General features: G+C 39.3%; 1 protein-coding gene across 1 annotated transcript; it reads left to right on the top strand.

The window, feature by feature from the left end:
• The first annotated feature begins 15,965 nt into the window (after positions 1-15,965).
• LOC114454180 (collagen alpha-1(XXI) chain) lies at positions 15,966-67,738 on the top strand. The gene is given in 32 exon segments (XM_028434442.1): positions 15,966-16,013; positions 26,719-26,803; positions 29,396-29,532; positions 31,386-31,505; positions 31,816-31,932; positions 36,299-36,485; positions 37,563-37,728; positions 37,797-38,019; positions 38,717-38,890; positions 40,030-40,107; positions 41,090-41,101; positions 41,209-41,268; positions 41,718-41,771; positions 41,866-41,919; positions 42,246-42,299; positions 43,581-43,634; positions 44,125-44,178; positions 45,718-45,753; positions 45,867-45,911; positions 45,984-46,037; positions 50,776-50,829; positions 54,810-54,881; positions 57,032-57,076; positions 57,404-57,439; positions 60,924-60,968; positions 62,676-62,708; positions 62,974-63,017; positions 63,019-63,109; positions 64,386-64,440; positions 64,819-65,010; positions 65,738-65,815; positions 66,753-67,738. Coding segments are annotated over 31 exon segments (2,688 nt in total). The 5' UTR covers positions 15,966-16,013; positions 26,719-26,727; the 3' UTR covers positions 66,941-67,738.
• Positions 67,739-72,016: the final 4,278 nt, after the last annotated feature.

Below are 72,016 nucleotides of genomic sequence, written 5' to 3'. Positions count from 1 at the left end.
CTTCATTTTGTGCTCTTCACATATAAAAGGCAGTGATTTTAATAGAAACGTATTTAGATTTTTTTGTGTTCCACATGAATACATGAGAAGTGTTCCAATTGGAATACAAAATTCATAAAATAGTTTATTTGCATTTGATGTTAATGGTTCAAAGAATTTCAGGGTGAATAGTTGGCCCCCACACAGTTGCGCCTCGCTAAATCTGGCCCTCTTTTCAAAAAGTGTGCACACCCCTGGCTTAAATAGTGAGATATTAGCAAACAACAAGAAGTCAAGACATTTTCAGAATAAAAACACAGCCTTTGCTGAAGAATATCATAATGGAGATGAGAAAAAGATTTGGAACTGATGCGGAGGGTTGAATTGAGCCAAAAACATTTCAAGATGTGGATGAAGTCTGCAAACTATCAGTACATGTGGCATGCTACAGCAAGGGGAGCAGTATGGGAACACTAGTTTCTCAATGCATTCTTAGGATTACATATGGGTTATAATTGAGTTACCAGACAACGCTACTCTGGGAGTTCCACCCAATGAATTGTCATTTAAATCGCTCAAGGCACATAATAAGCTCAGTTTATTCAGAAGCAAGAGACGTGGTTCCAATAATAAAGTCAACAATTTACACCAGGGACAGGGAGGAGGGAGACCCTATTCAGGTGCTGAGGCTTACCGCAACCGTGGCTCACGTGGTAAAGGGGTCGTCTTCTCAAGGGGTTGGGGGTTGATCTATGTCTATGTGTTGAAGTGTCCTTGGGCAAGACACTGAACCCTAAGTTGCTCCCAATGGTTGATTATCGCCTTGCATGGCAGCTCTGTCCCATTGGTGTGTGAATGGGTGAAGGAGCTGATATCGTGAAGCGCTTTGGGGCTAGAACATTTTCCATCTAAATACGGGGTGCCTCCAATGCCATTGGCGATCCACCATTCTCCCGTTCTTGTCTCTCATGTTATTTGTGACTGTTCTTCCATGTTCTCTTTAGACGTGATGATACTGAAATGTTTGTACAATGTGGTTTTTACCTGTATAAATAAAGATTACTTACTTACTATTAGGTGCTTTATAAATCAAGTTCATTCACCATTTACCAGATGGACAGAGGCTAGGGAAGGGGGGAGGGATCCACCAAAACAAACTAAAGGAGTGCACACGTGGCACGCAGTATGAAAACAACCAAAACCCCAAGAGAACACAGCACACAGGAGGGGGAAGAGTATCACCAACCAGATCCCCAACACCGCCACCGGCACTCAGCAAGGAATAAAACAATTAGTGGGTGTAACAAAATGAAGAAAACAAATAATGCACAATATATACTGAATAAACATTAGGTTAAATGATCATTGGTTCATGGCTTAACTAGTCTGGGACACTCTGATGGACTGATCATTGGTTCATGGCTCAACTAGTCTGGGACACTGATGGACTGATCATTGGTTCATGGCTCACTGGACACTGATGGACTGATCATTGGTTCATGGCTCAACTAGTCTGGGACACTGATGGACTGATCATTGGTTCATGGCTCACTGGACACTGATGGACTGATCATTGGTTCATGGCTCAACTAGTCTGGGACACTCTGATGAACTGATCATTGGTTCATGACTCAATATGGGACATTTGGATGTCCTATCCTGGTTCTGCTGGAGAGTTCTTCCTATAAAAAGAGGGATTTTTTCTTCCCAATGTCGCTAAATGCTTGTTCGTGTGGATCTTGTTGGGTTCTTTCTTCCTTTTTTGCTACGGGCTATATTTTGTTAAGTGCGCTGAGATGTCTTTGTTGTAATTTGCGCTATATAAATAAAGTTGAGTTGAATTGAGTTGAGTTAAACTGTACACACTACCTGCCAACTAAACAAAATGATCAACTAAGTTAACCAAAGAAAATTGCACACACTCCTGGGAGTCTACTGCAATGAAACAAAAAACTAATACGCTTATAAACAGAAAAGAATTAACACGTACAAATGAACCCAAGCAAAAAATAAAAATAAAGAAACAATAATGATAACAATAACAATAATAATAATAATAATAATAATAATAATAATAATAATAATAATAATAATAATAATAATAATAACTTTTACTAAATTTCCAAATAAACAAATGTACAAAGTAACTTAAAATGAAAAAGAAATAAAAATTTACTGATGAACAAAAATAACTTAAAGGAAAAGGAATACAGGTTTACTAATAACTAATAGCAAGTTAAACAAAAAGAATAATACTTTCCTCAAAAAAATGTTGCACACATAAAAAGGTAAAAGGAGAGTCAATGAAAACAGCAGGCAAAGCTGGAGATGGGATCTGTTAGAATATAGTGAGGTTCGTTTATTAACATATTTTAAATGAACAAAATGAATGAACAAGAATATCAAGTCAATAGGAAAACATGCACTCATAGGATATTATAGTATGACAAAAAGAAACAAATATATTACATTATCATTCCCTCTCATCACACTGTTTTACAGTTTGACTAATGTGAAAATATGGAAGGGGAAAATATGAATAAGCCAAAATATTTAATTCAGAATATATTTTAATTTGTTATATGAATGTGATTTAAACCAGGAGTTCTCAACTGGTCTCACCCTGGGACCCACATTTTGCCACGGTCATTAAATTGCGACCCACATTTTAATTTATTTTTTTTAAGAATTCAACTAACCAAATTTAGTTTTTAAAAAATAGCTGTCGAAAACATACGTTTGATCTTTTTTTTTTAAACATAAATCTATATATTTCCCTGTGCAACATGCATTTCACAGCATGTTTGTCAAAATAAAAGGGTCTTTCAAAATAAAAGAAAAGTCCAACATGAGAGACATTAAGTATATATTTATTTTTGACCAGTGGTTCGCGACCCACCCAGTACAGGTCCGCGACCCACTTTTGTGTCCCGACCCACCAGTTGAGAATCACTGATTTAGAGAATATCAGGTTACTTAAAGTAAGCTTGTTAATTCATTGTAACGTTATTTAATCTTTTAATTTGATTTGGATTTGCTGTTAGACTGTGTTTTATTATGAGAAAAAGGTTAACAACAAAACAAAAAGCATGAGTAGTGTTTAAATTGAATATGCATATCAAATTTGAAATAAGCCACTTGTTTTGATCGATACAAACAATAACTGGATTACCTGTTCATCAGAATCAATCTTACATGAAAACATCACATAATTACAAAAGATCAAGGCCTGTTCAATACAAATTTAAAGGTTGTCATTAAGTGCCGTTTGTTAAATTATGACACCTTTGGAGCTATATGGCATTTCTTGGGAAAGCATTGTCATGACAACTTGTCATTAAGAGCAGACAAAATGACCAACAATTGATCAGGGCAAAATACCCTACCATTTTTTACATTATGACTACGTGACGTTAATATGTCATAACAGCCCTGATCCATCCAATAATCCTCCGACTCACTTATTTCTGTTTCAGAGTCATGGGGGGTCTGCTGGTGCCTATCTCCAGCTTCCTTTGCACAATAGGTGGGGGTTCACCCTGGACAGGGAACCAGTCCATTGCAGGACAATACACACACTGACAATCACTTACACTCCCATTCACTCCTATGGAGCATCTCAAAATTCCAATCAAGAGAACGTCAGGTTTTTAGATTGTGGAAAGAAACCGGAGAACGAGGAGAACATGCAAACTCCACACAGAAAAGATCTAAGTGTCCACCCCAGGGCTTCAACCTTGGATTTTGGCAAACGTGCTAACCACTAAGTCACTGTGTGCCCCATATTTAAACTTTAAGAATTTTTTTGTAATTCTCCTAAAGCTGCAGTTTGTAAGTTTTTTTTTGGGTGTTATTTGGTCAAAAATCCATAATTATCTTTGAGCATAATGTAATCAAAAGTGTTCTGAGTGGACGGTAAATCTCTTCTTCTCCTGGCACTGTAACTGAGCTTTAGAAATACAGGAGCGTGACGCTGGACTTCAGCCAAGTAAGTAATTTGTGAACGAATATTGTTTTTAATCAACTCGCACAGTTCCCGTGTATGCATTCATGTAGGAGCATAAAGGGTATATTTGCGGGTGCAAAATGTGGGTGCATTTTCCTGGTTTAATTCTATGGGCACTTTTATATTTTTTTGTTTGGTGTATTTTTCTGTATGTTTTTTTGGAGTCATTATGTGTATTTGTACATCTTTCTGTTGTGTTTTTGTGCATTTTTTTGTATAATTATTGTTTTTGTTGCAATTGCAGTGTGATTCTGGAGTCATTTTGTGTATTTTTTGTGTAAATATTTAGTTTTGTGTATTTTGAGCCATTTCCTCCGCTGAGGTCTCGGACGGGAGGCTCTCTGGACCCTCCCCTGGGGGGTTGGGTGATGGGGCGTGGGTGGAGGTGGGGGTATTTACGGCTGAGCTGGATCCTCGGCTCCTTGGGGCTTTCTTGGGTGTGGGGTCGGTGGCTGCCTCTCGGCCGGGGGTTTCTAGGGTGTCTGGGGGCGGCTGCTCGCTCGTGGGGGGTGGCCTGGGGCTTTTTGGCTCCCATTGGCTGCATCTTCAAGCCCAGGGTGGCACCAATGGCTCTTGCACACAGTCGTGGATGTACTGGCATGCCATGGGCTGTGGGATAAGCTCGTACTGGGAGCTTAACCTGAGATACGTTGATCCCAAATACCAGTTTTAGGTAAAACCACTCACTCCTTCCCTCTATGCACGGCCACCACCATTATACTTAAACTGGGTGCTGTGTCACCTGCTTCAGTTCCTCCACACTGGTCACCAGACTGGCTTAACTGAATACACAACACAATAAGCAAAACTATGACATCAAATTGCACTCACCTTAAAACAGTCAACTCTTCCCCACCCCTTTCCTACCCTGACTCCCTCTTCCCTGTTCCCTTGCCCCTCACCTAGGTGTAACACTGCCCTCTCTTTTTATATTCTCACTTTAATAAAGTTTTTTGTTACCCTTCCTTTGGGAGGGCTGGTGATGGTCACAAATATGGAATAAAATAAATTCATTTATTTAATTGCAATAACAAAACACCTTTTTACAGAAACTTGTTTCAACACTTAATGCCTCTTTTAATATATGTTGTGTTGTATTGTTTTAATCCTGTAACACTTTGAGGTTTGACATCAAATGTAATGCATTACAAATAAAATGTATTATTATTATTATTAATTTGAAAAAAAAAATAAGTACAAGTATATTTTGAGTAAAGTCCTTTAACTCTGTAAGTTGATCCTTACAAAAGGCGCCGTCTATGGTGCAGCTGGAGACGTGAGTATCCCTCTTGATGCAGTAGCCCTCTGACTCCAGCTCCGCAGACACACACTATTCCCCGGTTGTCACGTCACTGAAGCCACCAAAAAGCATGGCAATGTTCAAGCGACTCATCACGGGCAATTTAAGCAACTGTGGTCGCTTCAGTCGCATTCAGTGTGATCTGTGTAATCGTTACCTGAAAAATTGTTATATTATTCGAAAAAAAATATTGCTTAAATAATTGTTTGGGACAGCTCTAGTCAGTGAGTGTGATATAGCCCAAAGTCCCAAAGCTGCAATCGTAAGGAGCATTATGTATTGCTGTCAACAATAAAACAAAGGCCTGTCCCATTTCTATTTCTAGTGCTTCAAGCCCTTGCACCTTCACACACTTTCCAGGTGATTTCAGTTAATTCAATGGGAGCTCAGGGGTCAAGACAGTGAGTGTGTGGACATATTTTTATTTATTATTATTATTTTTAACAACAAGTATATAAAATGTATACACAAATGGACAAAATATGCCAGGGGGTAGATTACAATATACAATTTTAAGATTATACAATTTCAAATTTTTTGTTATCAGAGCCTTCCAAAATCCTAATATAAGAGAGAGCATCACTATAAAAATGTGTAAAATTAATATTTTTGCTTGGCGTATTTGCATTTATGGAGATACAATTTTGATAAAAAGTTGTGAGTGTGGACATGTAAGTCGTGGCCGCTTCTCAATGACAACGCCACCTAGTATTTTATGAGAGGCTAGGAACTCTTAGAATAATTTACACAAGGCAAGCAGTGTAATCAACCAAAGATACAGTTTAACAGGTATAATAATTAATTTATTGCAAAGATCTAAAATAACACCGTGGGTGGTGATGCCAGCAAAAAAAAAGGTTTAAAACATTAAAAGTTCATCCCAACGGGTGAGGAAGAGGGATGGTTGGCGGAGCTGGATTGTAGTCCCGTTCCTCTTCTTCCTCTATGGCGGAGCACACGGGGGCAGAGATACTCTGCCCGCCTGCTGTGATCGGCGTCGTACTCTGGCTTCACCGCTTCACAGCCTCGCTGCCGCTGCTTCGGAGGCTGCGCCACTGCCGTCGCTTCGGGGGCTGTTGCTGCCGCTGCTCCGGGGGCTGTTGCTGTTGCTTCGGAGGCTGCGCTGCTGCCGTTGCTCCGGAGGCTGCTGCCGCTACTCCTGCCGTGTTCCTTCTCCTTCTCTCTCAAAACCAGCCGGTGCCTTCCCGTTACCCGCTCCTCTCCGTTCCGTAGACCGCTGTCTAGCCGTTGCCTCCCTGTTACCCGCTCCTCTCCGTTCCGTAGACCGCTGTCCAGTCCCTGCCTCCCCGTTACCCGCTCCTCTCCGTTCCGTAGACCGCTGTCTCGTCAATTGTCCGCCCCCAGCTTTTATGCTCATTGGATCAAAGCTGATTGAAAAACAGTCTGCCACAGGTGTGAGGGTCCAAGTGATTAAAACAGGAAATAACAAGCGCAGCAATGCACAACAGTAAGAACACTTCAAAATAAAAGCACACACACAAACAAGCAAATTAGTTGTGCAAAATACTGGATGCCCAATTATCATCCTGTGACATCCCCCCCTACTTTAAGGGTGGCAGTCCCTGTCACCTTAGTCCCTGGACTAAAACAAGCTGGTGGCTGCCCAATGTTCGACCTAGTTGAGCGTCGTGGGCTCGGTGGCAGTCCCGGCGGGTTTACAGGAGGATCAAACAAAAACCAGTAATATGGGCCTTGGCCTTGTGGGTAACGTAGTTATTTCTCCTATAATCGATACAAAACCTCCAGGTACCATTTTTCTGACTAGGACTATCGGCACGGCCCAGGGACTACAGCTCTCACGTATCCCACCTTTCTCCAGCATATCTGTAAGCAAGGTCTTGATCTCTTTGTACATTACAGGTGGTAAAGGTCGGTACCTTTCTTTGATGGGAGGGGCATCGCCCGTGTGAATGCGATGTTGAACCAAGTCCGTCCTCCCGAAATCCTCGTCATCTGCAGCAAACACCGTCTTCCACTTCTGAAGCAGGGTTTTGAGCTCCAGCTGTTGTTGATCGGTCAAATGCGGACAGTCAATGAGTTTGCTCACCCCCTCCTCCGTGTGTTCCTCTTTGCTGGAGCCCAGGGTATCCACTACACCAACCTCCACGACACCGTCCGGGCCCATGGTCAGGCTCAGGTCACGGGTTCCCTGGACATCAGCCTCCTCCACTTGGTATAACCGGCCCAGCTTCTGATAGCGTCCTATAGAGACTGGGTACGAATGGGGGTTACAGATACGGACAGGGACCCTCCCTCCGCGCACAACAGATAGGGTTCTGGCTATTCCCCATGCGCCCGCTTCAGGCATAGCCTCTAGAACTGCAGAATAGTCAGACCCCCAAGGTCCCATGGATGTGCGGCCCCACATAATCATCTCACTTTTGGGTGGTACCTGAACCGACCGATGGTCTGCGGGTCGAACGTAGCCCAAAAACCCATCTCCCGGTGGTGTTGCGATGGTCCTCCGGCACACAGCGAAAGCTTCCCGCCACGCCTGCTGGGATTTCCATTTCTGGGGGGAGAGAGCTGGCTTCTCATGTTTAAAAACAGCATCCCAACACGCACCGATCACATTCATTCCAATGAGCAGTGGGTGCGTAGAGCAATTGTCTTTCACAATAACGACACCTTTCTCTGGGATTTTTACACCTTCAACCTCAAAATCCATTATTGCATAACCAGAGTATGGTATGCTAAGGCCATTTGCAGCTTTAAGAGTTAACACCAATGGGGATGTACCTTTTTCAATTTGAGAGAAATGTTGTTCCATGACTTTTTGTTGAATTAGTGTAACTTGTGAGCCTGTGTCTAGTAACCCAGTCATTTTCACTCCACCAACACGAACGTCAATGGTAGGGCACTTCCCAACAAATTGAGTGGTGGCCCCCTGGTGGTTAGCTTCAGAGGCTGTCCCTACTGCTTGGGCCTCAGCAGCAGGGGGAGCTAGTTTAAAGGCGGTGCATTAGAGATATTTCTACAAAATCTTGACATATGGCCAGCTTGTTTGCACTGCCTGCATATAGGTTTGCCATCTTTAGTCCACTCATTGGGATTACTTTGAATTCTTTGTCTGGGTTGGTAGTGCATAGGGGAATGGTCTAGCCCCGAGTGTTGTATGAGTGGTTTTATTTCATTTATGATTTCTTGAGCAAGTCCTTTCATCTGGTCCTTAACGTCATTCAGAATTTCTTGTTTTAAAGCTTCCCTCCAGCTAGGTGTAGGTGGTGCGTACTGCCGAGATTCACCCATAGCGGCGGAGCAGGTTGTGTTAATACCTCCTTGTCCACACTGCTCCTGTTCCAGAAGCAGAGCCTCACGGTGTATGGCAGCAAACTCAAGTTCAGGGTTTCGGCGTACATACGTTCGGAGGGTTTGAGATAATGGTCCTTCTCTGAGTCCCAGAAGCATTTGGTCCTGCAGATTACTTTCGGAGGGTGCGTCATCAGGGCTGTGCCGCCGCAGCCTGCCATACAGTTCCCTTAAACGAAGAGTGAAAGATTTAACAGACTCATTAGGTTTCTGGACACAACCAAAAAAACGAGACCTAAGCGCAGCGACTGAAGTGTTGTCGCCATACAGAGATTCAAGGTATGTAAAAATTTTATCACTTGTGTCCCTCTCTCTAGCATCTAGTACATTAATCTGCAACTTGGCCTCTCCAGCCAAAGCACCCGATAACAGTTCAGTTTTTCTAAGTTCAGTCAGGTCCTGTGCATTTAAAATGCCAGACATTTGTTCTTTCCAGTCCCCATACTTAATGTCACTGTTTGGCCCATGAAACTTTGGCAACCAAGGTGCACCGGGATATATTGGCATCATCATCATTTTACACAAGTATAGCAACTTAAAAATAGGGAAAAAAAATTAAAAAATCTATGGTTGTTACACTGCTCGTGCTTGTGTCCTGTCGACAACAGCCAAAATGTAAGTCGTGGCCGCTTCTCAATGACAACGCCACCTAGTATTTTATGAGAGGCTAGGAACTCTTAGAATAATTTACACAAGGCAAGCAGTGTAATCAACCAAAGATACAGTTTAACAGGTATAATAATTAATTTATTGCAAAGATCTAAAATAACACCGTGGGTGGTGATGCCAGCAAAAAAAAAGGTTTAAAACATTAAAAGTTCATCCCAACGGGTGAGGAAGAGGGATGGTTGGCGGAGCTGGATTGTAGTCCCGTTCCTCTTCTTCCTCTATGGCGGAGCACACGGGGGCAGAGATACTCTGCCCGCCTGCTGTGATCGGCGTCGTACTCTGGCTTCACCGCTTCACAGCCTCGCTGCCGCTGCTTCGGAGGCTGCGCCACTGCCGTCGCTTCGGGGGCTGTTGCTGCCGCTGCTCCGGGGGCTGTTGCTGTTGCTTCGGAGGCTGCGCTGCTGCCGTTGCTCCGGAGGCTGCTGCCGCTACTCCTGCCGTGTTCCTTCTCCTTCTCTCTCAAAACCAGCCGGTGCCTTCCCGTTACCCGCTCCTCTCCGTTCCGTAGACCGCTGTCTAGCCGTTGCCTCCCCGTTACCCGCTCCTCTCCGTTCCGTAGACCGCTGTCCAGCCCCTGCCTCCCCGTTACCCGCTCCTCTCCGTTCCGTAGACCGCTGTCTCGTCAATTGTCCGCCCCCAGCTTTTATGCTCATTGGATCAAAGCTGATTGAAAAACAGTCTGCCACAGGTGTGAGGGTCCAAGTGATTAAAACAGGAAATAACAAGCGCAGCAATGCACAACAGTAAGAACACTTCAAAATAAAAGCACACACACAAACAAGCAAATTAGTTGTGCAAAATACTGGATGCCCAATTATCATCCTGTGACAGACATTTCGATTGGGCCTGTGAGTTGTCACTGTCACTCCCTGAACCTTTCAACGCATGCACGTAGACTACGTCACTTCCTCACTCGCAAACCTTATGACAGAGCACCTGGGACGTGGTATTTGAATGTAAACCGACCATACGACTTTTTTTTTTATATTATTTTTGTTATTATATTTTATTAGAACATATGTAACTGTTTTTGTGGTGTTTTTAATTGTTCATTAAAAAAAGAAAACAAAAAGGAAAAAATCCCAGAAAGACTAGTGGTCTGTGGTAGGGTAACAGCTCTCCCTGGGGGCACAAATATTTACGCACCTTGCAGCATCGCACTATTATTTCAACAGCTATTAATAACTTTGTTATTTTCTTAGCACTTGATGACGTCTTATAATATTTAAATACCGGAAAAAATGCTTGGAAAAAAGGTTTTGAGCCAGTGTAAATAAAATATTAATAAGAAACATTTGATCTCTGTCCTCTGTATTTCAAAAATACCAAATTACATGCTTGTCAAGATGGATTCATCTGTGTACCAGCAGCAGAATTGAGTTAAATTAACACTTGCCAGCAGAAACATATGGTGGTCTTGATTTGCAATGCCCTGCCTACTCAATCCAAGTGCTCACAGCACGTCACTGATCGCCAGATCACGTTTTCCCTACTCCCCATTGCACAGGGTTCATCCCAGCCACCTAAGAAGATAAAATGTCCACTCCCAAATCTCTATACATGCACACACTATTTTTTTTTTGCTAGCTACCTGTGTGCTAGCTGTGTTTCAGGTACAAGCAGGCCTTCTAACATCTTTGGTAACACTTTACTTGAAGTTTTATACATAAGGCTGACATTGCACCGTCAATATCTGTCATTAGCATAATATGGTGTGGCAAAGGCTGTCATTAAGTGTCATTCACTAAATTATGTCACCTTTCGCTAAATTATCAGAATCAGAATCAGTGAGATTTTTATTCGCCAAGTACAGCTTAAAACAGTACAAGGAATTTAACTTGGCAGTTGGTGCGAAGAACAAAAAACGAACCAGAAACAATAATAATATTGATAAGGGTAAGGATAAGGGATAAATAAAGGATAAATATGTACATATATAAAGTGCTGCAGGTAATATTGTCTTTATGGAAGTGGTGATGGGGGGGTGGGGGTGGGGGTGTTAGTGGGGGACCAGAGATGGTTTTTAAAATCAAAAGAAGACGGCTGATCACCGTTGGCCGGGCCGCCTTCAAGGAGGACGTATCGTGATCAAGAGGCCGAAACGTCTGTCGATTCGAAGGTCCACTACTGACAACGTGTCTTCACTAAAAATCAGAATAACGAGGCTGAAGTAATCTCAAAAGAAAAAAATATCCTACCTTAGGGCTAACTGAACCATAACAACGCCTCAGTTTTATTTTCCCAGTTCCATTACCACGCTGTTGTCTTCGCGCATTTTTTGGTCATCCAACACAGAATACACCGATTTTCAAAAGTTAATAAGACATGTCTTTAACCTAATAAGAATGCACCACCACCTCTCGGTTCTGCAATCTGCAGAAGAAAAAAGCTTTACCCCAAAATTCATCCAGGATCTGCAACAATACCAAACCAGCCTTCCCTAACAGCGCAGATTTACTCTTGTCTGGAAACAGCTAAAATTGGTCCCATATTACTCAGATCATTTAAAGGACCTGTCATGCCCTCTACCTCTGGCATCTCCTGAATTGGTCCATTGGCACCATCTGGTGGTCTCCATGCCTCACTGTCCAGACTACTCACCTCTAATCTTCAGGATTGCCTCCAGCTGCGGTGGGGAGTGGTCTCCCCACCTGCAAGTATTCACACCACTACATAAGACACCGGCAGACCACAAACCGACGCCAAATCGTAAACACTGCTTACTCTGACCCTCTCCGCCGCTGTGATCCTTCCTGCCTCCTTCCCACCTGGAACCACCATCACCTCTGGAATCCCTCAGCTCACTCCACCCTTCAGCCGGTTCTTCCCCACTCCTGTGCCAGGCTCCTTCGTTCGTCAGTAGTTTCCTGATCGTTTTTTTTAATTTAATCTTAGTATTAGGTCTCCCTCAGTTTGCTCAGCACTTCCTTAGTTTCTCCACCACACCACTTAGGGCGCTGGTAGGTTTTCTGTTGAATTCTGTTTTGTGGAATAAATCAGTTAATTGTATCTGTGCCTCCTGTTGTGCTGTCTGCGCTTGAGCCTCAGTTCCGTCTTGTGACAGGACCACTACACCAACAAGATTGCCAATCTCCAACAGGACCTACAAAGCCTCCCATTGGATAAGGGGAAAAGGCTTAGACAGTGGCCTTATGCTGGGTCTACAAATCCTACCCCAATTGTCACCCAGACACCCTCAACAAAGACTCCCACGAATGGAAAAAGACCACAAAACACTGTAGGTCAACCGGAAACCAACCCTAGGAGAACCACAACTAATGAGGACCTAATGGAGAACCAACAAAGACCAACAAATACCACACTAGGACCCCAACGGACCACTGAAATACCAACAATCAGCAATGACAACCCCCCACCAAACAAGACCACCAACCCGAACATAACTCAGAGAATAAACACAACCCCAACGAGGGCCCGAAACACCCTTTCTCACAAATGACAAAATTGACCCAGGAACCCCCCCCCCCCCCCCCCCCCCCCCCCAGAGAATACCCAAATAACACAAATAATGAATATCAACCAACCCAAGGAACCAAACCAAACTAACCAAAGAAATACAAGTTGAAATCACGAGACTAAAAAAGCAGGTCAAATAATGAGAAACCCAGAGAACAACTCTAAAACCACAAAACCAACTTTAAAATACCAACTTGCATCTCGTCAACTCCACCACGACCATCAGACCCAAACCTCCTACAAATAGAACTCCAACATTTCGCAGAAGACATCCCTTGTTACACGAGACACGAATACCATGGCGACAAGTATTACAACTGGTCGCTACGACCAACTCGCCCGATACTTATCATAGGTGATTCAAACTTAGCAAATCTCCCCAAAATCAAGGATGACAGGGTACAAGTCGACTGCTATCCAAGAGCCAAAATAGCACACGCAAAATGTCCAAAAAGTGATCTTCTGCTTTGGGATTAACAATAGGGAAAATATGCTACATTCCACCACAATAAAAGAACAAATTAAAAAGCTCCTAACTTCAGCACAAGATACATTCCACTGTTAAAATTTTCAACAAATCTAGAAGTACCCAAACAAACAACACTATGGCTTAATAGCCAGGCCCTGCTTGAGTCCAAACAACACATCCCCATGACCCCTCCACCTCGACCAGGGGTGGTTTTGAACATAATTGGAATTAGTAATCTTGTGACGGGAATAAATCTCACCCCAGCACACATAAAATGACTGCAGAAAGGCCGAACCTTTATACCAACCAAGACAAGTCTCACCAACATGAGGGAAACCATGTCATCATATGTACAAGACTACCACAGCCGCCTAACTTTAGCCAACCATTTCAGCCCAAACCCAAACCAAATTCAGGAACCATTTTAATTCAAGTCAACCTGGGAACCGTAGCTACATCACCTCCCTGAAGAGCTACAGAATTTAATCGAAAAGGGCAAAAAAGAAATAAGAGATATGCCTAACACCATAGAAAAACCAAATCTGACCCCGGAGGAAGAAAACGCTCTGGCTGAACTTAAATCATTGACATCGTAATCATATCAGCTGATAAGGGATCAGCAGTCGTTATTATGGACAGAAAATACTACATACAAGAAGCAAACCGACAACTACAAGACAAAAACTACTACAAACCCACAAAAAAAACATGGAACAAGTACACACCATTTTAGACGAAATGAAGTGAGACAAATTCATCTTTAAGTCTCAAAACAGATTAATTAAGGGTACAACACCAAGAGTACAAAGATTCTATTTATTCCCCAAAATCCACAAGTAACGGCAATCCTGGCCTACGCAACACAAAATACCATCCGGCTGCCCAATAGTCTCAGATTGTGGTAGTGAATCCTATGGCTCAGCGGAGTTCTTGGATTTCTACCTCAACCTCAAAGACATTAATGATTTCATTAACAAAGTCAGAGCAGTGGACCTCCCAGAAACGTGTCTGTTGTTCACATTGGATGTTGACAGCTTATATTATAACATTGAAACGGAGAAAGGAATCAAAGCGGTTCGACACATATTCACACAAAATCCCAACTCTACAAGCCCCAACAAACATCTTTTAGACCTCTTACATATTAACCTCACATGCAACGACTTTGAATTCGACCATAAAACACGCTCTGTCTCGTGTTTATAAAGCAGCATGAGCTCCGTTACGGAATGGTTGGGAAGAGGGAGGGCCGTCCTCTGGCCCTACGTCACCGTGCGGGGAGGGGGAAGTCAGTGTCCCGTCTATAAACACGCCCACTCATGAATATGCATAAGTAGGCCGCAAATCAGCCTGTTTGTGTAGAGTTGCTCAGAAAGTGACTTTTCAGAGGGCCACAGCTGTACAAAACAGGCGAGTTTGGGAAAATAAACCTCAAATACTATATTTTTGGGGTTCTGAGAACAAATGGAGATGGGTGAAAAATAGCATGACATGGGACCATTAACTAAAAAAAGACAAATAAGGGAAATCCACCGTAAGACATGTGCTTTGCTGTAGGGTAACATCTCACCCTGGGGGCACAAATGCTTCATGTATAGTATTTTTTATAACACTCCAGGGTATGTTCACCTCTTTGTACATCCAACCTTCAAACACATACTCATTTGGTCATAATTGACAACTCCACTATATGAATACAGACTTTACTAGTCGTATTTCAATTCTGAAATAAATGTTTGTAAAACAAGTTTTGAGTCATTATAAATAAAATATTTACAAGAAACATTTTATCTCTGTCTTCTGTAGTTTAAAAATACCAAATGCCATACTTGTCAAGATGGATTTGTCTGCTTACCAGCAGCAACAAAATATAACTTGAATTAAGTACATATTTAATGAAGTATGAATATTATTATTAATAAAATAATAAAAACTAAAATGATGCACCCAATAAGGTTAATTTAGCCAACCAGACACTTAAATCCATATCTGCAGGCTAGTGGAAAAACTAGAGAATGAAATTGTTTGTATTGTGAATTGATGTAAATGAAGCAGTTAAAAAAAAACATAACTCCAAAAAAAAGTCAAACATGATTACATTTTAGTTTTATTAAATATCTGCCTTAAAAAAAAGCCAAAATTAACAAAAAAAAGCTTTATTTTCATCCTTATTTTCCAACCAAACTTAAGTGATGTACACAAAGTAGTTCAACCGGATGTGGTCGCGATTTCAAGCATGCGTTGAAAGGATCTGATGTGAAAAAAGTGGGAAAATATATTTTACGACAGTTTTATGAAAGGTACCGTTTTAGTACCTAAGCTCAAAGAGTGGAACATTTTTTTTTAAAAGGTGCCCCGAGGGTTAAATAGAAAATGACTAATAATTAGATAACACCTACTGTACATGTTTGTTTGTCTTTTTTTTTTATTGTGGACAGTTTAACTGAGGTAAAAGTTAAACTGCTTCCTATTTGCTCTCAGCACAGTCACAACCACATTAAGATCATGTTTTGACTCGACCTCGACAGGAGGAAAGACAACAGCCTTCAGAAGCACATTCGCTCTTACTGTTCTCGACAATGAATCAAAGTCTTGCTGAAGTAAATGCTGCAATCCTGATGCTTGAACACATGCTCTGGTGTGTGTGTGTGTGTGTGTGTGTGTGTGTAATCTGTGGTGAAAGTGGTCAGGATACTCCCACTGCTGCGTCTCTAACCCACAGAGAAAACTTTCACTGCTCAGTTAAAGCTGCTCTGTTCATCAGAAGCTCATTGGATTCAAAGGTAAGATGTTTTTCCTCTTTGTTTACATCTAGTACGTATTGTGTATTTCTGAATATTTACACCTATGCCAATGATTGTTGGCGAATTAACACTAACATCGAATTGTGTATGAACTGTACCTGTTTATCATTAGCAGCTTTTTGATTTGTCGCACCAAGTGACCAACTACAAGGATATACTGTATGAGAAGACAATCAAACATGCAGACAATACAAAAACCTGTCTTTTTCTAAATGTTCTCATCTGAAAGAATTTGGTCAAAGAATTAATTAGTTTACATTCCATCAGGCTTTGAGAATGGATGTGTTTAGAGTATTGTAAAGATTTTTTCTTTCATATTTCTAAGCAGATCAAAGAGTTTAGCGTCGAAAAACCAAAGGACAGCATTTACGGCACTAAAGTTTAAAAAACACGTTTGTTTTCCCTGAACTTTTAACACTGTATGTGAATATGAAACGGCCTCGTAATATTTACACCAAAGTTAATTCTTCAGATATGAAGTTTTTATGAAGACGAGCTAAAGAAACGTCTGTTTGTTGCTGTTTTTATTACATCAAGCTTCATTTGGATATTTCTATTCTATCCGTCTAGACCAGGATGGTAACACAGGGTTCCAATGAGCCAACATTACAGCTCTGCATTCTGACAGTTATCTAAAAATAGTCTTTTTCAGAAACGTTTCTCAGCTGGAGGACATGTATAAATGACTGTTTTGATCCCTGTTTAATGCAGAACCACATCATTTAATTACAGCTCTGAATGGTGCCTATATATCACAAGTTCTCATCTGTCTTTAAACTTTCTAATAAGAACTTTCCCCATTGCATCACCAACTTTGGAGATTAAAATAGAACCAGGAACCTATCATCATTGCACTCCGCATCACTCTGAGCTGCACAAGTGAACATTATTTACACTGATAAGTCTTGGAAACATAGAAATCCTTTATCCTCAAGATTCCTATAAAGCTAATAAAAGCTTTAAGAGGCAGGTATCTGCTAAAGCAGCGATTCCCAACTGGTGGGTCGGGACCCAAAAGTGGGTCGCGGACAGCTGGTCAAAAATAAATAAATACTTAATGTCTCTCATGTTGGACTTGTCTTTTATTTTGAAAGAAACTTTTCAGGATTCCTGCAGCTTTAATCAAATCAAATTGAAGATATTTTTTTTAGGATTTGAACTTAAATTTAAGACCGTCTTCACAGTAAACACAATTAGGGGGAAAAAGTGCCACATCAATTGCATAGGGTTAGGGTCACTTTTTCCAGTGTGTAGTGCAGGTGTGCAACTAGCGGCCCTCCAAAGTAAACACACACAAAAAAAAAAATGCCAGAAATCTATAAAACAACAAAAATACAAAAAATAAAAACTATTAAGAAAAGCCATTAAGAAAAATCTTTTTTTTAAAAAACAAAAAAACAAAACAAAAAAACGAATGTTATCATTTATTTTGAAATGTGAGACTTGTTACAATCATAAATCCATACAAAAATTTAAGATTTTACTGATTTAAGACATTTTTAGATTCATTAGTTTAAAGCCTTTTAAGACTTTTAATAAATCTGTGGGAACCCTGAAGATTATACACGTGTGTTTTCAACAGCTATTTTTGAAAAAATTAATTTGATTGGTTGAATTCTAAAAAAAAAAAAAAAAAGAAAAAAAAGTGGGACGTGATTTAATGACCGTGGCAAAATGTTCTCAGAGTGATATTAATGGTGAACGCAGACGCAGCTGCACAAGGAAAGAAACAGATCTTGGAGATCATTGATCAACTCATCAATACATTGTTCCGTGTGTGTGTGTGTGTGTGCGTGGGGCTCTGCTACAGCTGTAAAATCCAGAGCAAGAGCAGAGATTACAGCACACACACAGAGAAGTTCTTGTCAAACAGGTGAATGTTGTAGTTTCTATTAAGGCGATGGCTGCTCACATTGTTTACTTTGATATTAATAATTGTATGAATGTTCCAGAATTCTATATGATCATTTACTGAACTATTCAGGGGTTGGACGTTGTGGGGAGTAAACAACACAAGGCTGTGAAAGCTCTGTAATGGAATGACCCTACACCATCAAACCCATAGAGTGTTATTAAATCACTGTTGTTAAACACACAGAGAATATATGTTATTTCTCTCTGTTTGAGACACTTTTTAGGTTTGTTAAAGTCCTCCTCACTACTAACAGTTTTTTTATCTTAGCAGCTCTCTGAGGGTCTGAGACACTTTTTGAATTACTTTTATCTTAGTAAAGGTAGAAAAAAAAAATAATAATCTTAAAATTGGAGGAATTCTAGGATTTTTCTAGGAGCTACTTTTAGCCTTAAGATGCTGTGTATAAAGAACCATGGGGAGGATTTCATCAAAGTGTTCGTAATACAGCCTACGATTTAAGCCTGGTTCAAAGCCGTCCGTGACCACGCTGGCTTTTCCCATTCCATTCCACCTTGGAGCTCTCCATCTGAGCCAAGCCAGCTGACACTGTTTACATTAAGTGCACGTCTAAATAAGACCCGCAAAATCAATCACAGATGTAATGATTAGAGACTAGAGGGTGCATGCGCTGCAGATTTTACCATGAATAAACAGCCAATAGAACCACTGCTGAGACAAACAGGGTGTGACATTATCTGTTACTGTAAATAGTTAAAGATGGTGTTATTTAGTCAGTTCATCACAGAAAACAACTGCAACATGTGATCACACACTGATCATGTGATTTTCATTTTTTTAACACCTGTCAGCGTTTAATTAAAGATGATGCTGTAACACAATTAAATAATATGTAATTTGAGATTTGTGACATTAAATTTAAATGAACAGAGGGAGCAGCTCAGCGGTGCTGTGTGATCCCTTAAAGTGATAGTGTCTTTTAGTCATTGGGAGCCTTAGTGCTCTGCCCTGTGACTGTCCCTGAAGCCCCTCCCTCTCTGTATATCCACAGTTTTCACATTATTAATCTCTGATCAATGAATGAATCATATTATATTGTGGTAAATGGAGGCGATGGATACACACGTATCCTTATATAGACATATTATTACTGATGGTTTACACACATGCAGACTGTGATCACCTCATTAAAAATATGGTACACAATAAACACATAATAAGACAATGATTTTATCATCATTGTATGGATTTAAAATAATATTTAATAATTTACCATAATATTCTGTTTAATTTCCTTTTAAAATATCATATTAAAGTGGTATTTAAAAAAGGTAAAGTATAACAAAAGTCTTTTTGACTCCTTTTTCCTTTTGTAGATCTTTATTGAGTGTTTTAAAGCTTCACTAAATGACTTCTTTAATAATGATGACGTGGTTTCAGCAGATTAAGCCAAACCTGCTGCTTAAACCTGGTCAGGAACAGGTTTGACCCACGGACTGGGTTACTATGGTAACTAAGGTGTTTTAATGTTGATTAAACCGTCGTTCCAGTTAGAACCCGGCTTAACAGAGCCGGACTCTCAGGTTAAACCTGGACTTAACCCTGAGCTGGGTTTAATCAAATACCCCCCTGATTTTTACCTAATGTTCCTCTGATGTTTACCTAATACTTTTAACATAAATGTATATTCATGTTTATTTATTTATGGGAAAATGCGTCTTAAAGGTGCAGTCCATAACTTTTATAGAAGTGACTTTTTGTAATTTTTGCTAAAACTGTCACTATGTAAAGACAACATTACATGAAACTAGCAATCTGTAAAAAAAAAACAAACAAAAAAAACAGGCTCAATAAGTCCCGCCCACTGCTCCTACTGCAAATTGCCAGAATGCACCGCGACTGAGCAAAAACAACCAATCACAGCCAGGATTGTGTTTAATGGACTGTCTGACAGCTGTTGATCACAGACCCCGCCCCCTTACGCTCCGTCAAGCTCACATCTCCTAAAGCCGATACCTCCGTGTTAAAGCCCAGCACTTTTATTTACACCAGGTGATTGGAAGTGTGCGTGATCGCAGCAGCGTGACCTGATGTGGCAGAGCCACAGCAATGCTCAGAGGTAGCGTGCCTACGGGGCTCAGTCCAGTGGAGTAGATGAAGGAAGGAGGAAGAGCAAAGACACCAAACGCTCCTGATCTCTGGCACAGACATCCAGGTTGGAGGAGAAGGCAGATGAGTGATGATCAGCTGTGCTGTCAGAGCTGCGCCCGTGGAGGAGAAAACGCACACAGAGGGAGCCCAGCAGCTTGTTTCCGATGCTAGCGCTAACGTTAGCTTATTGCCGATACTAATGCTAGGTTACTGGTTGGTGTTTTATTAGAAAGTAGCAGACAATATTTTTATGAAGTGACCTGACAGTGTTATTGGTTTTGTTGTGTGTTTACGTGCCAGCCTCCTCTGGGGGAGGGACTTTGGAGGCAGGGCAGGGTGGGGGAGGGATCTGAAACTTGTACTTGTTCAAATGTAGTGCTAAGTCTTCTCTCTCCTCCAAGTTACTGACTGCACCTTTAATGAACATTTAGTATCTATTGTAAATACGCAGGAGTTTGCAAGAATCACAGATTTCAGCCAAAGTCCCCAAAAGAAAAACAGAACATAATCATTAATGATTGATGATCTAAAATCCAGTCTTTTAGTTGAACTTTAAAAGTCCCAAGTGACGTAAACTCTGATAGCTTGTTCCATCCCTGGATAAACAACACATTTTAGGCAAATGTGCATCTAAATTTAACCTCACAGACCCCTCTTTTGGCAGCTCCGATCCATATATCTTCTATTATTATTATTATTATTATTATTATTATTATTATTATTGTTTCAGGATTTGAAAATCACACATGCATGTTTAAAAAACTTAAAATTGTTAAAGCTAAAAAAGTGATATTTCTCTAGGATTCTAATGAGAAATGTGTTATAGGTGCAAAATAACGGGCCTTTTACGAAGTCATAAAGTTTGCTAATGATATCAGCTCTCTGCTGCAAAATTAATTTTTTGAATGTTTTTTGCTTCCTTTTTTCTGGTTGGTGAAAGGATTGAGCTTTCAAAGCTCTCCATTACAAATGGGATGTAGAAGGATAAACACACAAATAACTGATTTTAATGTCGTATGAATGTGTCTTAAAACTACATGTAAGGGAGCTGAGGTGACCCCTCCCTCACTGAACCCCACCTACTTTTAATATAATTTATTATTTTTATATATTTTATTCTATTTTGCTAAATCATAGTTATGTGGCCCAGAGGGGGGAGAGGTTCAGATCCTGCCAACTATTAAATAATAATGACGAAGAAAATAAAAATCCCAAACGTATGAACAATCCACAGCAGGAACGTAAGTGACTTTGCTCTGGAATTCTGGAGTTTTATTACAAACAGGAAATTATTCACTTAACATGAAATATTTCTTTTGAGAAAGGACGACACTTAATTTCACAATTTTTTAAAAATTTGAAATAATTTGTTCAAATCTATTTAGGATGCATTTCATTTGGGAAAAAAAAGATCTGTCCATCTGTTGCTTTTGGAATCTTTGATAGAAATACACTTTTCAGACTAAAGTTAATATCAGTGACAATTGCTACAGCAGCTACACACTGTAGTTTCTCTTGTGAAAAGCCAACAAATCATTTTGAGTACAGAAACTTGTCGAAACTACATGTTTTCTCTCCTCGTCTCTAAAATGCTGCTCTTGGATGGTATTTGTCTTTTCTGGTCCTGGCATGGTGCTTAGGCTGGTATTTTCTCCAGTGCTTCTTTGTGGTTGTGAAATACAAGCAGTGGAAGCTCCAAGAAAAATGTGGAGCCCTAAAAGTGAACAAGACAAGGAAAGGATGAGAGAGCAGTGAGACTATTTATAGATGGTTCACAAAGGCAGTCATGTCCTATTCTCAAGCGTATAATCTATATTGCTAGGCTAATGCTAACAGCTCTACATCAAAAGCAATCCATTAAACTGAAGTTGGGCATTTTGTGTGAAGTATTTACTATAGTAAACCACTTGTGGTCAAGTGTAGCTTTGCATTGACGTCTAATTCCACTTAATGCTTTTTACACTTTCTCTATTAAAGTTCATGTCAACAGAACCCGTTTATAACCAGTGGATCTTAAAATATTTTAGAAAGAAAAACAAAAAACACACCTATTAAATGAAACAGACAGGACACACCCACTAATAAAATAAATAAACCCACTAAGAGTTTATTGTAACGAGCGTCTTATAAATGTTTATGGCCTTTACTTGTACAGTTGCTTTACTTTTTAAATTAGTCTTGTTTAGTGTAGTTGTTTTTTTTTTATTTCCTTATAAATATTAATTTAAATATATTAAAAAATAATATACTTCTCTGTGACTTTTCTTTTATGTATTTTCCTCTATTAGAGCCGTAATTAAATCTCGAAAAACAGAGAAGCCATCTTTTTTTAGCCCGACTTGTTAGAGTCCAACACTAGTAAAACTTGTGGACACAAACAGCTCAAATAACAACTCATTTATACGTTTAACATAATTCATTCATGTGCCAGACATCAGCCTTCCATTCTCCCCTTAAGCCTCCTTTTGTGCGTCTTTCTTAGACCAATCAATAGCATCGCCTTACAGCTCATTTAGTGGTCTATTCTCCCGTCTAGACTCAAGTGCTTTTTTGCGCGCCTGCAGTGTGAAAATGATAAAGTTCACTTTTAATTTGAAATGCCTTCATTGATAAACAATGTAACAGGTTGATTTGATCAGATTATTGCAGTGTGACTGAGGATCGGCCGCATTCTGTCTGAGTCACAGTTAAAATCTCTCTCCATCATCATCATCATCATCATCATCACTGTAAAGTGTGACAGTGTTAGATGCTGGAGATATGAGGAAATAACTCGGCAGCAGAGCGTCCTGCTTTAATACAGAGGGATGTTTGCAGTGAAACAGAACTATTGGCTTCCATAATACGCTGTTTTAAATATAAATTGTTTAAAATGATCTGAGCTGAGCCTCATTAAATATGTGTGGGAACAGTTTGTAGTCCATCCTCATCTGCATATGACAGCTTGTTTCACTCTGTAGTGGATCAAACTGTGACTTTACGTTGGACAAAGTATGAAAATAGTTGAATCACTGTGACCAACATGGACAGAAGTCTGCGTCTGTCAGAGTTTTAATTAATCGTGCAGCAGCAGCTGAGTGATCACAGCTGCTGCTGAGCAACGCATGAGTCTGTGTGGCTTCAAATGTAACTAAGTCCATATTTCTAGTGCAATATAATGTTTCACCTTATCGGGGCGCTGCACTTATTCCAGGGTTAGAAGCGCGTAAGAGGAAAATGACTTAAGCACCCCGGAGAATGCACGTAAAGACAGCTTTAAATGGGAACACCTACATTTCAGGGCTGCTCCTCCCACAGTGCGTAACTGGGATGAAGGCACACAGCGACTGACTTAAATACAGGGTGAGAATAACACACAGCTAAAACGTACGCACATGGGAGAATAGAGCCCTTACTGCGTAGCACCGAAGCCCAACCTGAGCCCGAGTCAAAAGATATAAACTAAGACTGAACCTGAACTGTTGGGATCTAACCTCTATGGAATCTACTGAGCTGCTGATTAAAGGTGTAACGCTTCATCTATTTCATGGATGCATCGATTTATATTCCTACGATCCAACTACACCGATCTGTGCTCAGCAGGCTGTTCTTCCTGATGACACATATTCATTTAAAATCATTTCAAAAGGTCATCGATTGGATCGATTAAAGCAAATAATGCTTTTGATTTAAGCATGTCAGACTTTACAGTATGTGGGTGTGTTTTAAGACGTTACAGTTGACTGTTGTTACCTTGACAGGTCATAGTCACATCAGCTGCGACTATGACTCTGATCTACTAGAGCTACAACATTAACACAATGATAGCAATGACAATGGTAGCAATAACATCACTGATGTGGAGGATATTGTAAGTTCAAAGTAAACATGTTTTTTGACAGCAGGAGAGATGAGCTGTCACAGGTTTTGACTGCAACTGGAAAATGTTGATATTCTTAAACAAGAATATACACTTGAAACCTTATATCAATCTTACATTAGTGCAGGATTTTTGTTTATGTATCTATCGTCCGTCTTTTCAGTGTGTGTGCGGTGAATGAGTTCCCTCCTCCTTTCTATCTTTATCTGATAGCCCAATACACTCATTATCTTCTTTGCATAATTTAGGTGATGCTTCAGTACCAAAGGGGTCATTGTCACATCTCCAACACCTCTCCATCTATTCTTTATTTTCCCAATTCAAAAATTATCTTTGAAGCCGTTGTGGTTTATTTTTAGCTGGTTTATTGGATGCTTGTTCTAAATGCACATTAGGTTTAAACACAAACAAGCCTTTGTGCTTTAAGCACAAACATCACCACTGGCATTGATCAATGATCTATTTCAGTCTGTATGAAGTCATTAAATCATCTATCAGTAGTGCTAAAAGGCTGCTTCCTGAACTCTAAACCCCTCCCCACATCCCACCACAGTCCCATATTAAACCTGCTCCACCTTCTTAATCTTCTGTCCTTCACATTCTTGTTAGAAATGGAATTGATAAGGTTTTTATGATTCCAAACCCATTTTCATTTCTGCTTATTGATTCAATGCTTCATGGATTCTCATTTGGAAAAAGGGATAAATTGTCACAACGAGTGGGTGTGGTGGTGGAGGGTAGTGTTCATAAAACCAGTCCATGTACATTAAAACACAAACAAAAACCCAAATAAAAGAAACCAAAGGAGGCACAAGTTGAGCAGGGACAACATTAACCATGGTCTATCAACCACCCAGTGTCCAAACACTCAGATAAATAGAGAGGGAGGATTGATTAGGAGTGGAGAACACCTGAGTGGAAACAGGAGGGAGATAATCACTGACATCACGGGGAGGAGGAGCCATGAGCAGAAAGACCTGGAACACAAAGACAAAAGAGAAAACATGAAACTAGAACTGAAACTACACAAAACAAAGACTAAAAGAGGACACCAAAAGGTTAAACATCTGTGACTCACTGCTCATTGGTCGATCATTTTACTCTTCCCTGCCTCAGTGAAAAGAGGAGGAGCTAAAGCTAGAGGCCAATCAGACTCTGAACCAATCAGAATCTGTCCCTCATCATGGACGTCTACAAGAAATGAATGAGAAGGTTTATATTTAACGTTCACACTCTACTACTAGAATAATTTGGTTAGTTAGTTCGTGGCTTAATTCCCTAGTTCTGCTGCTGTTACACAGTTCAACAAACACATTAACTTATGAAATAACTCAATCTTCATTAAACTAAATCTGACAACATAATTTCAGCTCTGCTAGCTGTTAGCAGCTAGGTGTGTGACAGAACAATCCATTAGTTTTAAAATCATCTGAAGAGAACAAGAAATGACACTTAAATCTCTAGAAGAGTCTAAGCATCAATAGGTTATAAATGATTCATGTATTTATTTGGGAATCACGACTAATTAATCGCAAATCTGAAAAAAAAAATATTCATGACACATTTTTTTCAGATTGGCCAAAAAAATACCAGCAATTAATCACAGTGTATTGCATTGCCAGCTTCTAATAAACAAACATGTAGGAAAATAGGTTTATTTTAACCAAATATTTGCGTAGAATGTGCATAACTCTGAGGTGTAACAAAAATAACCTAGTACGTCATTAAAAGACAAAGCTTATAACAAATACATTTCTTGTGATTAAAAACATTGTTTGTGCAACATTGTACTATTCTATAATGTAAACGAGGAACAGAAAAATAGAACCTCAGCTGTAAAGCACGCACAATTAGCAATTACTTTATTTAAAACTTTGTTTGAAATGCAACTATGTAATGTAAACACTGTACAGTCATTTTTCACAGCAGCAGTAGAACATCAGTAACAAAAATTAATTGGTTTCAATCAGTAAATTCATGCAACGACTGGAAGTTTTTAGCAGTACAAAACCCTCTGCAGACAAAATAACCACCTGTCTTCTAGGGTTCTTAAAACATTCTAAAACCTGTTAATCCTGAACTTTAGACCTCTTCTGAGATGTATTATATTTGTGCATTAGTTTAGCAGTTTTCACATATTCTACAAGAGACACACGAGTTTCTCTACATGAGCAGAGGAGAGAGAAGCTCTCCTTTTCTGAATCACGTGTCCTGAGAGGGAGAACAGTCTCTCACAGGTCACAGTGGTGCCAGGAGAAGAGAGATATTTGCAAGCAAGGAGTGATGGTTTACTGTAAGAGACCTTTCTCTTCAGCCACCACTGCAGAGGGCATTCATCCATCTCAAGTTTTGATTCTGACTTGTGACGGTTCAACATCATTTGGATGGTCTCTGCATCTTCGTCCGTGTCTGATTGAGACACTCCAGACTTGTTTGCCGTAGTCCGCCCTGTCTGACACCACCGCCGCTTAACCCGGATGCGTCGCTCGTAGATGGTACATTAAGGAAGTGTTAAGTGTGTGTTTTGAGTTATCCAATGCTAGCTCAAGCTGTAGCAGCATTAGCTACAAGAAACGAAAGTGTGTCCTCTTCTTCTCTGAGAAAACAGCACACTGGATGTCTATGGCACATTACTTCCTCTGCTCTGTATGGAGTTTATCATTGTACTGTGCCTAGGGAAGGAGCAGTGGTCAAATTTATCAATGCATCAATTCATTTTAACGCGTTAAAATGAAATGCAAATCGTTGACGTTTCCCAGCCCTAGTATTCATGTTTTTATTGGAGTGTGTTTATTTTACAGATACGAGTCATGTTACTGTGGTTAGTGAGTACACTGTTGGTTCTGGTGCCCCTGAACGCTGTTGAAGATGATGACGTACGAGCAGGTAAAAACATCACTGATGACATCATTAGACTTAAAACGTAGGTTACAAGAGGTAACCATGGATCTCTCCACTGCATATTCTATATGTAAGACACACCGCGAGTGGATAGAGCAGCACCCGCCCATGACATAAATTGTGTGTCCTCCGAATGAGACGTTTCCGTCACCAGTGCACCGAACAAAAGAATCACCACGTGGATGTCAACGAACTATATGCAATGTACAAAATATACACACCCCAGGCCAGCAAATACAGCTGACTGCCGGTCATTGCCGCTTGATGACAATGCGCCAGACGCTACCAAGGCCAGCCTGACGCTATGGCTCAACTAGTTTGATTCCTCCTCAGGTGCCGGGGAAGCCTCTTCTTGCCATGGAGGAAGGTCATCAACAAAGTGCCCTAGCACATCCACCTTGGCCTCTTCATTATCCTCTTCCCTCTCCACCTTGATTTTTAAATCAGGCAATATCATCCTGAGAGGCGGGACTGGAAGGGGGTTTCCGGACCCTCAGCCAGGCTCCGCCCCTCTGAGGTGCTTAGCCTGCCGGGACCCAGTGGACGAAGCAACCTGCTCATTCTTTCCAAACACCCTGTAGCGGGTCTCCAACAAGTGCACTGGAAAAAAAAAGCCGTTCATTCACGAGGAAGGGTTCTCTCTCGCCAATGTGACGTGGTTAACTCCCAGACACAATACACACCATTCATTTCCATCCTCAATGGGCCTCTGCACCCCACAACGCTTACAGTTATGGCCACGGCTCGCCATCTCACCAAAGCTTGCCAAATCTTGAGAGAGGTCGACACCACAATTGAGGAGGAGGAAGTGTCAACCAGCTAGAGCTTGAGCTGTCACGTGTATGTGCAAACGACACCAACGCCTCCCCGTGGCTTGGACGGACAGTTTATTTCTATGGTGCGTGAACAACACATCAGAGCAATAAGCCTTTTCACACTCTGGAACTGCGCATGTGCAACCTGGGGGTGGAGAGCTCATTCACTCTAATGATATTTCCAACCTAGCAGTATTTGTAATTTTATTCCAGAGATCTTTAGTGTTTAAATAGTGTTTATATTATTAATATTACACATATTTGGACTTGAGGAGGGACCAGGGTTTTCCGCTGATGCCACTTTTGGCCGCTCTGAGCACGAGCTCTGTTAAAAACCAATGGGAGCAACTCAGCAGCAGTATAGAAGCAAGGGCAGTCCCCTCGCTTCCACACAGGTGACCCCTGGTGGACGAAAAAACACAGACTACCTGGGTCTCTAGAGGGAAGAATTCCGACTCTACCCAGGAATGATGCCCGTATCTGAGCACTTTGTAAAACCGATGAGAGAAGCAGTATCAAAGTGACAGACCTCCTCTGTTGCCACATTCCTCTCCTAAGCTTTGAACTTGTGATTGTTATGTATTTTTTTCTGTATTCATCTTTATTATTGTTAGTGTCTTTTTTTACTTGTGTAGTTGTTTTAACACCTGTGGAGTGTCTTATAAATAAAATACATCATTATTGTTGATGGGACACGCGAGATTTCCGACTGTGAAAAGGACAGTATGAGTTTTCAATGAAAAGGTAAATTTACGAGGTCCACCATTCACTAACCAGGTCCATGAATATATTTATTAAGCTATTATTTTAATTCAATTTACAAATTTGAAGGAAGTACACAAGATGGACACTAAACAGTTCGATAAGTGAAACTGCACTGATCAGCTAATTGGTCACTGTTTAAAAACCTGAATTTTTTGCTCATTTGCAGCATCAGCTTTAGCAGCTAACTCTGCATTTCTACCTTTGAGACCCATACTATGTTTCCGCAAAAAATCTTTCAAGGAATCAACGCTCCAACAGGAAAAATAATCTAAATCTCTGTCAGACTCGTTGTGAGCCAAGGCGAGTTTATCCCTCTTGACCATTGAACTCACGTGCGATAACTGCGCAAGATTTAAGAGAGTGTGAAAAGGTTTATACGCCAGGAACGTCTGCCAGATTACTCACAACTGACAGCACTACCGCCTGTACCGTGGCCGGGATAGCCAGACAGGCTTCGTACCTGTGGCGCGTCAGTCCCTTTTCAGAACAATATGCCAGGCACGGATTGTGAAAAACTCCTTTCTCTCTCTCTTTTCTTTGTGGAGTAAACAGTAACCACGAGATACAATTCTCTCTTACACTTGATAAGTGGCAAATACTGTCTCCTCCTAACACACACACACACACAATTGGAATTCACACAAACACCAACCTGCTCTCGTGGAATCCAAATGATCAGTGACAGTGTGGTGCACATGCTGCCCTTATACTGTCATTAGTCACCTCACAGGTGGGTTGTCTGAAAGCTAATTGTCCACAACGTCACCTGACCCTGTGGTCAGCCCCATACATATGGAATACGTAGTGGAGAGATAGTCTCGATGCGATAGAGAACGACATTTATCACTGATGACATCATTAAAACATATAAATTTATCACTGATGTAGAGTGAAGCTGAATGCGATAGTATGTAAATATGTACAGTATATTAACGTCACATCTTTGTAACCTTTGACATCATCTGCTGTGTGTGTGTGTGTATGTGTGTGTGTGTAGGTTGCAGTACAGCTACCAATGACCTTGTGTATATAATTGATGGATCATGGAGTGTGGGTCTCACTGACTTTGAAACAGCAAAACAGTGGATTATTAACATCACCAGTCAGTTTGAAATGAGTTCCTATTACACACAGGTCTGTTCTTTTATCTGTTTAATGGTTTCTCTGTTTATATGTTTCTCTGTTTATATGTTTCTCTGTTTATATGTTTTTCTGTTTATTTGTTTCTCTGTTTATGTGTTTCTCTGTTTATGGGCCTATACGACAAAGCTAGATAATTATATCCTGGAATAATCTCCGTTAGCGGGCTTCACTTAACCAAACATTACCTGTCAGAGAGAAGCTGTCCTACAAAGGTCGATCACAACAAGCAAAGTGATTTCAGCTTCGGTACGTGCACGCTGCCATGAAAGGGGTGGAGATTGCAGCGTCTGACCAATCAATGGAGAACCCGGCAGAGTGACCGCCTTTACAAAGAGGAACAGCTTATGATCTTAAACAAATATAATGAATTTAAATTAATGGTGAGAGTAAAGCGCAACAATGTTTGTGCAGCACGCACCAGGAGGCGGAGCTTTTATACTTGCTCAGATCGGATCCACTTCATAACTTGGTCCCAACCAGGTTAAGTGTTTATCTTAAGTTTAAAATTATGAATAGTTAAAATCCATAATTCAGACCAAAAACAACTCTGTTGTTACAGCAAAGGCAGAAATTATTTATGATATAAATCCAGTGGATGATAAACGGACAGCGCTTAGTTTCATTTTATTACAGCGCACACGTTTTTCTATTCAAGTAGACCTATTTATCACACACACTGACTTCACCCATCTATGCAAACGAAGACAGGCTTCATCAGCTGACTATAGATCAGTCCATCAGATATACTGTAAATCTATATCTTTCCTAAATGATGTAATCGGTAAACAAACGAATTGCATCAATGTCTAAATATTCTCTCTCTGCTGTCAGCTGTCAGATCAGATCCACACAGTGACTTGTTCACACATTACCTTTTATTGGACAACTCGCTTTTTAACAACACTTATTGGTCAGGAGGCGGGACTTTAGCACTCCCCCAGATCCTAGCCAGAGCAAAACCTTCTTCGACCAGGCTAGTCGTTCAGCATAAGTTACCATGGGGATTTAGCTTTGTAAGATGTTAGCGAGCTTCGTAGTCCAGCACACACTGATTAAATCCTGTTAGCGCGGCGAGGTAATCTCGCTTCGTAACATAGGCCCCATATGTTTCTTTGTTTATGTTTATTTGTTTATCTGTTATCTGTTTCTCTGTTTCTCTGTTTATCTGTTGATCTGTTTATCTGTTTATCTGTTTATCTGTTTATCTGTTTATCTGTGATCTGTTTCTCTGTTTATGGGGCTATACTACTATTAACTAACCAGTATGTGCTGTCCTACGAAGCTCGCTAACGTCTTACGGAGCTAAATCACCATAGTAACTTAGGCTGAACGACTAACCTGGTTGGGACCAGGTTTTGTTCTGGCTAGGATCTGAGTGAGTGCTAAAGCCCCGCCTCCTGGCCTATCAGTTCTCTTTGAAAGTGACCTGCCCATTGTTAGAAGATCCTGGTTGGTGCAGATCTGAAAGCTGTGTTTAGGAAAAGAGATTATTAATGGATAAATTATTTTTAAAAAAAAAAAAAAAAAAAAAAAAAAAATTAATGGATAAATTAATCATTTCATTTACCAATGACATCCTTTAGGAAAGATATAGATTTATATCTGATGGACTGATCTACAGTCAGCTGATGAAGCCTGTGCCTCTGTATTCATTCAACAAATGTAAATACGTCAAATTATAACCATAGGCTAATTTCCATCTGTTGTCCATTTGTTTATCTGTTTATCTGTTTCTCTGTTTCTATGTTTCTCTGTCTCTCTGTTTATCTATATTCTGATATTCCTGCCATCTGTATATGTTCCTGATATAAAATGACAGGCCTTGATCTTTGTTTTATTCACAGGTCGCTGTTATCCAATACAGTGATACACCTAGACTGGAAATTCCTCTTGGAAAACACAGAAGTGCTTCAGAGTTTATTGAAGCAGTTCAAAGCATCAGCTATCTGGGAGGAAACACACAGGTATGGAAACACACCTTCATTATATTAAACATACATTAACTATAGGACAGATTATCTATGGGCTGAAATAGACTTTTACCCAAACTGACGTTAGTCTAAGGACAGATGTTGTATTAATTATATTATATATACAGCTATTAAAGGTGAACAGCTCGTTTTTTTTTTTTTTTAAAAAGTGTATTTTGTTGCTTAAATCTATAGAAAAGCAGGTATAGACTATTTATTCAGCTACCATTAACGCACACACTACATTAATATTATATATTATATACATTATATATATTCTTTAATTCTTTAATCCCATGTTCAGACAGGGAGGGCTATAAAGTTTGCGGTGGACCACGTGTTCGCAACATCCCAACGAGAACGTCTGGTGAAGAATCGAATTGCTGTGGTCGTCACTGATGGAAAATCTCAAGACGATGTGGTGAAACTTTTATTTATTTAATCACATTTAGTGGGAAATCCACATAATGTTTAGAGCTGGTTCTACCCAGAACATTATGTGGTTAAATAGATACCAGATGTTTACCCAATATTTACCTAATATTTCTTTGATGTTTACCTAATGTTTTCCTAGTCCCTATGCTACGTATCTAGATAATTATATTAAGATTAATATCCATTAGCAGGCTTCAGCTAACCAAACATTTCCAGTCAGAGAGAAGCTGTCCTACGAAGGTCGATCACAACACGCTAATTTAAGCCTGATTTCAGCCTCAGTACGTGAGTGTTCACATGAAAAGAGTAGAGATTACATCATGTGACCAATCAATGGAGAAGGAGGAGTTTATGATCTTAAATAAATATAATGAATATAAATCCATGATGACAGCGAAGAGCAGCAGTTGTGCAGCGCACCAGGAGGCGGAGCTTTTATACTCCCTCAGATCAACCGGTTAGGGTTTGCTTAAGTTTAAAATTATGAATATTTAAAATCCTTAATTCAGACATAAATAATCTCACGTTTTTACGCATTCACAGAGTCGGTGATTCGCTGCCAGAATTCCCTCCTGGTGCGCAATGCACTAATGCTGCATTCACACCGAATGCGTCTTCTGCGGCACCGGTCGCGTCTGCCGCACAAAACGTTGCGGAGGCTTCGCAGGATCAAAAAATGTCCCCATTTGTTTCATCTATGCGTTTGAAGAGAAGCACCGCCCACCAGCGACACATCCAACTCGGTGAGTTTCACTGGCTGCTGAAGCGAGGAGCTGTGCTCCTTTTTCTCCTCTCACAAACATAAACCACCAGTGAAAAAAGCCGGTGTGATTAGCGGCTAATGCTATCCTAGCTCAGTGCTACAGAGAGAACTTTTACCTGCTACTACCACCTCCTCGCTGATTCTCCTCCACGCCAAATCCTTCCTAATCTGGTCCCGGTTATTAAGGCTGTGTCATACAGCTCCAGGTGGTCACACACAGCTTCTACTCCATGGTTGAACAGACCGGTGTCCGTGTCATCGTCAACAAAGACTCTGATTGGCTTTCGTCAGGCGAAACAGTCGCAGGAGTTCAATATTTTCAACTCTTGCGAATGTGCAAATGTGATGAAATATCATGAGCGCATCTATCCATTGACTTTGTATGTAATCGCAAACATTTTGTGACGCATCCGGTGTGAACGCAGCATAACACTGTTGCTCTTCGCTGTCATCATGGATTTAAATTCATTAGATTTGTTTAGGACCATAAGCTGTTCCTCCATTGTAAAAGACGGTCGCTCTGCCAGATTTCTCCATTGTAGTGATTGATCAGATGCTGCAATCTCCACCCCTTTTATGGGAGCACGCGCATACCCAGGCTGAAAACACTTGGCTTGAATTAGCGTGTTGTTATCGACATTCATAGGACATCTCTCTGACAGGGAATGCTTGGTTAGGTGAAGCCCGCTAACGGAAATTAATCCAGGATATATTTACCTAATGTTCCTCTGATGTTTACCGGGGGGGTATTTCATCAAAGCGCTAATTAATAATAATAGAACCAGGCCTATGTTTTAAACCTGGTTTAGCTAAGCCGTCCGTGACCATGCTGGCTTTGACCATTCCATCAAACTCTTCTCAGCTTGATGCTCGTCAGCTGAGCCAATCCACTGACAGTGTTTGGATTAAGTGGACATCTTCATAAAACCCCACGAGATCGATCACAGATTTAAATGGTAAATGGTAAATGGACTTGATTTTATATAGCGCTTTATCACCACACTGAAGCAGTCTCAAAGCGCTTTACATATCAGCTCATTCACCCATTCACTCTCACATTCACACACCAGTGGGACAGGACTGCCATGCAAGATGCTAGTCGACCACTGGGAGAAACTTAGGGTTCAGTGTCTTGCCCAAGGACACTTCGACACATAGTCAGGTACTGGGATCGAACCCCCAACCTCTCGATCAGAAGACGACCACCTGAGCCACGGTCGCCCTTTAATGATTAGAGAGTGAGGGCGCATGCACTGCAGCTTTTAATCTGATTAAACAGCCAATAGAAACCAATGCTGAGACCAACAGGAAGTGACATCATCTGTTACTGAGCAGTGAGAATGAAGTTGAAGAAGTTTCTGTGGTTTGAACCTTTTAAAAATAGTAATGGATTAAACATTGTGTTATTTAGTCAATTTATCATGGAGAACAACTGAAGCATGTGATCACACACTCATCATGTGGGTTTGGTAAGTTTTTTAACACTTGTCAGCGTTTCATAAAAGACATGCTGTAACTCACAATTAAATAGAATGTAATTTATGAGACTTGTGAGTGTTTTGATGAATAGTGTTGTGGCGGTTTTGAATGAAATGAGACAGAGTCAAGTTGTAGGGTTTATTGGTCAGAAGCAGACACAGGGTTTATTTGGTCAAAGAGGTTTAGACTCAGACTGGTCTGGGATTCAGAGGTTTCCATGTGTGTGTGTCCCAATGAATCTGTAGATCTCAGGGTTTTGTATGGTGCTGATAGCGCTAATCATAACAATGACACAGTCTCTGAGGAGAGACTTTGACAAATGTTATCAGTGTAAGATGGTATCTGGCCTGCTTAGGGCAGTGTGACCAGGACAGGGAGAGATTCTGTAATCACATCAAAACTGTTTCTTGGAACATTAATTTCAAATGAACAGAAGGATGTCACATCCAACACTGCTCCCGGTGCAGGTTATCAGCACGCACGGAAGATGTGCACGCTGATCACCTCCTGAAAAGCAACACTGTTCATGGAGTTTTTCATCAGGGAGCCTTAGTGCTCTGCCCTGTGACTGTCCCTGAACAGCCCCTCTCTCTCTGTATATTCACAGCTTTTTCATTATTAATCTCTGGAATCTGGATCCTCAATGAATATGGACATATACCGTGCAGTAAACGGAGAGCGATGGATATGCACGTATGCACGCATATTATTATTACTGATGGTTTAAACACATGAAGACTGATTAAAATTAAACTAATTGAAAATACGGTTCACATTAAACAAGTAATGAGACTATGATTCTATCGTCATTAATCAACTTAAAACCTCAATTAAGCATTTACCATGATATTCTGTTTCACTAAATGACTTCTTTAATAATGGAGCAGGTTTGACCCACGGACTGTGTAACTATGGTAACTAAGGTTAAACCTGAGCTGAGTTTGATGAAATCCCCCTCTGATGTTTATCTAATATTTACCTAATTTTTATCTAATATTTAGCTAATGTTTACCTCATGTTTCTCTGTTGTTTACCTGATGTTTACCTAATATTTGCCTAATATTTACCTAATGTTTACCTAATATTTACCTAATGTTTGCCTAATGTTTACCTAATGTTTGCCTAATATTTACCTAATGTTTACCTAATGTTTACCTAATATGTACCTAATGTTTACCTAATATTTACCTAACGTTTACCTAATGTTCCTCTGATGTTTACCTAATGTTTGCCTAATGTTTACCTAATGTTTGCCTAATATTTACCTAATGTTTACCTAATGTTTACCTAATATATACCTAATGTTTACCTAATGTTCCTCTGATGTTTACCTAATGTTTGCCTAATGTTTACCTAATGTTTGCCTAATGTTTACCTAATGTTTGCCTAATATTTACCTAATGTTTACCTAATATATACCTAATGTTTACCTAATATTTACCTAATATTTACCTAATGTTTACCTAATGTTTACCTAATATATACCTAATGTTTACCTAATGTTCCTCTGATGTTTACCTAATGTTTGCCTAATGTTTACCTAATGTTTGCCTAATGTTTACCTAATGTTTGCCTAATATTTACCTAATGTTTACCTAATATATACCTAATGTTTACCTAATATATACCTAATGTTTACCTAATATTTACCTAATATTTACCTAATGTTTACCTAATGTTTACCTAATATATACCTAATGTTTACCTAATATATACCTAATGTTTACCTAATATTTACCTAATATTTACCTAATGTTCCTCTGATGTTTACCTAATGTTTGCCTAATGTTTACCTAATGTTCCTCTGATGTTTACCTAATGTTGACCTAATATTTACCTAATGTTGACCTAATTTGTACCTAATGTTTACCTAATATTTACCTAATGTTTACCTAATGTTCCTCTGATGTTTACCTAATATTTACCTAATATTTACCTAATGTTTACCTAATGTTCCTCTGATGTTTACCTAATATTTACCTAATATTTACCTAATGTTGACCTAATTTGTACCTAATGTTTACCTAATATTTACCTAATGTTTACCTAATGTTCCTCTGATGTTTACCTAATGTTTACCTAATATTTACCTAATGTTCCTCTGATGTAGGTCGATGCCAGTATGGAGGCTCGTTCACTTGCCATCACTCTTTTTGCTGTGGGAGTTGGTAGTGAGATTACTTCTTCAGAGCTGATGTCAATTGCCAACAAACCCTCAGCATCCTATGTTCTATACGCTGAAGACTACACCACGATTAATCATATTCAGAACTCCATGGAACAAAAGCTGTGTGAAGGTCAGAAACTTTGGTTTTTACTGCTTTTGTTGCTGTAATAATACTTAGTCGTCTCACCTCAAAAACATGAACATCTGACCTAGCAGTAGTCAAAAGGAAGAGAAAAATAAAATAAATGCGACCTTTTTCAACATCTTATGATCAACTAGAATGTGATCATTGCTAATTGTCCTGTTTTTTTGGATATCATACCAAAGATTGTTTTAGTCTCCACATCCAAGGGTAGGGAAACGTCATCTAACACAGAAACATCTGCTAAAACACATCACACTGTGCTACAACAACATTCTGGACCAACCTAATAGAGACTTCCAAAGACTCTTTGGCTTCCCTCTGCGTCCCTGCAGAGAGTAAAGCTCTCCAATTTACATAAACAGTCAATGAAACATCAAGTCCAACCAGCCCAGTAGTTACACGTAAACAAAAGAAATGATCATCTAAGACCACATAATAGACATCAGGGTTTTCAGTGAAAAAACCAACACCAATGTCAACATGTCAACAGTTAATAATATTGATATGTCGCTATTATTAATAAGTCAATAATATTGATAGGTAACTAATATCGACAAGTCAATAATATCGATTTTGTATCATATTTTGCATTTTATTTAGTATTATATTTTGCATTAAATTTAGTTTTATATTTTGCTTTATATTAAGTATTATATTTTGCAATATATTTTGTTTTATATTTTTCATTATATTTAGTATTATATTTAGCATAATATTTTGTATTATATTTTTCATAATATTTCGGATTATAATTTGTTTTATATTTTGCATAATATTTTGCATTATGTTTTGTATATATTTTGCATTAATTTTGTATTATATTTTGCATTACATTTTGTTATATTTAGTATTATATTTAGTACTATATTTTGCATTATATTTTGTAATTATTTTGCATTATTTTTGTATTATATTTTGCATTATATTTTGTTATTATTTTGCATTCATTTTGCATTATATTTTTATTATATTTTGCATTATATTTTTATTATATTTTGCATTATATTTTTATTATATTTTGTATTAACACACATGTTTTTACACTGAGGCTTTTTTTTCCAGAGTCCGTTTGTCCGACTCGGATCCCAGTGGCATCTCGGGATGAGAAAGGCTTTGAACTCATGGTTGGTCTGAACATTGACACTAAAGCTCAGAGAGTTGCAGGTTCTCTAGTCTCAGAGGAGGCGTACGCCCTCACCTGGTCCACAGACATCACTGAGAACACCAGGTACATCATCATCAACTCAAACCATTGACTAAACAAGACCCAATCATCATAACTAGGACATCTTTCAGAGATATCTTCCCAGAAGGCCTCCCTCCATCGTACGTGTTCGTCTCCACCCTGAGGCTGAAGGATACGACAAGAGAATTGACCTTTGACCTCTGGAGAGTGCTTTCAAAGGAACGGGAGACCCAGGTGGCAGTGACGCTCAACGGGAAACGCAAAGAAGTGGTTTTTACTACGACTAGTGAGACACAAAGAGAACAGAGAGCGTCATTCACCTCAGGACTCCAGGTTTGAACTGAACAATTAAATCATCTCTTTATAGACATTATGATAAAATAAAAGATGCATGGCGAATATAAAAACTTTTCAGCTGTTCTTCTTGTCTCCTCTAATTTAAGGTGAACCTTTAGTTATCATCGACATTATTAAAGGGAGGATTTATAGGAGCCAAAGCCGTTATTTTACCGTTAACCCTTTCAGCTCAAGGTGAAGATCAAAGTATGAAAACACAGACTCTACACTGTATTTAACACATGGAAAGTCCTCAGTTTTTACCTTGGGTACATTCATCTCTGTGTGGTTCACAGGGTAATAATCACCCCCCCCCACCACCCCAGGGCTGTAAATGCTCACCATGTATTTCCACGTTTAATTTGGTTTGCTTTGATGTAGAATGAGGAGAAAGCCTGTGATTTGTCAACTACAAGCGATGGCAGAAACTCCAGCCATTGAACAGGAGCGGCTGTGTTTGTTTGTGGTGGAAACAGGAAGTGGTTTCCTTCAGACTCTGTGAACTATAAATGTTTGCCGGATATTTAAAGAACACGTCACAGGATTTACTGCTCAATGGAACGGATCCTTTAAAAACGTGACAATTTCACATTCATCCAGTTTGGATTTAGGAGAATGTAATTCACATCCTGACTTTAACTTGTCATAATGATCTAATGATTAATATTTGACCTTTCCCTGCTCTGTCCTTCAGGCTCTCTTTAATGGAAAATGGCATCAGCTGAAACTGGTGGTGAGGCCACGTTCGGTCACGGCTTTCCTGGACGATCGTCTCATCCAGAAACTATTGTTAGAGCCAGTGGAGCCTATTTATATAAATGGATTAACACAGGTGGCCAAGAAGCCTGGAGCTGACGTCTCTGTGCAGGTGAGACGGAATAACATGAGAATCCAACAGTTGGTCAATTAATAGCAAAGATCTGAACACGACTATTTGTGTAAAGCTGTTGACTATAAAATAAGATCAAGAAGCATAAAAACTGCTAAAGGTGCACTTTCTTTCCGATGGTTATTTGATTGATTGCTTCTGAAATGTATTGATTTACTAATGACTAAGGGCTCTATTCTCCCATGTGCGTAAGTCCAAAAAGCCGTGCAGCGGCGCTGTTTTTGGCTGTGTGCTATTCTCTCCCTGTACTTAAGTCAGTCGCTGCGCGCCATCATCCCAGTTACGCACTGTGGGAGGAGTAGCCCTGAAATGTGGGTGTTCCCATTCAAATCTGGCTTTACGCGCATTCTCCGGTGTGTGTAAGTCCTTTTCCTCTTATGCGCTTCTAACCCTGGAATAAGCTCAGCGCCCCCATAAGGTGGAACATTATATTGCACTAAAAATATGGACTTAGTTACATTTTAGCCACACAGACTCATGCTTTAATTACAACTCTGACAGACGTAGACTTCTGTCCACGTTGGTCACAGTGATTCAACTATTTTCATACTATGTCCAACGTAAAGTCACAGTTTGATCCACTACAGAGTGAAACAAGCAGTCATATGCAGATGAGGATGGACCACAAACTGTTCCCACACATATTTAATGAGGCTCAGCTCAGGTCACTTTAAACTATTTATATTTAAAACAGCGTATTATGGAAGCCAATAGTTCTGTTTCACTGCAAACATCCCTTTGTATTACAGCAGGACGCTCTGCGGCCGAGTTATTTCCTCATATCTCCAGCATCTAACACTTTACAGCGATGATGATGATGATGAAGGTGATGATAATGATGATGATAATCAAGACTCAGTCACACTGCAATAATCTGATCAAATCAAACTGTTACATTGTTTAACAATGGAGGCGTTTCAAATGAAAAGTGAACTTTATGATTTTCATGGATTTCAATGACATTTACAAGCGTTGGGAAAACTCCATCTGCGTAACTGCAGGCGCGCAAAAAAGCGCTTAAGTCCAGACGGGAGAATAGAGCCCTTAGTGAATAGTTTAGTGCAGCCCAATGTGATGACACGTTTTATTTATTTATTATTATTATTTATTTTCCTCAGGTGCATATACAGAAGCTGCGTTTGTACTGTGATCCGTATCAGAGTGAGAGAGAGACGGCGTGTGAAATCTACTCTGTGGTAAAACGTTTATTTTCACATCAGCTATGGCGTCACATTAGCGCCAAAAGGCCACACGCGTGAAAACAAGAACCTCGCGCATAAAACCCTTAGTTAGCGCGCTCGCAGTCCTTCTATGAGGTGAATTCTCCCGCACGTGTGCGCTCGACATCACTTTCTGCTCGCTTGAACTTATTGAAGAGGGCGGGGCTATGGTGAATAAAGCATGAAAGTGTCCATTCGTACGGTTGTCGTACGTACAACCCCCAGGCTATTGGTACGTTTACCAAAGTACACGTATGTAGCATCTTAGGGTTAGGGTTAGGTTGTAACCCAATATTGCAACAATTTTTAGGCTTAGGGATAAGGTTAGGTTTACGGTTAGGTTTAGTCTTAGCCACGTGACCTAAACTGGCCAATGAGGGGCGCTGCGTATGGATAGAATCTCGGTATATTGATACGGCAACCATACGGATAGCCACTGCCACAAAGCTGAGCTGCCATGACAGTAAATGTCCCCACCGTGGGATGATTAAAGATACTCTACTGTACTTTACTCTAAAAAAGCATGTGTTTCAGGAGCCAATAGACGCTCACTGCTACTCCTCTTATCTCTGATTGGTCGCCTTACAGCATTAAACTCCAACACATTAATAATGACAGTATGACAGTGTGAATAGTGTGATTAGAGCTCTACCGTGACTGATGCATGCAGCACCACAGCTACTGTAGGGTGGGACACCCGCCCAACTCAGCACTGGAGACAGGAGGTGTTTAATCTGACCAATCAGAGAGAAGAGTAGCAGAAATGTCTATTTGCTCCCCAAACACATGCTTTTTGTCACCATAGCCCCGCCCTCTTTAATACATTCCAGCATGCTAGCTAAGGGTTTTATGCGCACGGTTCTTGTTTTCACGCGTGTGACTTTTTGGCTCTGATGTGACGCCATAATCAACACGTCTGAATGTCACTCTGTAGTAAAATCCTTTTTCTCATACACAGGATGATGAGCGGGTGAGTTTAATCCTTTCCCACTATCTGAACACCTTGGTTGTATTGATGGTTGTTCTACAGTAACACTTCCTAAAGGTTTGAATCCCACTAAATGTGTTCTTTCTCAGTGTTCTGACGATAGAACAGAAGAGGAAGACTCACCCCAGCCTGGACCTCCAGGACCTATGGTAACACACGTTAATACATCATCCTCTCAATAATAAACCATTGATCACGTGATTAATGTCAATAAATGAAGTCTTTGACATACAGAAACCTTTCACATCTGTTTCTTTAAGGTGATTTTCTTCTTCTGGGAATGTTTATGTCAGTCAAAAAAAATAAAACCCACACCGTCTACTACACACCAGATTGTTTTGGTTTGTTTATTTTTTGTTGAGAAGGTCACCCAGTGTGTGTGATTATATTTAGAGTTAAAGTCAAATGAAAACATGTTTGTTTTAAACAAATGATCTTTTTTGTGTCTGTGTCCTTTCCAAAGATCTTTTATTGTTATGGTGAAACTGATTATTTCTTATCGTCCCAGCCCTACTATTATCAAATCACCTGATTGATTATAGAAATACAAACAATGTCATCATCATGGTAGAATAAATCTGTTTCAATAACGTGTTAGGGTGTTCCTGGTGAGAAAGGAAGAGAAGGACCCCCAGGACCTGATGGTAAACATGTAAGTGTGAGGTTTCTGTTTTTAGTATTTATCTTTTTATGAACATGCTCCCATTCTGAACACAAATGAACTATTACTTGTTCTTCCATCTTAGGGTAAAGAAGGTAAACCTGGTACTCCAGGGCGTCCTGGGCAGCCAGGGATAAAGGTATTAAAGTTTAAACATCATTAAATAACATCAATAATGGGCAGAACTTATTTTATATGAGACACATTTTCTCTAAAATATAAATACCTCATATTTATGTATGAGTAGACCATCATTGTTAAGGCAACATGTCTGGATTCTGGGTCCTAGCACCCGTTCTTTGTGGAGTTTGCATGTTCTTACACACTCATGTGTTATATTTTAGAAATGAGTCATTTTATTTTTTACAGCCATAACTCCTTTAGTAAACTATCTCTGTATGTTTCACTAATGTTAATGTGAGAAAAGATAAAGTTTGACATTGAATACTTTTGTTTGTTGAGCAGGGAGAGATTGGACCTATGGGAGAGAGAGGAGAGCCAGGTACTGGAGGTAGCAAGGTGAGTACAATTACTACTATTGACATATACTACTGTAAACATATACTACTGAAAACATATACTAATGTAAATATATACTAATGTAAACATATACTATAGTAAATATATAGTACTGTAAATATATACTAATGTAAACATATACTATAGTAAATATATAGTACTGTAACATATACTACTGTAAACATATACTATAGTAAATATATAGTACTGTAACATATACGACTGTAAACATATACTATAGTAAATATATAGTACTGTAACATTTACTACTGCTAACATATATTACTGTTAACATATACTAATGTAAATATATACTATAGGACATACATAGTACTGTAACATATACTACTGTAAACATATACTATAGTAATATATAGTACTGTAACATTTACTACTGTAAACATATACTATAGTAAATACATAGTACTGTAACATTTACTACTGCTAACATGTACAACTGGTAACTTATACTAATGTAAATATATACTATAGTAAATTTATAGTACTGTAACATTTACTACTGCTAACATGTATTACTGGAATCTTATACTAATGTAAATATATACTACTGTAAACATATACTATAGTAAATATATAGTACTGTAAACATGTACTAATGTAAACATATACTATAGTAAATATATAGTACTGTAACATTTACTACTGTTAACATATAGTACTGGTAACATATACTACTGCAAACATATACTCGTGAAAATATATACTACTATTAACATATAGTAGTGTAAAGATATACTACTGTTAATATATAGTACTGTAAACATAAACTACTGTAAACATATACTACTGTTAACATATAGTACTGTAAACTTATAGTACTGTTAACATATACTAATGTAAATACATAATACTGATAATATATAGTACTAGGAATAGAGAAAGAGGAGAGTCAGGTATTGGAGGTAGCAAGGAGGGTACAATTACTACTGTAAACATTAAGTACTGTAAACATATACTACAGTAAACATATACTACTGTAAACGTAGTACTGTAAACACAGTACTGTAAACACAGTACTGTAAACACATACTACTGTTAACATATAGTACTGTAAACATATAGTACTACAAACATATACTACTGTAAACATATACTACTGTTAACATATAGTACTGTAAACATATAGTACTGTAAACATATACTACTGTTAACATATACTACTGTAAACAAATACTACTTCACAGTACTAATACTTTGAACATGTAGTACTAGTATTGTAAACATGTAGTTTAACTGATTATTTCATGTATTACTGCTCAGGGAGACAAAGGTAATCCAGGAATAGACGGAGTACCAGGACCTTCAGGACCCAAGGTAGGACCGACTACACTAAAGTATATATACATATATACACTACCCTTATTTTTATTACAAAATGATCGATGAATTATGAATATTTGTCAGAATAAAAGCCACATTTAGTGAATCAGTCTTTCTAAATATTCCTATTGAATAGTTTGCATATAAAAATATGAGAACATACGAAAAGTTTCCATAATTACAGCTAAAAAGTGTCATTGTGAAGCAGTGAATCCAGAGCAAAAGATCTGTAACAGAAACACAAAATAATACATTTGTATTAACCTGTATTCACTAATCTGAGATGTAATAAGCACAATAAGTACTAATTACATAAACTAATAATTAATAAAGCTTGAAAAATTATTGATGTGAACTTTTCAAACTAATCCATTAATTCACATAATAGACACCAGTGTGCGTGTGCGTGTGTGTGTGTGTGTGTGTGTGTGTGTGCGTGCGTGTGCGTGCGTGTGCGTGTGTGTGTGTACGTACGTGTGTGCAGGGTCTTCTAGGTGAAAAGGGTGAACCAGGACCTCCTGGAGAGCCTGGTCCAATGGTAAATTGAATTTCAAAAATGTTTTTTGTTTATTTCAACCATCTTTTCCATATATTTCTAAAGGTTGGATTCTTTAAAGGTTTCCTGTTATTAAAACGTGTAAAAATGGCTGCAAACCTTTTCCATTTAGTGCGTATCCCTCTGACGAATATGTAATAATAATAATAATAATACATTTTATTCAAATAAAGGCATCTTTCAAATGCATTTTAAAGAATGGTGAGAAGAAACAATAGAAGCACAATAAGATTATTACATATTATATATAAACACATTATGGTGGAACAGGTTTTAGTGCAATTTTAAACAGGCTGGTAGAGAGAAGTAGTTCAGGGAATGATGCTAATGCTAATGCTAATGAATGTCAGGTGTAGTACATTGGTCTTAATTACAGCAAAGGACTGATCAATGGAAGGATTTATGACTTTAAGTCTTCAGAAAAGTGCTGTTTTTATGTGCACATCTTTTATATTTTTAGCTACTATTAAAGTCCCTTAAACAAATGGCCTTAAGCTTATAATTTATATCATTTCTAATGTTTGTGAGTTCCAGAACATTCTGTGGTCCAGACTGGTTCTGTTCACTGATGATTAAACTTTATATTGGCCTGTTTAGGTTTTCCTTCTTTTGTTGCTTTTTATTGTTACTTTAACAGCTCTGAGCTTCATTACACACTGTGTGTAAAACTATTAATAATAAAAATAAAGCAGCTTGCTTTGATTTAAGCTTCTGATGAACAGATGCTCCACCACTAGGGGGCAGAACTGCTCACATTATACAGCATCTGATGCACAAGGAAGGGCCCAATATAATATTAGGTAATATAATGTAATATAATGTAATATAATGTATTATGTGGAAAGACATCATGGTTATGATGTCATCTCAGGAAAGAAAAGTTTGACTCCACTAATGACACACGTGTTACAGTGGTTTTAATGGAAGTTTTCTGTAGCTTGTGTAGTATTTTAGTATTTTAGTAATTTAGTATTTTAGTATTTTAGTAATTTAGTATTTTAGTATTTTAGTATTTTAGTAATTTAGTATTTTAGTATTTTAGTATTTTAGTGCTTTAGTACTTTAGTATTTTTTAGTATTTTAGTCCTTTAGTATTTTTAGTATTTTGGTATTTTAGTGCTTTAGTATTTTAGTAATTTAGTATATCATAAATCATAGAAATATTGAATTTTAAATGACCAAATGCCGGCACCACTGACGTTTAACATTTTTTTTTATTGTTATAGATATATATTATAGATATATTAAGATGATCCATGGGTGGAGCCTGTTGGGTACACACAATTAAGAGCTGAGCAAGTTTAGGATCTGCAAAATAATAATAATAATGTAACAATAATACATTTGTATTAACATGTATTCACTAATTGAGATGGAATAAGTACATTTATTCATGTTTTTAATTAATAAAGCTTGAAACAGTGTTTTTAATAATAGACACCAGTGTGTGTGTGTGTGTGTGTGTGTGTGTGTGTGTGTGTGTGTGTGTGTGTGTGTGTGTGTGTGTGTGTGGGTCCTCAGGGGGTTCGGGGCGATGCTGGACCTGTTGGTGCTGTGGTAATAATAATAATAATAATAATAATAATAATAATAATAATAATAATAATAATAATAATAATAATAATAATAATAATAATAATAATCTAATCCTGGTTTCTTCTTATCCACAGGGAGGTCCAGGACCTCCTGGAGAAGCAGGCCTACAGGGACCCATGGTGAAACCTGACTCTGATTTACACTGATTGTAATTTAAATGGATTAACATCATATTGATCTCCTAACTTTAGGGAGATAAAGGGTTACCAGGACCACAAGGACCCCCTGGTATCAAAGGAATGCTGGTCAGTGATAATCCTTGATTGTTTATCCATTGTGAGAATCAGCCTGATAATGTCTGTTAATAATGTCTGTTAAATCTAAATACAGCTTATTTAAACCAACCCTTATTAACTCTTCCTATTGGCTCTGTGAATTAGAGCCTTTGCCTCTGCTGCCCTCTTGTGGGCCTAGTGTGAAGGTACAGTTAGAGTGGAATCAACTTTGATGTTATTTTATTGGTTTATTTTTACAGTTAGAGTGGATTAATAAACCATTCTAACGACCCCTCCATGGTAGAGGAGAACATGATCAGATCAATAAAGGCATCTTATCAATAAGATGTATAAGACTGACATATGTGAGGTTAAAGGTTCATATTTAAACACACTGAACATCTGTAATTGAATATATATTTGTGAACTGCTCCTATATTTAAAAATCATTACACTGATTAACTGTTATTTTACATGAATGGAGCGTTTCCATGGAGACAAACATCCCAGAGACTCAACAACAATCTGACAAAAATACGTTTCATTTGATTTGTTGAAGATAAAACATGATGTTAGAACCTTTTTGGCCCTAAAGGGACTTGACTTTAGCAGTAAAATATCAGGTTAATTTATAAAGTTTATACTTTATTTATTAAAGAATAGATTTCATTCAACGTTCATTTATACATTTAGAAAAACAGCCTCTGAAAAGAGAAATAAATCAGAACATCCAACGTACTCTGGATAAACATGGTGGCTGTTTAAAAAGCATTAGCATTAGCATTGACATTAGAATTAGCTAGAACAATCGAAACACTGCTAATTTTTGTGTCCTGCATGGGGGGTAAAAAGCCTGGGAAAAATGGCTATAAAAACTCATCCCCAAGTTTATTGAATGAAAGCCGGCCACGTTTATCCAGGATCAGTAACCATGGTGATTTAGCCTCTGCAGCAAACCAGTAACCATGGTGATTTAGCCTCTACAGCTAACCAGTAACCGTGGTGATTTAGCCTCTACAGCTAACCTGTAACCGTGGCGATTTAGCCTCTACAGCTAACCTGTAACCGTGGTGATTTAGCCTCTACAGCTAACCTGTAACCGTGGCGATTTAGCCTCTACAGCTAACCTGTAACCGTGGTGATTTAGCCTCTACAGCTAACCTGTAACCGTGGCGATTTAGCCTCTACAGCTAACCTGTAACCGTGGTGATTTAGCCTCTACGGCTAACCAGTAACCCTGGTGATTTAGCCTCTACAGCTAACCTGTAACCGTGGTGATTTAGCCTCTACAGCTAACCTGTAACCGTGGTGATTTAGCCTCTACGGCTAACCAGTAACCATGGTGATTTAACCTCTGCAGCTAACCTGTAACCGTGGTGATTTAGCCTCTACGGCTAACCTGTAACCGTGGTGATTTAGCCTCTACAGCTAACCTGTAACCGTGGTGATTTAGCCTCTACAGCTAACCAGTAACCATGGTGATTTAACCTCTGCAGCTAACCTGTAACCGTGGTGATTTAGCCTCTACTGCTAACCTGTAACCGTGGTGATTTAGCCTCTACAGCTAACCTGTAACCGTGGTGATTTAGCCTCTACAGCTAACGTGTAACCGTGGTGATTTAGCCTCTACAGCTAACGTGTAACCGTGGTGATTTAGCCTCTACAGCTAACCAGTAACCATGGTGATTTAGCCTCTGCAGCTAACCTGTAACCGTGGTGATTTAGCCTCTGCAGCTAACCTGTAACCGTGGTGATTTAGCCTCTACAGCTAACCTGTAACCGTGGTGATTTAGCCTCTACAGCTAACCTGTAACTGTGGTGATTTAGCCTCTGCAGCTAACCTGTAACCATGGTGATTTAGCCTCTACAGCTAACCAGTAACCATGGTGATTTAGCCTCTGCAGCTAACCTGTAACCGTGGCGATTTAGCCTCTACAGCTAACCTGTAACCGTGGTGATTTAGCCTCTACAGCTAACCAGTAACCATGGTGATTTAGCCTCTACAGCTAACCAGTAACCATGCTGATTCAGCCTCTACAGCTAACCAGTAACCATGGTGAATTAGCCTCTGCAGCTAACCTGTAACCATGCTGATTTAGCCTCTACAGCTAACCTGTAACCATGCTGATTTAGCCTCTGCAGCTAACCTGTAACCATGGTGATTTAGCCTCTACAGCTAACCTGTAACCGTGGTGATTTAGCCTCTACAGCTAACCTGTAACCGTGGCGATTTAGCCTCTACAGCTAACCTGTAACCGTGGTTATTTAGCCTCTACAGCTAACCTGTAACCGTGGCGATTTAGCCTCTACAGCTAACCTGTAACCGTGGTGATTTAGCCTCTACAGCTAACCTGTAACCGTGGCGATTTAGCCTCTACAGCTAACCTGTAACCGTGGTGATTTAGCCTCTCTGGCTAACCAGTAACCCTGGTGATTTAGCCTCTACAGCTAACCTGTAACCGTGGTGATTTAGCCTCTACGGCTAACCAGTAACCATGGTGATTTAACCTCTGCAGCTAACCTGTAACTGTGGTGATTTAGCCTCTACAGCTAACCTGTAACCGTGGTGATTTAGCCTCTACAGCTAACCAGTAACCATGGTGATTTAACCTCTGCAGCTAACCTGTAACCGTGGTGATTTAGCCTCTACGGCTAACCTGTAACCGTGGTGATTTAGCCTCTACAGCTAACCTGTAACCGTGGTGATTTAGCCTCTACAGCTAATGTGTAACCGTGGTGATTTAGCCTCTACAGCTAACCAGTAACCATGGTGATTTAGCCTCTGCAGCTAACCTGTAACCGTGGTGATTTAGCCTCTGCAGCTAACCTGTAACCGTGGTGATTTAGCCTCTACAGCTAACCTGTAACCGTGGTGATTTAGCCTCTACAGCTAACCTGTAACCGTGGTGATTTAGCCTCTACAGCTAACCTGTAACCGTGGTGATTTAGCCTCTACAGCTAACCTGTAACTGTGGTGATTTAGCCTCTGCAGCTAACCTGTAACCATGGTGATTTAGCCTCTAGAGCTAACCAGTAACCATGGTAATTTAGCCTCTGCAGCTAACCTGTAACCGTGGTGATTTAGCCTCTACAGCTAACCTGTAACCGTGGTGATTTAGCCTCTACAGCTAACCAGTAACCATGGTGATTTAGCCTCTACAGCTAACCTGTAACCATGGTTATTTAGCCTCTACAGCAAACCTGTTACCGTGGTTATTTAGCCTCTACAGCAAACCTGTAACCATGGTGATTTAGCCTTTACAGCTAACCTGTAACCATGGTGATTTAGCCTTGCTGTGGCTCTGCTGTCAATGCTGTGAAAAATGACTGTTTTACATTATGTTCATGGTTTTTTTACATGTTTCTTCACCCAAATATTATAAATAGTCATTTTATTTGTCAGTCGTCTTTGGGTTTTAATCTTTTAATAATCATAGTTTATATATAAAGACAAAAATAACATACAAAGACTAGATTTTAGCAATGAAAGTGAGAAGACGGTTTAATAGGAATATTTTCCTTACTAATAAAACACCAACACTGAAAAGTTACAAAAGATACAGAATTATCTGACTTTACTCATTATGAATGCATTATAACTGATAGTAGATGTGTTTTTCAAGAGTATCCTAAAAATAAGAAAATGGATACTGTACTACTGTACTCTTGGAGCTGAAGGGTTTGACATTATTCTGACTTCACTTTTTAACTTTACATTAACTATTTATTTCATTTGTTTATCTGTCTTTTAGTCATTTTGTAATACTAATAAATCCTGCTTGTGGGATTGCTGTCAGCGGTTTGATTTAAATGGATTATAATTTTATTTGTTGAATTATAGATTACAGATCATTTGTAGAAATATATATATATTCATATATAACATAGCATGTTGGTGTGTTGTAATGTTGGATCAGTGGTAGAATTCTCACCTCTTCTGTGGGAGAACTGAGTTCACATCCAACTTTTTGTTTCGTAAATTTCTCCTCTGGGAGATAAATAAAGCTCTATTGTATTCTATTCTGCTCTATTCAATTCTATGATAAACTATGATAAATGTATTAATCAGTTATTTACAAAAGTGATCAGCTCCACCTCCTCTTACTGTGACTATATCAGTTCACTTTATGAAATCTACATGTTTGGTATATTTAAGCATTAACGCATTTGGTTGTTGTCTGCCTTAAATATTCTCTTTCTCCTTTTTAGCAGCATTGATTTTCCTTTTTTCTGTATCATGTCTTTTATTTCTTCATCCTGCTGCAGACGCATCAGTTGTTCACATTTGTAAAGGAAGCTGAGCGTCCATCATCCATACTTTCATCTGTGATTCTGTGATCAAATTCATGGTCTTCTTAAAAAAGCCGTGAACGCCCACTTATCTCAAACATCTTCAGCTGGCTTCACTACACCACGTCTTCTTACCATGACTCAGCAAACATACAACTCATTTATCCAAGAGAGCACTGACCAGACCTAGTCTAACCACACATTCTCCTTTATCCTGGATGGATTTATCACACTTTTGTGCAACACCCCCTGGTTCCTGTCATGGAGTTTATTTTTCAAGCCTCTTGTGGAGATGTTATGTAGAAAAAAATAAAACATTTCACCATAACAACAATAACAAGAACACTTTAGTTTAAAGGTCCTAAAGTCACCAGTAAGTGGTTCTGTAGAACCAGTGTGTGTGTGTGTGTGTGTGTGTGTGTGTGTGTGTGTGTCCACACCAGAGATACTTTGGTCTCATTCCTCTCTCTTTATCCAGGGTGTCCAGGGACCTCAAGGGCTGCCTGGAGAGCCAGGCCATGATGGTCCCAAGGTCTGTGTATTTGATGCTATAATGAGTTATTACGCTAGTGGTGCTAATGATACTAATGTGCTAATAATGCTAATGGTGCTAATGATGCAAATGGTGCTAATGATACTAATGGTGCTAATGATACTAATGGTGCTAATGATGCAATTGGTGCTGATGATGCAAATGGTGCTAATGATACTAATGGTGCTAATGATACTAATAGTGTTAATGATACTAATGGTGCTAGTGATGCTATTGGTGCTAATGATACTGATGATGCTAATGGCGCTAATGATACTAATTAAGCTAATTGTGCTAATGATACTAATGGTGCAAATTATGCTAATGATACTAATGACGCTAATGGTGCTGATGATGCTAATGGTGCTAATGATACAGTACTAATGATGCTAATGGTGCTAATGATACAGTACTAATGGTGCTATAGATGCTAATGTTGCTAATGATGCTAATGATACTAATATATAGATATAGATGCTGCTCCACAAACAGCAGGGCTTACTCCCCCCTTAATGTTCCTGTTTATCTGAGTGAGAATCTGACAGAGTTAATGGCTGTTTTTCAATCTGTGTACTTGTGGACTCGTGAAACATTATCATTGTTTTTTTTTCCTTCTCTTCTTCACTCATTATTATTATTTTTCAATTATTATCATTAACCATTAAATTAATACATGTATTTATCTACTTCATCCTTCTACCATTAATAGCTATTATTCTTCTTCTTTATTTTTGTTATTACTATTTTGTAAACTTGTTTTTTCTTTTCTTTTTAGTTATTATTATTATTTTTGTTCAATTATTATCATTAATCATTACATTAATGAATATATTATCTAGTTCATCCTTCTATCATTAAAAACCAACTATTATTATTTTAATTATTTATTTATGTTTTAATTATTACTATTTTGTAAATATATTTTTCCTTTTCCCTTTATTTATTTATTATTATTATTATTATTATTATTATTATTATTATTATTATTATTATTATTATTATTATTATCTACGTGGTAAAAGGCAGCCACAACAGCCACAACTGATCCTTTATATTTGTTTGGACAAATTGCCTGTAATGACTATTGCCTGGTTGTTTCTTAGGATTTTTGTCACAGGTGTTTTTGGCCGTCCAATTAGCCATGACCAGATTACCTATTTATAGGGACTGTCAATATATTAAACAAAACACACACACACACACACACGTTTATTGTATTTACATTTTTGTTTATTTATTTATTTTTTAAATGTAACACCAAATGTTTTATTGGTTAACAAAATAATTAATATTTACAATGACATCTTTACTCAATAATGCATCATTATTTTCTTTGATGTTTACAGTGGAGCACACACACTCTACTCTGTTGCTCACAACGATGTCAGGAAGTTTGCTTTGTCCCAAAACGATGAGTATGCTATGTAATGACTAGTTAGTGACTGGTTAGTGACTGGTTAGTGATTAGTTAGTGGCTGGTTAGTGACAGGTTTGTGACAGGTTAGTGACTAGTTAGTGACTAGTTAGTGACTAGTTAGTGACTAGTTAGTGACTGGTTAGTGACAGGTTAGTAACAGGTTAGTGTCTAGTTAGTGACTGGTTAGTGCCTAGTTAGTGACTGGTTAGTGACTAGTTAGTGACTGATTAGTGCCTAGTTAGTGACAGGTTAGTAACAGGTTAGTAACAGGTTAGTGTCTAGTAAGTGACTGGTTAGTGACTAGTTAGTGACTAGTTAGTGACTGGTTAGTGACTGGTTAGTAACAGGTTAGTGTCTAGTTAGTGACTGGTTAGTGACTAGTTAGTGACTAGTTAATGACTGATTAGTGCCTAGTTAGTGACAGGTTAGTAACAGGTTAGTGTCTAGTAAGTGACAGGTTAGTGACTAGTTAGTGACAGGTTAGTGATTAGTTAGTGACTAGTTAGCGACTGGTTAGTGATTAGTTAGTGACTAGTTAGTGTCTAATTAGTGCCTAGTTAGTGACAGGTTAGTAACAGATTAGTGACTAGTTCGTGACTAGTTAGTGAATGGTTAGTGACCAGTTAGTGACTGGTTATGACTAGTTAGCGACAGTTTAGTGACTAGTTAGTGACAGCTTAGTGACTAGTTAGTGACTGGTTAGTGATTAGTTAGTGACTAGTTAGTGACAGGTTAGTGACTTGTTAGTGACAGGTTAGTGCCTAGTTAGTGACAGATTAGTGACTAGTTCATGACTAGTTAGTGATTGGTTAGTGACCAGTTAATGACTGGTTAGTGACTAGTTAGTGACAGGTTAGCGACTGCTTAGTGCCTAGTTAGTGACAAGTGAGTAACATATTAGTGACTAGTTTGTGATTAGTTAGTGACTGGTTAGTGACAGGTTACTGACAAGTTAGTGAATGGTTAGTGAATGGTTAGTGACCAGTTAGTGACAGGTTAGTGACTAGTTAGTGACTGGTTAGTGCAGGGGTGGGCAACTCCAGTCCTCAATGGCCAGATTCCTGAGACTTTTAGATGTGTCCCTGCTCCAACACACCTTAATCAAATGAATGGCTTGTTATCATGCTTCTGTAGAGCTTGATGACAACACATTGGTTTCAACCAACCAACACCTCAGCTAGCCAGCCTCACCATAGCTTCACAAAAACAATCCTCAATAGCTTTGCTCCCAGCGCACTATCATCCTACCTGACCGGCCGGACGTGCTTCAAAGCCTGTTCCGCTACATATCAGATACCTTTTCCCTCCTCGGAGGTTATGTCCTTTTTTTTAATTTCATCACCCATGCCGTCTTCTTCAGCTTCCTCAGGTGTTCCAAATGTTCCCTTTACTTCACCTGCTTCAGTTCTCACCACCATCAAAAACTGTTGGTATCACCATCCATACTCCTGACTCTCTAGCATACATGCTTCATCGCAGTAGAACAGACCAGCTAAGAGCTTTCTCCCTCATTATGTATTCAGCCTCAACTCATACCTCAGCTGCTACAAACCTCTGGTTAGAAACATCAACTCCAGATACTCAGCGTGTGCGCTACCTTACCATTCACTCTTTTTTGACAAAACCGGAAAAATGGCCACTGGTATCAAAAACAGCTACAACAAGTGCTCCTCATCTCAGGCTTTACTTCAGATCATTACTCAAACGACTCACTTCACATCGGCACAGCCTCCACCTCCGCTTCAGCAGGAATTCCAGACCGGACCGTACAGGTACCGGGACGCTGAGGTCCTTGTGGGCCTATCGCTCCTACATACGTAATAACCTCCAGGATTCGCGACAAGTGCATTTTCATCTCAGCTCAGTTTAATATTCCTTATTCTACGCCTGAGGCTGAACCCCTACTCTGAATCTCCCTCTGCTACTCTACAGAGCTCCTCCCACTCGTACCTGATGACCCTTCCAGATGAGTCTTTGAAGAATCTCCCACCTTCTCCAAATCACTTTAAATAATTAATATATCACTTTGTGGTGGCGTGGTTCTTGCCAGTAAAATAATAATTATTGAGGCCATTTTTGTGTTACTATGAATCCATGTGAACACTTGATCTGATCGACTTTAGTCACTTTTTGTATTTCTCTGTACTTTGTGTTTTTTGCTGCTAAAAAAATCTATGAAATAAAATTGTATATCAATATAAAACCATGACAAAAGTAAAATTGTATGCAAATGTTTTACTGCTCTGTGATAACAAATATATTTCTCAAAGTAGATCTTACAAAGCCAGTGGAGCCTAAAAAGAACGTTTAGAGTTCAGTCCATGAGAGGAAAGACTTCCTGAGAATAGAAAAATAATCCTAATCAGCTTCACTCTGACTGCAACACATTAGTAAATGTGTTTCTGTGATTGTCACAGACAGTTTTCAGTAATAGTAGAGTCTGAGATGATAATAATGAATATTAATGATTATTAATCCGTTCACAGTGTGTGTACTCACGACCTTCAGCTGCTCTTTGTTTGGATCAAATGCAGCACAAACAACTTACGTGTGTGTTCTTCAGGGAACGTGTGGAACGCCTGGGAACGCTGGTTCTCCTGGTCCTCATGGTCCACCTGGTCCACCTGGTCAGAAGGTGAGTGAGGCTCAAACACAGCTTCACTTCTAATGATCTTCATCCATAGATGCTCCTCTGACACACATCTCCCTCAGGTTCATGACCACTAACCTTTGATCATCAAATTCCCCCTGATCTCAATCCAGTCAGGAATCTGTAATGTTTAAATTATCTTCAACAACTAAACAGTTAGAATATCAGCAGCTGATGAGTTGGGTCAGACGATGCTATCTGTAGCAGTGCTTCTAGCCCCGCCCACATAATCAACCACTGAGAGTGGTCGACTTAGTTTCCACTACAATCATTTATCCACTGACTTTGTTCATTTGTCACTCATGGATTCATTCATTTTGGCTCTGAACCCTGTCTGAGTGTCCATGTGTGGATTGGAGACACTGTCTGCTCCCACTAGGACCATTGTCCCTGCTAGCTGCTACATGTTAGCATTGAGATGCTAGCTGCTATATGTTAGCATTGAGGTGCTAGCTGCTACATGTTAGTATTGAAGCGTTAACTGCTAAAGGTTAGCATTGAGGTGATAGCTATTACATGTTAGCATTGAGATGCTAGCTGCTATATGTTAGCATTGAGGTGCTAGCTGCTATATGTTAGTATTGAAGCGCTAACTGCTAAAGGTTAGCATTGAGGTGATAGCTACTACATGTTAGCATTGACGTGCTAGCTACTACATGTTTACCATTAAGGTGCTAGTTGCTATGTGTTAGCATTGAGGTGCTAATTGCTACATGATAGCATTGAGGTGCTAGCTGCTACATGTTAACATTGGGGTGCTAGCTGCTATATGTTTAACATTGAGGTGCTAGCTGCTACATGTTAACATTGGGGTGCTAGCTGTTACATGTTTTCATTGAGGTGCTAGCTGCTATATGTTTAACATTGAGGTGCTAGTTGCTACATGTTAACATTGAGGTGCTAACTGCAAAATGTTAGCATTGAAGTGATAGCTGCTATATGTTAGCATTGAGGTGCTGACTGCTACATGTTTAGCATTGAGGTGCTAGCTGCTATGTGTTAGCATTGAGGTGCTAACTGCTACATGATAGCATTGATGTGCTAGCTGCTATATATTTACCATTGAGGTGCTAGCTGCTACATATTTAGCATTCATGTGCTAGCTGAAGCTAACAGAGCCGATCCACAAACTCTTTAGGTTTACATCCAGTGTTTTTATTCAAACTAAAATTAACGCCCATGAAGCACAGCAACAACTTTTCCTCTGGTTCTCCAGTTTCTTGTGTTGTGGTCTGTGCATCAGTATTATGGGTATACCGGGAACTCGTGAAATGAGAACGGTTCCACGTTGATTGGAATGAAAAAAAAAAAAAAAAGAAACTAACTACGTTAATTTTTCAATATATATATATATAGTACTATATGTACTAGTGGACACATATCAAAGATACAGTATGTAAACATGTTTGTTAAAATAAGTTGAATTAAACTAATTAGTTTCTCCTGTAACATATTAGAAGTCAAATTGTCATGAACCCAGTAGTAATAAACCATCGACTAGGCTGTCAGCCATTCTAAACAAGAGAACAGGGGTGCCAGGGTGAAATTGGTCAGGGGGGGCAGATTTTTTTCAAGTGAGACCTCAGGGGGCCGAATTACACTTTTGACCAGAAAGACCAAACACTGACTCAACACATGGATATGCTGCTTGAAATTATTCATGAAGGCCTACACATCAAAAATAAATTGCATTGGCACCACAATAGCCTCACAATGAGGCCTACAATTACATATCAGCCTAAAGCAAGTTACCGTCTAAAAACGTAAAATTGTCCTATCCATGCAAGTAGCCTACATTTATAGATTAGAAATGCAACAAAATAGACAAAACACATTTCCTATAAATAATACAAGTGTGAACTGTAAATTACTTTGATCATACTGATTGAAGGCTTGCACATGAAAACATGCCAATGCATCATGAACCCAGTGCTAAGCAACGTGTGTGTGTGTGTGTGTGTGTGTGTGTGTGTGTGTGTGTGTGTGTGTGTGTGTGTGTGTGTGTGTGTGTGTGTGTGTGTGTGTGTGTGTGTGTGTGTGTGTGTAAAGGAAGAAGCTCCAAGTGATTTTCCAAACAAACCCAGGATGTACCACCCGTACTTTCACCATAAATCTGATACCTTTTACCTTTCCAGGGCTTCCCAGGGATCACAGGTTCACCTGGATTCAAAGGCCACAAGGTAATCTCAGAGTTTTAGAAGCTGCTTTTTATGAATGATTCATAGCATTAACAGTTGGGTTCTCCATCATTTACATGTCACAGTGTGAAAGTGCTGACTGGCAAACACAACGTGCTGCTGATATAATATTCTTCTTGTACTTAGTGAACATAATCCTTTTTAATTCAACTTGAAGGTTGTCCTTCATGCTTGAAAAGGTGCTGCTATCCCTGTTAGCACAGCTCTGTTTACCATGCTGTTTCTTCCTCTACGCCACATGCATCCATCGCTCCCATAGAGCTTTGTTTTCTCCTGTGGTCACGTCTTAACGCGCTGCTTCTGTTTCAGGGGGAGAAAGGAGAAACAGGCCCCAGAGGTAACCAGGTATGATGTTTCCTTTAATTCCATTAATTGAGCTCTAAAACGCGTGTGAACATCTTTACTCATCGGCGAAGTATGAGATTTTTGCCAAATCAATATATAGAACATTCACAAGTTTCGCTTTACAAATTAGGAATGAAAACAAATGTACCAATCTAACTGTTTTTTATTATTATTATTATACATTTTGGTAACATACGTTTTCAAAGCTGTATTGTGGACCTGCCAAAGTACATCCAAATGAAAAAAAATATAAAAATGAATAAAAACAACAACACATTTATCATCCGCATGCATGTCCCATAGAATGAAACCAGGGAAATCACACAAGCTATTTTACTTTTCACCCGCAAATATACCCCTTTATAACACTACAGAGAACAGAGTATGTACACCTCTTTGTACATCCAACCTTCAAACACAGACTAATTTGGCCATAATTGACAACTCTACTTAAGCCTCCACTATATGAATACATACTTCTGACTGACACTGTACTAGTGGATTAAAAGCATTTAAAAGTCCAACAACGTAGACTATGGCATTTAAAGTCTCTAACAACATAACTCTACCTTCGCTGATTGTCTACGTGCTCCCGTGGCCGCTGGTTACCGTTTTTGTCTCGGGGAGGCGGGCGAGTAGATTATCACAACACCGCTCAATCCACCGCTTTATATCCAGACGCACTGAGCGCAAGGGTTTGCTCGTTTGTGTTCCAGCCACTTGTTTTCTTGGTTGCATCGCTACAAAACAATAGACTTATGGGTCGACAGATCACCCACGGTATCCGCCATGTTGTGAACAAACAAAGCTCTGAGCTGCTACGGGAAGCAGGAGGGTCAAATGTCATCGGCTGCTGGTCCTTAAAACTTTTTTACTTGGTTTTATTTTGTAAACCTTTGAATTTTGTATTGCCATTTTTATCCTTTCCCTAGTCACTGTTTGTTGTGGAACTTAACATATGCGTATATTATGTACATTATATTGAGATTATTATTTTTTTGAATGAATTTGGGAAAACTTTAATGAAAAACTTTTGATCACTAGTGGGGGCAGTGCCCCCCCCCCACCAGCCGCAAACTCTGCGTAAGTCTTTACTGGTGTCTTTACATTTTAACCGCCTGACGGAAAAGGTGCAGGATCACTGGTGGAGAATAAAGTGAATAAATTACGCTTCTGACAAAAAGTGAGATAGTTTGACTTTGAAAAGGGATTTGCGATAAAAAAATTAAATAAAAAAAGACAAGGAAGCTTAAAATGACCTTTAGAACTCATAGCCACATTTAGCCTTTAATGTTCTATTCATCAGGACTTCTTTATCACCATGGATACAAATATCAGAGGATCAATACATCTAAATCTAAAGCTTCGATTACCACCACGTACAGGAGACACTTTTATTAGAGCCACTAAACAAGAGAACAGGGGTGCCAGGGTGAAATTGGTCAGGGGGGCAGATTTTTTTCAAGTGAGACCTCAGGGGGCCGAATTACACTTTTGACCAGAAAGACCAAACACTGACTCAACACATGGATATGCTGCTTGAAATTATTCATGAAGGCCTACACATCAAAAATAAATTGTATTGGCACCACAATAGCCTCACAATGAGGCCTACAATTACATATCAGCCTAAAGCAAGTTACCGTCTAAAAACGTAAAATTGTATCCATGCAAGTAGCCTACGTTTATAGATTAGAAATGCAACAAAATAGACAAAACACATTTCCTATAAATAATACAAGTGCGAACTGTAAATTACTCTGATCATATTTATTGAAAGCTTGCACATGAAAACATGCCAATACATAATTAGGCTAATTAAAAGAAGGCCAGTCTAAGTAGGCCTAAACGAGTCACAGAAAGTAAGTGCCAGAATAAAGTCATCCAACAATAGACCAAGTGACTGAACATCCAGTAGGAATTAGTAAAACACAAAGGTTGTTGTAAAAACATGACATTGGCTCACTAACAGATGGCACATTAACCAGTAAACTCCACCCACATTTCCTCACACCCATGCCTATAGCACTACACCCTACTGTACAGCCTACATTAGTTAATAGAGTCCAACCCCTTTTATTCCCTCCCACCCATATCACACAGGATTATGATAAATGGGGAGACAAGCCTTCTTCAGCTACATTTTATTTGTCAAAGCCAGACTTTTAACTTTCACCAGCTTAGCTCAGCTGCAGCTGAGGCGGCAGCAGCAACAGACCAAGTGACGGATTTCACTAAAATTAAAGGGACACATTGTGCTATTTTTCACCCATCTCCATGTGTTGTTTTCTGGAGTTTTAGCCTCTGCTTGAGTGGGCGTGTCTATAGACGCTGACTCCACACAACACTTGATCACTAGCGACTTTCTTTTGCTATTCACACACTATTGTTGTTGTTTTCAGCTCAAAAACTGCACATTACAGTAAAACACATGGATATTTAATCAGATATGGTGATTGTGAGTCAGAAAAACACAGCAGCTACAACAGTAAAAGCAGCTGAGTCAGCCGCTTCAAACACTTCGCGGTGCTGCTACGTTGCTTTATTGTCATCATCTCATGGAGAGATTACAGGAATAGTCTATTCAAGGTGATAGTCCGTTGTTTTGTCTGAACCACTGCGTCACATATTATGTCACAAACAGTGTTGCCAGATTTGTGGTTCATGTTTGGGCTGTTCTAAGATGTGATGGGGCTGGAAATTGTCCATGTGATCTGGCAACACTGATTACTGATTTCACGTGTGACGTCAAAAATGTAGAAAATTTCAAACAGAGCAATTTTCTTAGTGTTATAAAAGACTTACTGTACATAGACCACAAACAAACAACTGGATGGTTTTATTTCACATTCTGTGTGCTGGTGGACACAAAAAAATAAAACAATAGATTCAACCATGGGTCCGGCCCGCGGACTGATTCTGACATGAAGCATAAAGAAGAATTACTCAGTGTGTGTGTGTGTGTGTGTGTGTGTGTGTGTGTGTGTGTGTGCTGCTGACCTGTTTAAAAAGTGCTGACACATACTGTAACTCAGCACTCTGGTCCTGCTTTGGGTTTTAAGGATGCGAGAGACTCTTTATAGTTACTGGGACCACAGGAAGGAACATTTAAACTGTGACGTGATGCAAAGCTAAAGTGAAGAAAACTTTGGAATCAGCAATAATCCCAACTGTATTAAAATTCTTTTACAACTCAATACAAACCCTGCTGCTCACACCCTTAAAACACTGCAGAGAAACCACATCACAACTAATCCTCCATATGTTCACTAAGAGACCACACGCACACACACACACACGCACACACACACACACCACACACACACACACACACACGCCTGGTTTGTTAAAGGTCATGAGAAGCCGAATCTGCTTTAGCCTCATCTTGTGCTTCTTGCAGTTGTGACCTTAACTATCACACACACACACACACACACGCACACACACACACACAAACATGTGAGTTGAGATGTTTCTGTTGCAGGGGGAGCGAGGCAGTGATGGAGAGCCAGGAACTCCTGCCGTGCCTGTGAGTGCAACATAATCAATGTCTGCTGCTTATTACAGTGGGATTTATTTCATTAATATTAAAACCTTGCGATGTTCTTTTGATATTATTCTTGAAAACATAGATTATCAGATGTTAAAAACCATAACCATTATTTATGATTTATTTATGAATCACGAAACTTTCATGGAAAGCTGTAGAAATCAGTGAATTTTCTATTTGTAATTGTTGATAAAGCCAATAGTGAACTTTCAGCTCTGATTCTCAACAGCAAAAAGATGAAACGCAAAGAATAAAGCACCAAACATTCTCAGGAAGAACGTAGGCAGAGCAGACTCATCATACACTAGTCCAGGGGTCCCCAATCCTGGTCCTCAAGAGCCACTATCCAGCATGTTTTAGATGGTTCCCTCTTCCAACACACCTGATTGAAATGACCAGGATTGTTATCAGGCTTCTGCAGAGCTTGACGATGAGTTCATTATTTGAATCAGGTGTGTTAGTAACATCTAAAACATGCTGGATAGGGGCTCTTGAGGACCAGGATTGGCCACCTCTGCTGCTTAGTATTGTTTCCAATAAAGTCCTACATTTTCCACAATCCCCAGCTCTTTTCTGTTGTCCTTGTTTTCCTGGGACGTGTTTTAAAGGTGCGGTTGTATCGTAGCTCGTCTCCATCTCTGCTCTCTCTCACCAGGAGGTGAAATACAGGTCTGTTATATTTAATGATGGTCGTTACATGCTGAGAGTGTTAGTGCGACACCATGAGGTACGCGGAGCAGAGTGTTAACTCCACGCAGTCATAAAGTTGAGCTCAGCCCTCATTGTCCTGGTGGACGTCCACAGAGTCCACTCTACGTACATTATTCTAGAGAATGTTTGAGTTCTAAGACGTGTCTAGACTAGAGTTCACTGATCTTTGGCCCTGCAGAGATCATCTAATCTGAATAAGTCACAAATGGACTAGATGGTAAATGGACTAGATTTGTATAGCGCCTTATCACCACACTGAAGCAGTCCCAAAGCACTTTACATATCACCCATTCACCCAATCACTCTCTCATTCACACACCAGTGGGACAGGACTGCCATGCAAGGCGCTAGTCAACCATTGGGAGCAACTTAGGGTTCAGTGTCTTGCCCAAGGACATGTCGACACATAGTCAGGCACTGGGATCGAACCCCCAACCTCTTTATCAGAAGACGACCCTCCACCACCTGAGCCACGGTCGCCCGTACAAATCTATTTTCTATTTCAACTTCCTAAATCAAAATGAGAAGTAAATAAATAAGAAAGCATCTATAGCAAATGAAATGTATAAATCAAATCACTCCAAAGCCTTTCTTCTAGTCCTACCTTGAGGGTTGGTAGTTCAAATCCAATGTGGTTCATCACTGTTTAATGTTTCAATACGTTCTAAGTTTCATTGATTAGACGCTTTGATCAACATGATCAGTCAGAGTTAATGGATCAATACCTCCATTGAAGGACCAGGATTAGACCCAATGACCTCTGATTATAAACCTGCTTCATTGAAATGTAACGTAATAACAAGCCTTTTCACAGAGTTTAATAAATGAATGCTGTTGTATTAAATCTTTTTTTTTTTTTAATGCTCTGCTGATTATTGATTAATGCTGATTCAATCAATAGTAACTTTTGAGACTGTGCATTAGACCTTTTTGTATGTTAGCACATGCTAACTGTCACTCTCTGCTCTCTGTCAGGGTGACGTCGGACCAATGGGAAAGAAAGGAGAGGTTTGTTGAATTATATTTAATTCATTCTGTTTTATTGTAGTTTTCCTGTGACTTTGCCGTTAAAGACTATGACATCACCATCGCCGTGGTGTTCCTATGGCAATATTTCATATCAGTGTGTCCTGTATTAGGAGAGGAAAGGTGTTGTGTTTAGGAAGCTCCCTTGTCTAGAAGCGACTGCTTTGCTCAGTGATAATTTTTCTCTCAACATTCTAATGTAATAATATAAATTCATGTTTACATTTCATCTAATATAACACTCCAGAATGGAATAACAGGAAAAATGGGCCCCAGGGGCCCAGAAGGAAAAGGGTCTCATGGGTGCTGTTGGTCCACGGGGGTTCCCAGGACAGGATGGAGTGCCAGGTCTACCCGGCCAACCAGGATACCCTGGAAAACCTGTAAGTACGACCATTAAAGAGTAACTAAACCCCAAACCCACTTTTTTCTGCTGATACATGTGTATTTGGGTATTAAATAGTGCTGTTGATTGATCCTCGTCCAGCTTTTAACATTTTAGTAAAAGTTTTTTTTTAATTTAGCATTTTTATTTGTTAAATGTCAGAGTCATGCACTGCCCTTTAAGGACTGAATGCTGATATTACAATTGAATGTTTCTATTGGGTGAGACATATTGTGACCATGGTGCAACACCAATTGTCAGTGTTGGCCCCGCCCTCCTATAAAAGCTAAGAGGACGGAAGAGGGTTTCCTCCAATCACAGAGTGTGTACAGACACATACCCCCAATTTCCACTCGATACGGCTCCGCTCGGTTACGTCTCCACTGCACAACCGGAGCTGATAGGTTTCCACTTTAGTCTATGTGTTGCACCGGGTCCGCTGCGGTGCGTCTGCTTCTTCCCAGCTGCGGTAGTCTGGTGCCCCTCGCCAGATACTGTATACGCAAGTACGACGCATGAATCAGCACAGAGGCAATGAGCTAAACAGGAAATAAGCGTACTCCGCAATAAAATATCCGGTTACTTTTCAAAATAAAACACTTCAGATTATATTTCAAGTAACTACATCACCAAAACGTCATAACGTGTAAAAACAAAATCCCATTCACTATATTGTTTCCTCTCATACTGTAACTGCACTGTAAACTGCAGCAACTTTGATTTAGTTCATGTTTTACTGGTGCAGTTTTATCTCTTCTCTGTTGGCTGTTGCTAAAAAATGTGGCCATGACAAATCCAGAGAGTCCAACCTTCTTGTTCTCCTTCGTTAGGAACACTGACCAGTTTATCTGTTTTTTGTTGCATTTATAACACATTCATACATTTAACTGCGTTCTCGCGCGATTATATAAATATCGTGAGGTCACAGTCGTCCAACCGGAGTGCACCGTGGCGCACTCAAAACACAACAGGTAGGGATTACCGGAAGGCGGACCGCAGGAAAAAACCGGATGGTGCCGTTGCACAGCGGAAATGTATCCAGTTAGATAGTTTTGCATCCCCGTCTGTGTGTGTGTGAACGTGCATGTGATTCTTGTTGCTGTGTGAGTTTTCCTGCCTGAGTGGGCGTGTCTTACTGCTGCAGGAGCCACACCCATAATCAAGGCTCTTTTTGAATTCCCCCCCCTAGTGGCAGGTCAGCAGAAAGCAGGGGTTTAGCTATTCTTTAAGTATTATAGAAAGTATTGTTGGAGAGTTTTAATTTGTTTTTCCAGGGTAAAACTCCTTCAGATGAACACCTGCTGAAGCTCTTTGCTGATGTCCTGCGCAGTGAGTGTTTGTTTTTCTTCATTAGACGATAAATACTCTACTAGCTTATTACAACTAATGTAGATCAAATAAATCAAATCCCCCAGTGTTTTAAGTAGATCAGAATAGAAGAAGCATCAGAAACACTAAAGACAGAAAGATTAAAGATCAGTAATGTGTTTTATAATGCTGCTCATTCCTTTTGTTGGATTATTTTTTGTCCAATTCATCATTGTATCCATTTGTCTCCGTTTTAGTGAAATTTCTATCTTCAGTTTAGTTTTCATTAATTTTGTCTTCAGTTTAACTGGATTAAAATCTTAACATTCTTATTTCACATTTTAAATGTGTTCTACAGACAATTCCTATAAAATGTATTAATAATAAAGTATTTTAAAGACCAGTTTCCAGCCCTGCTACACACTCTGGAGCTCACCCGGTGTGAACCATGCCATGGTGTGAAGGGACCCCCAGGTGAACCAGGTGCCCCAGGACCCAAAGGCTCCATGGGAACTACAGGCTACCCTGGCAGTGGTGGCGTCCCTGGTTACCCAGGACCTCCTGGAGAGCAGGGTCCTGCAGGCGATAAAGGTGGGATATTGTCAAGAAATGGAACATGCATTCTGTTTGCAAATAGTGTTTTTTGTTTATGAATCGGGATCAAACGGGGACAAACTGTCATTAATAACGAGTGGATGGATCAATAAAGAATGCTCGTTTCATCAAATGTTGAAGATCACAAGTTGAATGTGTAGATATTGAACGAGTGAAGGAATGAGATCATTAAAAAGAGAAACATTGAAAGAAAAAGACAACAAATGCTTTGCTTCCATCGCTAAGAGCCAATGAGCATTGATCATCAGCTGCTGAGGTCAGTAGGACAAACCCTGAAGGTGAAAATAGAAATAAAACTTTATTACAGCAGTGGAAACCTCCAAAGAGAAAGAATGGTTTATCTTTTTCTTCTACTTTGTCTTCAACAGATGTTTATCTGGTGCATATTTTATTATTTATGTATGTTTGATTTTCATGAAATCCAGGACATTTTACAACAGCTCGTTGTTAATTAAATGTTGAATGTTTCCTATATCTACAACACACTTGTATGTATTTTATATGATTGATGGACCTGATAAAAAATGACTAAAAAAATCTTTTTTTAATTTTCACTTCTTTTGCTGACCTGGGGGGCAGCAACACGTCTGCATCTAGTCTTTAGAAAACAACACAACAATAGATCTGAAAAAACAAACAATTCCCCCCAAACAGGGACTGAACCCACGTGACCAAAGTAACATTTGTTTGATTCTCTTCACAGGTGATATGGGACCAAGAGGACTAAAGGGCTACAAGGGAGAGGGTTATCCAGGACCACAAGGACCTCCTGGACAGCCAGGTGTGTAAAGTACTCAGGGCCTGTACTAAGAAGCTAGATTAGTGAAGCCTTTATTTATCTCTATTAGCTTCAGCTAACCAAACATTCTCTGTCAGAGAGAAGCTGTACTACGAAGCACGATATGAAGTCGCTAAGTTAACCAGGTGTTTTCAGCCTGGCTATGTGCGCGCTCCTGTGACAGAGGGCGGAGTTAGCAGCATCAGACCAATCCCAATCACAGTAAAACTTTGGAGAGCGTCACAATTGAGGAGTAATTTTTAAAAATATGAACAATAAAAATCCATAATTCAGACAAAAACAAGAGAAAAATCAGGCAGAAAAGAACACAGACAGGAAATTATGTCACTGTTAATGATTATCAATATTATTCCAATATTACAGCACAAAACGTCTTTCTGTTCAATTTATCACACACACACACTGTAGTATCAGCCTCACTATAGAGTATGAATTAATGAGTGAGTGAGTTGATGCTTCATTAGCTGATTGTAGATTAGTCCATCAGATGTAAACTTATATATTTATTAAGTGTTGTTATTGCGAAATGAAAGGATTAATTAATTCCATTAATAATCTTTCTTTCCTAAACTCAGCTGTCAGATCTGCACCAACCAGGCTCTAATAACAATGGGCAGCTCATTTTACAAGAGATCTGATTAGTCAGGAGGCGGGGCTTTAGTACTGATCAGATCTGATCCACTTCATAACCTGGTCCAGACCACACTAAGTTACCATGGTGATTTAGCCTGGTAAGAAGTTAGCCAGCGTCGTTGTACAACACAAAATGAGACTTGATTTTCTTCTTAATGTTTTAAAGGAGTTTTTAATAAAGGAGTGTCAACTATGGATGTATGATTTAATTATTATGAAGTATTTTTTTTTTATAATGTAGGCATTACATTGACATCAGTGTCTCTTTGTGAACGTTTCCTTACAGGTGTTCAGGGAACTCGTGGCTTTGATGGATTTGGGCACCCAGGCTCTCAGGGACCCCCTGGCAAACCGGGACCTTCAGGAGATCCTGGGAAAAGGGGAAACCCTGGAACTCCAGGGTTCTGTGATCTGTCGATGTGTTATCACTCCTACAACCTCAGGGAACATTACAGCAAAGGACCAAACATCTGACCATTCTCACACTGAGTGTTTAAAGGAACCATTTACTGTAAAACTGTTCATCATTCTGGGCATTGTAGCAGTGAACTGCACGTGAAGTAGAGTACGGGTTACCTCATTAATTAGTTTATTACAGCAGACAGAGCATGGATGGATGATCATATAATTCATCATTAAAGATTGGATGTGATTATTGATTTCTAATTAGAACAACATGATGGCTGTAGATGAGCTGTGTGTAATCTACGTAACTACAGAGAAGTCAGATATCTGCTAATGCTAACAGCTACTTCCTCTACTGCTGCGTAAGCTAACATTAGCCTGATGATGGTAAACATAAAAGATTTATTTAGGACAAACTAAACCTCTGAATGATCAACATTACTCATGTCACTGCTCTTCAGTGAAACCTTTATTTATTTATTTTAAAACCTCACATGTATCCATAGGCTTTGATTTCTACCATGTTAATGTTTTTGTTTCAGTAACGACAGCCTTAATTATTTTATATATGAAAAACAAGCTTCACCTACTGTTCTTTTACTGTGTAGCAGCTATAGGCTCAGGTTGGATGGACCACATCTCTAGAGATGTTTAATCAGGTTGGATGGACCACATCTCTAGAGATGTTTAATCAGGTTGGATGGACCACGTACAGTGGGGCAAAAAAGCATTTAGTCAGCCATCAATTGTGCATGTACTCAAACTTAAAAAGAGGCCTGTAATTTTCATCATAGGAATACCTCAACTATGTCCTCCACTCGTTACCTGTATTAATGGCACCTGTTTGAACTGGTTATCAGTATAAAAGACACCTGTCCACAACTCAAACAGTCACACTTCAAACTCCACTATGACCAAGACCAAAGAGCTGTCAAAGGACACCAGAAACAAAATTGTAGACCTGCACCAGGCTGGGAAGACTGAATCTGCAATAGGTCGCAGCTTGGTGTGAAGAAATCAACTGTGGGAGCAATTATTCGAAAATGGAAGACATACAAGACCACTGATAATATCCTTCAATCTGGGGCTCCATGCAAGATCTCACCTCATGGGGTCAAAATGATCACAGGAACGGTGCAAAAAATCCCAGAACTACACGGGGGACCTAGTGAATGACCTGCAGAGAGCTGGGACCAAAGTAACAAAGGCTACCATCAGTAACACACTACGTCGCCAGGGACTCAAATCCTGCAGTGCTAGACGTGTCCCCCTGTTTAAGCCAGTACATGTCCAGGCCCGTCTGAAGTTTGCTAGAGAGCATTTGGATGATCCAGAAGAGGATTGGGCAAATGTCATATGGTCAGATGAAACCAAAAAACTTTTTGGTAAAAAAAAAAGTGAGGAAAAAGAACACCATACCTACTGTAAGCATGGGGGTGGTAACATCATGTTTTGGGGCCGTTTCTCTGCAAAGGGACCAGGACGACTGATCCGTGTAAAGGAAAGAATGAATGGGGCCAACCATTGAAAAGGGCATTGAAGATGAAACGTGGCTGGGTCTTGCAGCATGACAATGATCCCAAACACACCGTCCGGGCAGAAGTGGCTTCGTAAGAAGCATTTTAAGGTCCTGGAGTGGCCTAGTCAGTCTCCAGATCTCAACCCCATAGAAAATATTTGGAGGGTGTTGAAAGTCCATGTTACCCAGCAACAGCCCCAAAACATCACTGCTCTAGAGGAGATCTGCATGGAGGAATGGGCCAAAATACCAGCAACAGTGTGTGAAAACCTTGTGAAGACTTACAGAAAATGTTTGACTTCTGTCATTGCCAACAAAGGGTACATTACAAAGTACTGAGATGAACTTTTGACCAAATACATATTTTCCCCCATAATTTGCAAATAAATTAATTAAAAATCCTACAATGTGATTTTCTGGATTTTTTTCTTCATCTCATTTGTCTCTCATAGTTGAGGTATACCTATGATGAAAATTACAGGCCCCTCTCATCTTTTTAAGTGGGAGAACTTGCACAATTGGTGGCTGACTAAATACATTTTTGCCCCACTGTATCTAGAGATGTTTAATCAGGTTGACCATGTCTCTAGAGATGTTTAATCAGCATGATGCTGCCACCTCCATGCCAATTGTAGAGATGGTGCTGGGTTCCCTCTAAAGATGATTCCTGACATTCAAAGATAATTTAGTTTCTCATGTTCAGAGAGTCTTTCAGGTGATGTTTACTTTAACAGAGTTGTGGCTGACTGAAGCTTCAGGTTCTCGGTCAAATGCCTTAAGTTCCAGGTCTGGTCACCACTAGGAACAGCTCTAGAAACAGCTCTCGGACCAGTTCTAGAACCAGATCTAGAACCACCACTAGGACCAGCTCTAGACCAGCTTAGGACCAGCTGTAGGACCAGCACTAGGACCAGCTCTAGAACCAGCTCTAGGTAGGACCAGCTCTAGGACCAGCTCTAGAACCAGCTCTAGGACCAGTATCAGATGTTACAGATTAATCTAGAATTGGTCTCACCAGACCAATAAAGAAGCAGATCATTTCCTGGACCGTCAGGATACACGTCTGAGATCTTAGATATCTTTTACTCCATGGACTTTCCTCTGTTGGACTTTATATAAATAAGTTTGTGTCTTCTGAATCAGATGAACTCTAACCGATGGGAAAGTCTCAATGATTGTCTTTGGAAACAAAATGCCCAACGCTGTGAATAGTTCTGTTCTTGTGATTTCTTACTTTTCTTTTTTTTTTTATGAACTGAATAAATAATAAACATTACAAAAATTACTTCATGTCATTCTGGGATGTTGTGTGTAGTGTTTGGAAGAATTTATTCCATTCAGGATTAAGGCTTTCCAGATGCACTATACATGGTATATACATTACATTTTATATATACGCACACACACATTTGTATATTACATTATACATATATGATGTAGATAAGCTGTTGCTTCTCAGATGTGACCAAGTATGAATGTCATCATGATGACATTGTAACGGACAATGGGAAGTCTATGCAGATTGGGAAGTATGTGTTACTCTACAGCGTAAAATAAGCTCTGCACACAAATGTACGACCTAAAGAATGTTGGATGTTCAATGGTATGAAGGCGGCAATAGACCAGTTTTTTTTTCATTTATCACCAAACTTCAATAAAACAAGTCCATAAGAGAATAAAGTTTAAGGTTGATTGCTTTGAACATTAAATCCATCCAACTTTAAGCCTGGGGAGAAATGATGTAAATCTGGCTGTGCTTCAACTTTATTCTTTTGATCGGGATGTAAACAGGAAGTCAGGTTTCTGTGTGTAAAAAACAACAAACACGTGCTGTCGTCTTTCAGTCACTGATTTGATCAGGATTAACTGTTGACCTTTAGGGCCGATACTACAAACCTAGATAGGATTAATTCCGTTAGCTGGCTTGAACTAATCAAACATTCCTTGTCAGACAGGAGTTGTCTTACGAACGTCGATCAAACACGATAATTAAAGCCAAGTGATTTCACCCTCATTAAGTGCGCGTGCCCATAAAAGGGGCGGAGATCGCAGCGTCTGACCAATCAATGGCGAAAACTAGCAGTTTTTCATTTTAAATAAATAATGAATACAAATCCATGATGACAGTGAAGAGCAACAGTGAATTAGTGCAGCGCACAGCAGGAAGTGGAGCATTTGTACTCGCTCAGATCTGATCCACTTCATAACTTGGTACCGACCAGGTGCTGAAGTTTAAAATGATGAATAATTAAAATCCATAATCAGACCAAAGACAACCCTGTTGTTACGGGAAAGGCAGGAATGAAAGAACTCAGGCAGGAAGCTGCTGACACTGTGAATGCATAAAAGCTCTCTGATCAGTTTCCCTTTATTACAGCACGCACGTTTTTGATACAAGGCCTATTTAATCACTCACAGTGGGATGACAGCACATTGTTTAACTGTACGTTTGTGCTGAAGGTGTCAGCCTCAGCGTTGAATGAATGAATGAATGACTGAATGAATGAATGAATGACTTCAGCCGTTCGCGAGACACAGGCTTCATCAGCTGACTGTAGATCAGTCCATCAGATATACATCTATATCTTCCTAAAGGATGTCATTGGTAAATCATTTATCATTAATAATCTTCTGTCAGATCTGCACCAACCAGGATCTTCTATCAATGGGCAGGTCATTTTCTAAGATATCTGACTGGTCAGGGCGGGGGCTTTAGTACTTTGCTGTCATATTAATTATATTTATTTAAGATGATAAGCTGTTCCTTCATTCATTGTAAAGACGGTCGCTCTGCCAGTTTTCTCCATAGTGATTGGTCAGACGCTGCAATCTCCACCCCTTTTAGCAATAATGTATCGATATCTGCAGGTTGCTTTTAACCATCCCTAAATAATCCACAATCATAAATTTATAATGAAATATTAGTACACTTCACTCATTAAACTGGCTGAAATGAGAATAGCACTCCAAACATATTTAGTGTTTTTATCTAAATAAATGTCAGCAATCACACTATGAACAAAATGAGCTGCTGTTTTTTTTTTTTTTTTTGAAACATCAACACTTTATATGAAAAAAGAAATATATTCAACTCCAAAGTATTAATTGTTTGTTGCAGAGCAGAATCCTGCTGAAAGGGATGAGCTGGTGGCTAATGTGGGGCTAACAGAGTGTGTGTGGTTAGCGCTGATAAGACAACATGTAATTGGTGATTGGACACACCTCCAGAGGCATCGGCAGCTGCAGGCTGTTCAAAAACAACCAGTTGCTCTTTGTAAAGGAAATGATTCAGAGTCAGCGGGAGAAGGAAGTTAACGTCAGTAGTTTATTCTGTGCTTCATATTATTTATATAAATACATCTACAAACATATGAAAGTCAAGAAAAAGGTTTGACTTTAGAAACAAAAAACAAAAAAAAACATTTTAGTCTGTTGTGAGCTTTTATTCATGACGTTACTCACATACAAAGATGGCGGTATGACCATACCTGTCAAGTTTTGGATTTGAAAATAAGGTGCCCATACGAGCCGTCCCACCCACCCAGCCAAGCTCCAGTATCCTTATATTTTAATGGTTACAAGAAATCTAAAATACCCACTTGTCAACCACTTACTGAATACAATTA

The sequence above is a fragment of the Gouania willdenowi genome, chromosome 20 (assembly GCF_900634775.1).
Source record: "Gouania willdenowi chromosome 20, fGouWil2.1, whole genome shotgun sequence".
Classification (NCBI taxonomy): domain Eukaryota; kingdom Metazoa; phylum Chordata; class Actinopteri; order Blenniiformes; family Gobiesocidae; genus Gouania; species Gouania willdenowi.
Note: the sequence above shows the minus strand (reverse complement) of the source record. Positions and strands in the feature narration are given on the sequence as shown.